Raw genomic sequence first — 69,227 nt, 5'->3', positions numbered from 1 at the left:
TAGGGAAAAGTACCTTTTCCATTGCCAGCTGGATCTCCCATGTTGGCAATCAGTATATCACCATTAGGCAGGCTATGAGGTACACCGAGGTATCCCTTGTTGCACTTCCAGAAGACATCCACTGGCTCAATCATCTGAAAGAAGTGTATACACGAGTAAGTCTGACTGATCTGCTTATTTCACACTACATGGCAGAGCAGAGTCTTTGCCATCTGAGGTTTCTGATGTTCACAGGAGTTTTCTTTCGAAGAAATCACACCTGCTAGGCCTTGCTCATCCTTGGAAAGAAGCGAAGAAGCCACTGAGCTCTCCTTTACAAGGACAACATGAATGCAGCAACTTGTAAGAGCTTATTTGCCCACCTTACTCTTTGGGATGGGGGCCAGGCATGGGGTGCTACATGGCTTCCAGTTATTAGACACTCCCTGGATGCAACAGGCACAGGGAAGGCAAGAAAATGGGGATGGGAGCCTCCCCTCAGCCTGAGAAGGAGAAAGCCGAGGGGGAACCATGACCCAGGTCTCTAAAATCAGGGGGAAGAAAAGAAGAGGAGGAAAACCTTCTTCCCTGTGCATTATTCCAGAAGCACCAGTTCCCAAGTCCTTCCCAGAAAGTTGCCTTTGAATCAGCTCAGGCATACCTTACACAGCTTGGGAGCCCGGCACTGTGAACCCACATCCACCACGTAAATACGGGAAGAAATCAAACAGGGGAGAATCAGCTTGTTCCTTTTTGTTGTGATATTGTCAAAGCAGACGCAGCCAGCGCTCCACCCTGAGGAATGCAGCTCGTCTTTGAGGTTGGGCATGGGCAGGCGGTGGATCACCTAGGCAGTCAAAGGCAAAGTTAGGGTTCAGTCAGGGAGGCAGGGAGAAAAGGGGACATTAATACAGGCAGATACTTCTATCTTTGTAGCCTCCATGTGACTAGAGCTGGGACTGCCTCTAGAGATGCAGAAAGGAGAACATTGCTCCTTACACTAGCCACTGCCCTTTGACAGGTGACTGTGTGCAGCTGGGAAATGTGGAGATATCAAAGATTCATTCAAGAATTCCTCACCCCATGCCACTAAAATTCAGAAAATTACATATGAAGAAATGATGATTATCATCTTGACATGTCAGGTGATTCACTCTGGAAGCTTCTCCGAACAGTGGACTTTCAGAAGTCTGTATTTTCTTTAAAGTGCATTTTCTCCTAATCTCTTGCAGTAATGGAGTAATCAGGTAATATATATACACCCCTGATGTAGACAATCTGCCTAGTATTTACTTGTTTCTGAAGGATTTCACGTTTAGGATGATAGCAGACAGGTTGGTTCAGAGCATTCTGAAATTGCAGTACAGTAGAAAAAAGCTGAAATCTGCAAAAGTGCAGGATACCCTAAACCATCTGGGTCACTAGCGAACATATTCCCTGCTGAGCAGCCACTGGCAGGGTGTTTCAGAGCATGTGCTCAAAAGTTCACTAGTAGCACCAAGCTGCTATGGAAATGAGTTGGGAAGTGAATCCCTACTGGCTTGTCCCCTGAGACAAAGAGATGCTGATGATTCAACTGGATCCAGGTACACAGGGGACAGCAGAAAAGCAGCAGGAAGTTAACATTCATAGCAGACAACATCCCAGGCTGGTGTGTATCACCAGTGGAGAAGCAAGAAATAGGCCTGTCATGGCAAAAATTATTGGTTGCCCAGACAGTCATGAAGAGGACATGAAAAACAAATAGGAAGAAGGATAAAAGAATCAACCCAGAGACGGACATGAAGATGTGGAAAGACAAGAAGGTGCAAGGCATAAAAAAAAACAACAAGCATGACAGAGTGGCTGGAAAGCACTCTGATTTTCCATATCAGAAAGGAGTAAACGTCATGAATCAGGAAGCACAAAGACAGCAGCTAGTCATCAGCTCAGTAGAAACAGTCTAGGCACAGGTACCTGGCCGTAATACGGAGATCTGGGGTTGAGATCAACAGTGGCCAAGAAGTCAGGTTGGTCGATGCATGTTTCTCGGTAAGTACAGGTCACATAAGCAACCTCTTCCCTAGGAGCTTCAAATAAAGAAAACTTGTGTTAAACACAGACATAAAATGACCATAAAAGAAAAAAAAAAAAAGTTTCAGCAGACTCAGATAAGACTAAGCTACACTTTCTGCAGCTACAACCTTCCTCCTTGGTCAATGACAACTGCCCAGCCCTGGCTCACTACTGGCCCAGAGCTGAGAACACAACACAAACTGATCACTGCACAGCTCCAGTTTTCTCCCACCGAGGGAAGGGACTCAGCACATGCAATTAATGAACGGTGGTCTCTAAAAGACTCAGGCTTTGTCATCATCCAGTCTGAAGCTAACACCCCCCTTTCACAAACGCCCCCCTTTCCAAACATTCCTGAGAGGACTTGCCTTTCACAACGTCCGGGCAGACGGGGTAGTCGTAGCACTGAAGTTTGCATCTGTCTGAGTTGAGAAGAAGAGAAAAGTGAAAGGAGAAACATCCACGTCCTTAAATGCTGTCAGTTCAAAAGGCTCCATCCCACCCAGCGGACCTTCGCCCACCCTCGTCATCAGTGGGGACCTCTGACCAGCATCTACTTGTGTAGATTTAGACTAGATATAAGGCAGAAATTCTTCACTATGAGGGCTGTGAGGCACTGGCACAGGTTGCCCAGAGCAGCTGTGGATGCCCCATCCCTGAAGTGCTCAAGGCCAGGTTGGATGAAGCCTTGAGCAAGCTGGTGTGGTGGGAGATGTCCCTGCCCAAGGCAGGGGGGTTGGAATGAGCAAAGCTAAGCCCCTGGAAGCAGACCAGTAGCAAGATGAAAGACACCTTTGTGCCCTGTCAGGCAAAGCCCCAGGCTTCAGTCCCACCTTCCTGCAGCGCTGCAGAGGAACAAAGCTCCCAGTCCACAAGTGGGACTCGGCTTCAAGGTGGGATGTCTGCAGCCCCAGGCAGAGGCTGGAGCCAGGGCCAGGATGGAGCGAGAAGGCACGGAGCTGCTGTGGGGAGGCTGCCGAGCGTTTCTTACCCATGCTGAAGGCCTTCTGGTTCACTGTCCTCAAGAGCAGAGGTGCTGGGGCTGGAGGAGCAGCTTGCTGTCTGCCTTGCTGGAGTGGGTCGTGTAGTGCCAGGGCTGCTCGGAGGGCCCTTATATACACGACTAAGGGGTGGGGGGCAGAAAGCAGGCTGCCAAGGGAGGAGCGAATGTTCCCAAGCGTTTGGGAGGTGCCAGACCAGCGCTGTGGCTTGTTTCCGCCTTGCTAACCACCAATCTAGAGGAAAAATCTGCTAGTCCATGCAGGTCCTTTCCTGAAGCACAAGCCACCCCTATCTGATCCTGGGGCCCTGCTCATCTCCACTGGGACTTCTTTGGGCTCTGGAGGCCTCCATGGCCCAGCCAAGACACAAGCTAATTAAAGCCATCCCCCATGCCCAGCTTCTTGCAATAGAAATGTGCAGCGATTGCAAATTCCACACGAGGGATGAGAAGCCCAGCTAGATAATTGGCCCCACCAGCAGCCTCCTGGAAATTACGAGGCTTGAACTCATGGAGGCCACCAAAGGCACCTCCAAAATCTGGACCCTGACACAAGGCACGTCTCTGTTTGAGGGCTCAGAGGAAGACACGGGCTCCCTGCCACCAGCTCAGAAAGCCAGGCCCACAGGTTCCTCCACCCGTGAAGAAGACTTCCTGAGCTCGGAAGAACCGGGATCCAGGGATTCCGAGAGGCAGGGGCTCCACCAGTACTGAGCTCACAGGAGACCTGAGGAGTTGCCACCAGCTCCCAAGCACTCAGAAGACAACTATGGCCAGGGACGGATGCCTCAGGATGTACATTCTGTGCCAGTCTTGGTCCAGCACATCTGAGGATCAAGACATGCCAGCTGCCTCTCAGGCTTGCACCTGCACACGGGAGAGTCAGTCGACGTGTGAAAAATAGGGACCTCGAGGATTCAGGGCAGGTCGGCATCACAACACGGCACTGCAGCAGTGGCCACATCCTCTCTGCACCTCCCTGAAGCAGAACGATGCCAAGGAAAACTGATGCTGGAGGTGTCTCCATGTCCACCTGCTTGGACAAACTGCACAGCTCCATGGGTTCTTGGGACAGGGTCCTGACTGGGTGGCACAAAGCCCTACAATCCACCAAGTGCCGCAGAACGTGAACGAGTACCATATCTCGTGGAAGAACTCCTCAATCAGCGGGCAAATTACATCGGGTAAGTAATTGCTCCACGTAGGAATGCAGAAACATCTGACAGAGCCACTAAAGAAGCCCTCGGGAGATCCCTATCAGAAGAGAGGACATCTCGCCCAGGCTCTAATTAATGGCTCTGGCTTCAGCACAGCTCTCTAAACAGGTGACAGAGGGACACGGGAGCACCAAACTCTTGGTCTTTTCTGTGAGAGAGGAGCATCAAGCTGACACCATTGCCCAAGGATTCTTACAAGAACTCGTGATCTGTTCAGCACAAATGCGCCTCATCAGTTTCACTGCCAAGGGCAAAGGCAGGCTGAAGAGGGGTTGTTACCTGCCACAGCTGGACCCTTCCACACAAACCATCAATGGACAGTTCGTGCTGCCACTGCTGCTGCCCAGCTACGTCAAGTTTCTCTGTAAGACAAGAAGAAGTTGGTAAAAGACCATCACGGAGGAGAGCACAAAGCATGCAAAGCAGCGGCACAAAACCCTGTTTGATTAGCTGCCAGAGAAGTGGAGTCCCACTCAAGGCAAGAGTGGCTCCTGTGAAAGAAATTACATCCTCTGCCAACACCAGGAGGGGTCAAGAAATGCCATCAAGATCAAAGCCCAGGACTGCCCTTCTGCCTTGATGACCTGAGAGTAACACGTAGGAGTGGGGGGAAATACATGCACGGCAGTGAAACGCACTGGAATCACCTTCCGTGTGATTGGGCTTGCCAAACGCTTTCGGGTCAGGTGGCAGCAAAGGCAAAATGACTGGCACACAGGCTCACGCTCATTTTTTCCACGGAATTTGACTTTCAGGCTGGCACGGCCTGAAGATGTGCTCCAGAAAATGGGCACCAGGGGATGCTGCCCACTGAAGGACACTCAGGCCTGATGGCAGGGTGCAGCTGCAGCGGCTGCTCCGTCAGAGGCAACATCAGGGGCTTGGCTGCTGCCCCTGACAGAGTGCTTTTGCAGTCACCCTGTGCATGTCTCAATGCACCTTCTTGTGCCTGTACACCTGCTAATTAAAAACTTCATTAGTCTGCTGCTCATTAACAGTGTGCTGGTCATCCTAGTTGGCTTTCCTCGGTGACGTCTTTGGCATCCCTCACAAAACCAAGCTGTGGGGCGTAGAGTTTTCTAATTAAAGCTGATAGGAAGAAGGATAAGAGCAGGCTCCGCAACACCAACAGGAACGCAAGCAATGGTTGGTGGGGAACAACATTGCTACAGCCTGCTACCAGCCCAAGAAGAGCTCCCTGTGGCAGGCACAGGTAGGAAGCTGTGACATGGAAAAGCAACCGGGGGCTTTCTGGTGCAGCCCAGACCAAGGTGGCAGCTCTGTCCCTCCTCCTGCCCATCACTTCCAACCCTGATAGGGACGAACATGGTGTCATTGTGATCATGGGCATGACGGGGTTATGCAACGTGTTGTGGACTTGTATTGCACACTGAACACGCTGGGAGAAGACCTTTTATATATAGGTATTTATTTGTCTTATATGTGACTTGGCTGCAAAAACGTAAATGAATCTGTAACCTTAAATTAACAATAAATGAGAGAAAAATAGAAAATATTGTTAGCAAGGAATAGGTAAGCTGCACTATGCCCTCCTGTGGCCATCTAGAAGATTACTTACTTTAACTTCCAGCAAACGAAGTCATTCTGAGGATACTCAGCAGTTTGGAAGTACCATCAGCTCCACGAGCCTAGGTCACACTAGCTGGTTTCTTCACATTCTTACCTGCTTCCCAAGAGATGATGATTTCAACAAACAACATCAAATAGTGTATGCAGACCCAGAGTTTTATGTGCATGTGAGTAAGGATGGGTTTTAGCCAGTGGGTAAACCTTATGCAACAGTATTAAATGAACGTTTGAGTATTTCTTTTTCTCCAGTTGTACAAAATGGAAGAGAAGCTCTGCTTGTAATAATGGGAACAAAGGTGACTTCAGCAAAAATAAATTCTTCACCTAAGAATTTCTAAACAAATGTCATTGCTACTTTCTGAAATGATGTTACATTTTATGTTCTCTGAAACAGAAAAAGATGATATACTAAAGAGAAGAAAAAAAGTGAAGCTCCATCTGACTCGAAGAACAATTTTATTGCTGATTTTTTATAATATCACATACATAGATGTTAAAATATAACCCAGCTCTGGAAACACATGGCTTCAGATTAGATACGCATTATTTTTATGCTGTGTCTGCTGTATAACACTGATCAATTTATGAGTAAATTAAGCTTTGCAGGGAAAGGACACTTGTGCTCTGGGACAAGCCCGTGAAATGTACACTTCTTAACAGCTTCACCACCACCACCTGGCAAACAATCCTTAAAAGATCAATGTGCTCGGCCTCAAAAGCTGCAGTCAATAGTGATTACACAGGACTTAAGGCAAAGATTAGAGAAATAAATGAGATGTATATCATGTTTCAGAAAGATTCACTTGGCTGCCTCAGAGAATGAGAAGAAAATGGAGCTTCTGTGGCTCACCCTAATGGAATTCTAAATTTAGACAGCGGACAAAGTCCTGGCTGAACTGATTCACCTATATAAAATCAGAAGTGGGGGTAGGGAGAAGAGAGAGGGAGAAACAATCAAATGAAACAAACATGGGAAAAAAAAAAAAAAAAGAAAGAAAGAAGAAAAAAGAAAACAGCTCCATACAACAGTTAAATCCAGATATCTGAGGTACTGTCTCCTCCAGGATAACGAATCTCATGAGCTAGAACAGGCCCATCAGGCTCCTTCCCAAAATCCACTAGGAAGTTTTTGTTCACTTTCAATCCACCTCTTTCAGTATCCACATCAACCTGCAGCATAACAGAGCCTTCCCTGAAAAAAGGGACAAGAAAACAGACATTGGGAAAAGGACTCATATTTGCTGGGCAGGATTTTTCTTTGTTTAATATAGAAAGGAAATTAAATTCCAGATTCAAACTAGGCCTTAGCAGGCCTAAAAAGTGAGTTACACTGCCTCAGTAAAATCTGCAACCTCATATTAGCAATTAATGAGTGAAATAGTTCATTCATAGCAGTGAATTGTTGTTAATTAACAAGGAAAAGGCAAGCTGCACTATGCCCTCCTGTGGACACCTGGAAGATCATCTTTTCCACTCTTGATTAACAAAAAAATATAGTCATGCTGCTGTGCTTAAAGGCAGTTTGGAAGTAATACAGAAGGCTAGGCTACATTTACTGGTTTCTTCCTATTCTTATTTACCAGTGTGTACAGACCCAGAGTTTTGTGCCTGTTAAGGAGGGGGATGGATTCTCGCTTGTGAGTGAAACATCCAGATTGGAGATCTGTGCATAAAAAGGTACTGCATTCAGTCTCCTTGCCTGTGTAGACCAGCTGGTATATGCACACTATTATTTAAGTAATAGTAGTAAAATCTTGAACACAGGCCTGTACAGTCATCCCTTTCACCGAGGTGTACTTACTTGACAAGATCTGGGTAGAACTGCTTGTCCCATCCACTGTAGAGAGAGCTGGTGACATACAATCTCTTCCCATCCAAACTAAGCTGAATCATCTGAGGTCCACCTTGCACTCGCTTCCCCTAAAATTGTAACAGAGAACAAGGCAGTCAAGACAAGCTGCCACAGAGGTTGAGCAAAAGAAATGCAACAACAAGGAGAAACAAAACAACGTGACAGGCCTGCTACTTAGAGGACCATCCAGCATTCTGAAATCCTTGACACTGAAGTAACAAATCTTCCTGTTTTGTAGAGAGAACATTTTTTTGGGGAACCTTATTTCTTATTAAGAGGTAGCCTCAAAGCCAACTCAGATGGGTCTTGCTTACTTCACAGAACTAACAATGTAATATAGTAAGGGCTGAATGGATCACGATGCTGTGCTTAGATGAAAGCATAAAAAAAAAAAATCAAGCAAGAGATGGGTGGCATAACACTGTTGGGAATAAGAACATGCCTATACAGCAGCTAGGTTACAAACTGCACTATGAATAAAAGGATTATGTGGAGCTTCCTCAAACCATCTTCAGTAGACAACAGATCTAGTCACGAGTATGTTCAGATCTTGCACAATATGTTCAGATCTTCCAATAACACTTTGCATACATGGCTGCCTTGGCAGTGATAATATTAATGCACACTAATCATGGCCAGAGACAGTTAATATTCTTTCATTTTTCTATCACACTGACTAGTTTTATAAAACTCTTTATCTGAAAACTTATATATACACACACACACAAGGGACACTGAGGAATACTACATGACCTGGTTTAGTGTTTCAGTTGTTGAAAGATTATCAGAAGGAATGATGGCAGTGTGATGTATACGCATTGAATTAGCTTTAAATTAGCTAGCTAACAACAGCAGGGAAGATGTAATTACACAGCCTTTGGTACAGTCAAACAACTTGTACAATTCCATCAGGGACCCAGAACACTTACCAGGATTTACTAGCGCCAGCCCATGCTGAAATGTGATACCTGCAACCCAGGCTGTAAGCCAGGATATAAACTTGCTCAGATACTGCTTTATATGTTGCACCTTTGACTGCAGTGTAGGGATATTTCAAAACAGATTATAATTAGCAGTGTGCTGACAAATTACAACATGCATGTTAAGAAAACCTACTTTGATCACAAATGGCTCTGGCTGACACTGCAGCTCCTTGTCTTCCACTACAGTTACAGGTCCACCTTTTATGATACTGCCTCCCAGAAACACCTGTAACCAAGGGAGGGTGTGAGAATAGGTGCTGGATATCAAAGGAACATGAAAGCAACATAGTGATCATTCTCAAGCAAGGGTAAATTGCCATTTCCTCCTTTCTGAAAAGGAGGAAATAAGGTTGTACTGCCCTTGTATGTGACAGCTTTTCTGAGGCTGGCTTACCTGACCCACCAGCTTGGGTTTGCGAGTGTTGGAGATATCATACTGACGGATGTCTCCGTGCAGCCAGTTGCTGAAATACAGGAACCTGTCATCCAGTGAGATGAGGATATCAGTAATAAGACCTTCAAGAAAAGATGCAGTAGCAGTCACAAAATGGACTAGACGAGCAACAATCAAAACCACAAGCCTATGATCTTTTGAAATTCCAGTCATATTAGCCTCAGAAAAATATGTTAAGAAATGGGCTGAACAAACGCAACCATCCTTGGAAACTCTGTGCTTACTCAAATAGAGGTTTAGACCCCACCAGCATTTCCAGGACTATTCTATAGTTCTATTGTGAAACTACTGTGAGTTCATATACAAGACCCAAACACAAAGTATTTTTCTATAGAAACTAACCTCAATCGTTGAGCAATGTGGGAACAGAGGCCTGACAAGATCTCCCACTTGGTGGCTCATAAACAAAGCTAAATTGGTTACATCATGTTATACAAAGAATCCAAGCAGAAACTTAGTATTTTACAAGGAAAGTTTTTGAACACATAAAGATTTCCCAAAAAGCTACACTGCAGAAGGGAACTGAAGAGGAGAACACCCCATTTCTTCTCCAAACATGCTCATACTAACCAGGCATGTCAGGGAGAAGCCATCCTTGCACCTTCTTGCTGGGTACTTCAATCACCTTCTCTGCTGCCCAGTTTCCTTTCTGCAAAAGGCACAGGAGAAAACACAGCATTATTAGTGCCTTGATGGTAGCCAAGAAGCTAGCATGACAGAGGGAGGAAAAGCAAACAGTACTATTTATTTAACAGGTCCTGTACTGAGGTGATACACATGCTGCAGTGAAGTGTTACCAAGGGGTGAGGACAGTAAGTACACCACCACTGAGAATGAGCTTTGTTAGTAATGAAACAACATCTCAGACTGCTCTAACAGCAGCAGACTGCTAATGTCCTATAGACTGTCATCCTATCTCCTCCAGCTTGCCCTCCAAAATGACAATAGTTATGCTCCCCTGTTCATGACACCATCCTAGCTCTAACTTCAGGTCTTCCCTGTGCTCCCAAATAGTGGCTGAGCAGTAGGCAGCACAGGCTGTCACTGGTGACAAGTCATACGTCAGCTGCAGAGATACTCAGAAAGTCTGCCAACTGCAACTGCTCAGCCATGAAGGACCTTTATGGTAACTTCATGAAACCCATGGTATTGCTTTTATCCTCACCATCATTAGATGTTTTTCTCTCTGACATGATGGTATTGCTTGGCTAGAATTGGACTGGAATTAGGAGCTCTCTCTCTTTTTAATCAGATTCTATTTCCTAAGTGATTGGTGGATTTCTGAAGCAGCTAGGTTTGCCATGGCTTCTTTGATTGCTTACCTCCGTCTTGTAAAACCGATGTACTGTACTATTCAGAGCACATCCAACAAACCCTTCTGCAGCATCTGGATTGTGGAGGAATCGGATTTCCAGAGGAATGGAGTCCTTCCCTAAGTCAATTTTCTGAATGTAAGTATGAGAGTTCCAGTCCCACACATTAATATGACGGCCATAATGCCCTAAGGGATCAGGTCAGACAAAAAGAAGCACGTAAGAGATTATTTTAACTTTAATGAAAAACCACTTTTACTTTTGAGAGTTTAAACACACGATCCCTCACCTTTCTCTACATCAGCGAGGTTAAACCCATCTGCCAAGACTTTTGGGGCTCCCCACTCAGTGCTCATCAGAACATTATGCCGTGGCTGATACCAGAAGTCATAACTAAAGGGGGGGACCTTCTCCCCTTTCTCCCAGTTTCCTTTCACTTCAAAGGTCTCTCCATCGAGCAAAATAAAGCCACCTGATACAAAATGGAAGACACAAAGTGTTAAAAAAGATAAATAATATATTAATACTTAAATATCTATTTGCTAAGCACTCTGTAAATGTGATCTTATGCTTAACGAAAATATTGTGATTCCATTCCATAAAATAACAAAGGGGATTAATACCTTTTCCATTGCCAGAAGGATCTCCCAAACAGCTGATTAAGATGTCACCATTGCCCAGACAGTGAGAGGTGTGAGGATTAGCCACATTACCCTTCCAGAACAGCTCCACTGGTTCCACAACCTAAAATGAGTATACATATAACCAGACCTTTGCTAAGATTATGGAATACCAATTTTACCAGTAAGAACAGAAGTTTCAGAGTGGGAATGGTGTGTGCCTCAGGGCAGCAGTTTCTTCTGCTACTTTGCTTATTGAGTACTTGACACCTCTTGCTTTCTACTCTAGCCAATAATACACTACCATCCATGACATTATAGATATGTTTGTTCTTTTCAAAAACATAAACAGCAACAGTCTAATTCATGCACCACTGAGACACATGCATCTGTATTTGTTTTAATTAGTATTAGTGGCAGAAACACCACTGTGCGATTTTCAGATGTCAGCTCTCATTTGGAGTTCAGAGGAAAAAAAATCTTTGAGACTTGCCAGAGACAGTTCGAAACAAAATCCACTGTATAGGAACAGACCTTTGGGATGTTTTATTCCACTGTATTAACACTTAAAGTCTGGCAATGTTCTAAAGATCTCAAAATTGTAAGATTATGAAAGAGATCATTTGCAGGATCACTTAACATTTTCCTTCATTACACATTATGACCTGTCTTCAAAAGCCATGTTTGGTAAGTACACTAAATTTGTCTCTGGCACTCTGTACTGAAGTTTTACCCATTGGTGTAGGATTCACCCAAATTAATGCTATCCCAGCTGAAGCCAGGACACAAGTATCGATTCTGACAGTGTACATATTTACATCAAAGCTAGTCCTCTATGCTTATTTTATAATCAATAGAGATATAGACACTTTCAGGACATAATTCCCTTATCCTAATACAGTTGTCTAAACTAGGTTAGACAAATCTGACTCCAGCAATGTGTATTTTTCCACTGTCTGAGAAGGGAATCTGAACAGGTGTGTACAAAGTAAAAAGCCTGTATCCAAACCAAACCTAAGCCAAATGAGTTCTATTGAAGTGGAAGCTTTTTTTAAAATAAATAAATAAATAAATAAATGATTTGTTTCAAAGAACAAGAGATAACAAAAAATGTTGTTTTCTCCATATTAAATAATTTACTAGATTTTTCTTTTTAAAAATCTACATATTGTAAGTTTAGGAACAAGGATTATAAATCAAGGAGGAGGTGTCCTTTATGGAGAAGACCTGGTTTTGCTCAGTAGAAATCCTATCAAATTTGAATTCATTAGGATCTCTGAAAAACATATGCTCAGTTGAATGTGTTGACTGTGTCAGATATGAATTTGCCTTGTGATCTGCTAGTCAGAAACGATATTACAGCGTGCAAACACATTGACTGAAATTTGTATTGCAGAGGCAGGCTGAATTCTGAAACTTCCTAACTTCTGAGTGTTTGACATTGTATCTACATGTACTTGCAAGATTTTTGTGTGCAATTTATCAATAAACTATAAGAGTTTCAGAACCCCCACAAGTTCCTAGTATTTGGCAAAAGCATCTAAATCTGTTCTGACTCCACTATCCTAATTTTAAGTTGGGATCCATAAAATTACCATCTCTTGGTCAAAAAAAAAAAAAATTAATATATATATATATATATATATATAAAAGAAATAACCAAAATATACCTTATGGATTCTAGGAGCCTTCGGGTCCGTTCCCACATCCACCACATAAATGCGAGACGAGATCAGACTTGGTAGAATGAGACGATTTCTTCTCTTTGAAGCATCCCCATAGCAGCTGCTACAGGCGTTCCACCCTGAATGATGGAGCTCATCTTTAAGATTGGGCATGGGCAGGCGGTGGATGACCTACAAAGTCAGAGACATACTTAAGATTCAGTCTAGGATAGTTTTTCCCCTAGGCAAAGAAATGGGTCTTTATGTCAAAGCATAAATTAATAAAGAGCAGAAGAAAACTGCTATTTGTTATTCAGGAAGCAGATTCAGTGCGAGATATGCAGAGCTGAAACAGTAAAGCAGGAGAAGAAAGTTGGACATCACAATTGCATAGCATTTGTTAAATGTTGTATGCTATTAAATTCATCCAAATCTTTTAAAGGTTCCAGCTAATTAAGGAGATGTGGAATAATAATATGGAAAAAAAAAAAAAAAGACAAAGAAAAAAACAAACCATCAATTGTTTATGTGCTGCAAGTCTTACACTTTACAAGATTTACTTGATTACAGCTGGGGCTGACTGTTGCAAACTGACTTGTTAATTTGCACTCTTGCTTCTGTTTTTTACCTTTCCCCTGTATAACTGAGAAAAGTTGAAGATAACAGCTAAGTTCTGTCAAATGTTCAGGATATTTGTTTCCTCCACTCCTCTACAATAAAAACCTAAGCAGTAGTTATAAAAAAAAAAGAACAAATTATGAAAATCTACATTGTCAAACTAGATTCACTGCTCCTTCAAGATATGGAGATCAGAGTCCAAACATATCTTTGGTCATTTAAGTCATATGAGCACTGAATGTTTAAATACAGTTTAGAGCATGCTGTTTGCAGCAACAAACTAATCACTCTTAACAATAATTGGGATCTGGTAGTGCTGGTTGATGGCTACCTACAGCTTTCCATTCACAAAGTAGACGGATTAGATTTCTAATGTGTACAATTTCCCATGATATCAGGGATCCTGTACTATAAACTCTGTCCACGCTATTGGCACACCCCAAGGAAATAAGACCTTCTAGAGTTTAATGCTTATGCACAGTATAAATCAGCAACAGTACTACGAAGAGGACTATTACAACACTTAGCACAAAAGCATTGCTCTGAACATGTCATGAGACTAGCAAGGTAAATGTTATTTTGACTAACCTAGTAAGAAAAACAGCAGAGGATTTAATTGATTCTCAACGCAAATACCTATTTGAAAGTTATGAAAAAAGAGAAACAAAACATGAAGTCAGTCACAGAGCAGAGAAGGAAAGTTCATGACTGGAAGGGTCAGAAATCATATCAGAAGTAAGAAGTAAGACTAGAAGCAGTGAATGCAAACCCAAATATTCATCACCCTAGAAATGGAGCACTAGAGCCGTTCTACACATGGGTACCTGACAGTAGTGGGGAGATTTTGGGTCAACATCCACAGTGGCCAGGTAGTCAGGCTTCTCTATCCCAGTGTTTCGGTAGATGCAGGGCAGGTACAAGATTTCCTCCCGGGGACCTTTCAAGGTAGAAGTCTTATTTAATGTGTTGGAACAAACCACTTTATAAAAAATGAGGTTAATATTGAAATACTCTTTTTTTTTTTTTTTTTAAATCTCCAAGTCTACGAACTGTGATTCTTCCTCACTGGTAACTAGGAAGCCAGACCTCAGTGTTTCCGTTGTATGGAGGTAACATTTCCATTGTATGGAGGCTACAGCAAAATGCTTCAAGGGCTTTGGTAAGGTTCAGGATTTAACCCAACAGTGCAGGGAAGATCAGAGCATGACTTTAGTACAGCTACAAGTGGATGAGAAGCTTCCCATTGAACTATGTCACACAGTCCCTTCTCCAGTTTTTCTTTTCTTCTCTCATAGAAAAATCACTTGCTTTTATGAGAGAGTCTGAGTGCAGTCTCTAAAGCTCTCCACCCAAAAATAAAGAAGAATCATTTTTGTAAGCTAAATTATGGTAACTTGTACCTCATGTTCTTATGAATAAGCTCTATTTTGCAGCATATTAGCATCCTATATCCTATATCTGCACACTTATCTAAACCCTGATCTGCTTTGTTTTAGCACTATGATTCAGTGAACTCATGGTAACAGAGGTTGCATGCTTTGTGCAGCTGGGTCCAAAATGAAATCAAATCTCTTCTGGTATTTGAAGTCTACTTGACCTTGCTAATTAGCCACTCTGGAAGGCATCTAACTGATCTTCACTGAATTTGAAATCAATTCCTTTACCGATGGCTTGGATTTAAGAAAAGATCCCACTACTTGCCTTTCATGGCATCCAGAGGAGTTGCATATCCTGGACCACATGCTCCACATTTTGCTGATTAGAGGAAAACAAAGAAATTTAAGTCTCTAAATTATTTTAAAATTTACCTATAAAATAATATTGGCTTTGAATTCAAAGATTGATGAATCTTAGATTGATTTTTACATTACCAAACACCTGTAAGTCTCACTGACTCCAGTTAGTGGTGAAATTACTTCAGTTTCTGAAAATATACTGAATATGACACTCCACACTCAAAAATGATGGCAAATTTTGGCCTTCATTTCAAAGAGTTCAACCTCACTATTTTAAACCACATTCATATATGACAATGGTCTATGGATTTAAAGAAAATTGTGTTAAATGTTTTAGAGATAGCTGCTGAATCACTGCCAGATGAGTAAGTAGCCAGATTGCCCAGTTTGAACAACCCATTTTATTATTATTGGAAAGCCTCCAGTCTTCCTCTGCATATAAATGCTGAAGAAGTAGTGACTTTTAAGGATTTATGACCTGGGCAAGAGGTGATACTGCAGGCGACCAGAAAGGAGAAGAGAAAGGGGAATTACGAACCATTACACATTTTCTCTATTTGAAACTCAGCTCCCCACCTCTGTTCCTTGAACTGGCAATTCCATATTTACCATTTCTAGCTCCTCATCTACAGCATGAATCAGCAGAAGGAAAACAGCTTAGTGGGGAAACCATAACTTTAGAAGAACCCCACAAAAGCAGACAAAAAGACCGAGTCTGGTGGAAAGCTGGGCTCTGTGTCAGGAGGGAAGAAGACAACATTTTATAGAAGCTGAGCGTGTAAGACTGAGAAGCAATGCTCCTGTTTTCTGACAGTCAAAACCAATGATAAACCCTCAAAACTTCAATGGGGAATGGGACTGCAGCAGTTGCCACAGATTCTCTATCTGGAAAGTGATGCGTTCACTGTCAAAAAGACACGACTCCTATTTTAGGCTCATTCAGAATTAAGAGCTCGATCTTCATGAAGCACTGCTCGCTGCTTACATGTAACATTTCATAACTTTTTCAGATTATTTCTAACTTCCTTATTTCCCTTTGTACAATCTTGGATCCATATCAACATCTAAAATAATATTAAAGCAGCTTTATACACAGCAATTTCTACTCAAGCACAGTCACCAGAACATGTATGCTGAGGACTGTATCAATAAACTTGGCTAGAATTAAGAAAATATTACCCTGAAGTATTCTCAGGTTCTTCCCCCTCTGCTCTCATGAGACCCCACCTTATAAAAATACACCAACCAGCTAATTGTTTGCCATTCTCTGACACTGCCACATTTAAATACAAAAGAGTTTTTTGTTTTGTTTTGTTTTGTTTTGTTTTTTGTTTTGTTTTTGTTTTTGTCCTGAATGCTGCAGGCCTAAGATTCCAGATCCAGAGGTAGCAACAGCTCCATTGCCCATTTAATTATGGAGCCTTTCTTTAGAGGCAAAATACTTCAAGCAATCCACTCATTGCATTTGGAGGCTCATAATTTTAAAAACAAGATCTTCTCAAAAAGAGCTATTTAGTACTTTAGGTTTAATTTCACATTCTTTGTGAAACATTTTTATCTGAAAATGCAAAATAGAAAGTTTGCTTTGTTCCACTTATGTCTAAGTTTTACAAAAAGCCATAATTTAAACTTTATTCCAATTTTCTCAATCACCTAAATTAGCAGGCACTCAGTATGCATTAGACCACAGTGTAATTAGCATTGCAAATGCGGCGTTCTGCAGATTACTTTGAGAAAAAAGATTTGTGCAAAATTGTTTTCCAGAGAAAACATACAGCAAGATGAGGAACATTTCCTCTTACATTTGTTTGTTTCTGCTTTCCCTCTGATCTTGTTCAAACACTCTTTTATTCTAAACCATTGTATCTAACTGCCTCAAGATATCTGAGGATGATGCAAGTCTTTCTGTTATATGATGCCAAGCTCAAAGTCTTTCTGTTATATGATGCCAAGCTCATTTGTGAGTACAAAATAAGGTTTTTGTCATGAGACTGATTTGTACCATCTTGTAGCAACATGCTATGTACAGTAACTGCGGATATTTACACAGCAAACAAATTAATATAAATCGTTACATTCCGGAGCCCCCATCAATCTGGCAGCTGGCTAAGTGTTTTGAACACCAGGAAGTGGGACATTGTTATCACATACATGTGGATTGCATGCTCCAGCTATGAAAAAACACTTTTTTTTTTTTTTTTCCCTGTATCTTACACCTTTTATGGATAGCTCCTCATTCACAAAGCCCACCTTCCTCATCTTCCTAATAAAACAACATTTCTCTACCACCAATTGCTCACGTTAATTTAATAGGAAGAACACACGCATTTAACTTTAATTGCTTCATTGTACAATTTTCCTTTTTTTCCTCACAAATGGAGGTACAATGAGTCCAGCTTCTCCTCATTCCTATGCAGTTTTTTGTGTATATGCACTAAGAGCTGATAAAAATGCAATTTTTATTTATTTATTTTTTTTACTGTTGTTTACAGCAATTCTCACTTCTGGAGAGCAAAGAGAACTGAGGAATCCAATCTAGTTTCCTTTTGCTCTGTATTTTTTCATGTCTTTCTACCTGTCCTGTTCATCTTGCTGGAGACCAAGTGGACCAGTAAACCCAACAAAACTGGGATCCTTCATGGACCACCACCACAAATCCACAAGCCACTCTGGAAAACTCAGTGCTAATTAACCACAAGGATTGGGGATATTTTGCTACACTTCAAACAACTAAAAGGCCAATCTGTTTATACTTATGTAACAAGTGTGTTAACGTTCCTAGGTGACATGCAAAGCCTCTGAGGAAGCCACGGCACAGGTGTGCTATACCCAGATTAACCTGGAGTTACTAGTAGTCTTGTATAATGATGTTTATAGATATACAACAAGAGGTAATAGTGTTGTAAAAAATATCCTACCTGATAAAGCACAGTTTCATAGTAAGCTGGGCAACTATTTACACAAGGAAGAAGTCCTTTCTTTCACAGTTTGGGTTTAACAGCTTGAAATGAAGGAAGGGAGCATCAAAGACTTTGCCTTTTAATTTGTATTATTTTATGGCAACAGAGTTCTTCAGCCCACTTAAGACAAACTGTAAAGGTGCCTACATGTAAGAGGGAGTTTAGGAGAAACATGGCAATAGATTAGGTACCTCTGTTGAGAGCTTAAAGTTAGGTAGAATAAATCTAGGCCAAACTGCGCTTTTCACAGAGCCTGAGGAAATAGAAACTTCACTCAGCCTCAGTGTGTGCATTGATTAAATGCTGACATTAAAAAACAAAGGTAGGCAAATCTGGTGCATGGTATGACTGTGCCAGGTTACGCTGCTGAAATAAACACCCAAGTGGCAAAAAAAGAAATGAGTTTATCAGCTATAGTATATGCATGCCAAGAAACAGGCCTTACAGAACAGGGGCAAAAGAAGCACATTCTTTCTAGAATCCAAATCTTTTTCCAAGTAACAAATTACGCAAGGAGACTTTAATGATCTGTTACATTTTTGAAGAGCAGTCTAAGACTTCATCTTATACACTGCCAAGTGCATACTTTTCCAAACCTTGTAACCAATTAATCACCATCAGGCTACTTTAAGCTTCACGGTACAGCATTTAACTTACTCTTTATACACTGCCTGGTTACTTCTTAAAGGCTGCCACTGCCATTTAGACAAAACCGTCATTATCATGGGTTGCAAATTGAAACTTGCAGTTTTTAGGAACTGAAGTAAAACGAACACAGTTTATTTTGTGCTATTAGTACTTACAAAAGCACAAAAAGATAAGCATTCACCACAGGGAGATAACCAAAACCAGTCTCTTTTGCTGAGTCAGAAGCATTGTTTTTGTCTGTGCAGTTATGGGTGTTTTTCTAAGTTCTACAACTTTTTTTTTTTTTTTTTTTTTTTTTTTTGTGAAATCACAAGGTAAGTGTCCGCTTTGTAAATTATACAATAATATATTCACATGCAAAGTAACTTTTCTACTTCAGTCCTCTTCATTTCCTGGCATCCAGAAATAAAAGTAAAAATTATATAACCAGAAAGGGAGTTCGGGTCCTCAGTTTACCACCTTCCTGAAAGGGGCACTCACATCCACATTCAACTACGGCAGTAAATCCAGATACTTATTTCAGTTTCTAAATGCTGAGGTACTAGGACACACATTTAATGACAGCGTAAAGAGCAGCCACTGATAGCATTACAGCTATTTATTTACAACCACGGGAGCTTTCAGTAGCTTAAAGAAGTAAACCCTTTAATAGAGAAAATGCACGCCCGTGCTGTGCCTCTCCTTACCAGTCCACCCCACTAACAAACACGCTCACAAACTTCACACGGTGCAGAACTGCAGAAAAAAGCAGCAGACCCCCCTGCAGATCCCGGGGGTCTCTTACCCATGCTGGATCAGGCGATCCCAAGTGCTCGGTGTGCACAGCAGGAAGTGCAGCCGCCTGGACGGGATTTTTGCGAAGCAGAAGCTGCACCTAGAAGGCAATAAATGCAAGCATGACGGGGTGGGCAGGACGAGAGAGAAGCTGCCCAGGGGAGGACCCAGTGTGACAGAACACAGAGGTGAGGAACAGAAACCCAGCACCTACCTCCTGGGAAGCAGAGGAGGAAGCTTTTGGAGTCCACTTCCCGATGTAGCAGAGTTGTACCTGGAGCTGCAGCTGGCTCTGGTTGCCTTTCCACTTGCTCCTCTTTATATTCCAGATGTATTTATCTGCGTGCCTTGTGCCCAAGTAGCTGCCCTTGCACAGAGAAAGCCTGTACGCTTTCTAACAGGAAAGGGGGAAGCAGTTGTGCTCCAAAGCTCCTGGCTGTGGGCAGCGTTTCAAGTTCTCCAGGAGCAGACGCATGTGAGACCAGAGCGCAGCTCTGAACCGCGTCCAGCTTGGCACGCAGCAGCTGTGTTTTTAACACTTCATGGCCCTTCGGTCCCTGAAACAACGCAACCACAAGGAGGGACCTGGTCTGCTGAAAACTTCACAGCATTGCTTCTCAGAGCAGCTTCTTTCAAGACTGACAGCTGCCCTGAGCATGTGAAAATCTTGGTTTCACTCGTTGGCCTACCTGGGATTCTGCTAACTGCCCCTGCTGAGAAGCAGTCTATCGTTTTCCTGTTCTTTTAAAGGTCAGTAGTTTTTTCCAGGCAAAACTACCTGTTATTTCCCAAAAACATTTTCAGGAGAGGATACAATACCTTACTACCATACCTTATCTCCCATCCAGGTTCTTCTCTGCCTTTTACACGAGCCACCAGCAACAGCTGAAAACCTGCATGCTGCTGAGATGTTAAAACTATTTTTGCAATTCCTCCATCAAATCAAGAGAGCTGACAAACAATCTATAACTAACCATTTATTTAGATTTTTTTAGTGTACTGAGCTTTTTTTTTTTTTTTTTGCCTTTTTTTTTTTTTTTTTTCCCCTCAACAGGAATTAGACAAATTCAGTCTGTTAACTTGTTTACCACTTCAGGCTGCTAGCTAAATATTTTGTGCAAACACATTCCAGTCTAACATTGCTCAAAAATACTTGTCTCTACGTTTTGTTTTCAATACCCCACTGCTGTAGTTAGGAATTTGAACTGTGTGACCCATCCAAATCAGGTCTCTCGCATCACATCTGATGGGCTGACCTCTGCTAACTGCTTCAAAACAAAACATTTTTTGAAAAAGAATATATATAAATATATATATATATATATGTATAAACGTCCACAAATCATTAGCATTTGTCAGACTGTTCATTTTTGATTAAGAGTTCCTATCACTCATTTTGGGTTTTTCCTCCTCTGTCCACCAGTTAATTCCTTTCTTAACTTTCCATTTTAAAACACTACTTTACTACGCATAAGCTTGACTCGTTTTTTTAAAGCCACCATTAAAAATGTAAGTCTATGAAACAATTAGGTATTTCATAAAATAAAATTATCAGTACATTATTATCTCATCGACCCAAGAGACTGTGCTCTAGGGGGATGCCATGAAATACTAACTGAAGAGCTACCTCAAGGAACCAGCACTTGGAAGCTCTGGTCCTTTGATCAGAGCTGGATTTTCAGACCAGTGTGCTCCTGAAGAAGCCCTCTGAAGACAAAGGGCCTCTGAGCACTAACAGGAGTTCGTGAACACCACTTCAATTACAAAATCTATGACCTGAATTTTAGATGGAATGAGTGGGAATTCGGTCATTCTCAGCAACGATCTACTTCTGCTACTGTCGAAACCACCAGGAGTTTTAGCTCTCTAGGTCACCAAGAGAGTTAGAGCAGCATCACGCGTCTTTTGAACCTCGTGCAAGGAGTGAGAATGTCAGAAGATCAGAGGAAGCACATAATACAACAAAGAAATGTGCAAGCTGCTCAGGCAATTTCTTAGTTTGCTTATGTTTAAATTATCTGACCCAAAAAGTAACACATTATTGTTCAGGATGAAAACCACATTATATTAAATCACTAGTAACCTTAGCTCACATCTCAGGCCACTGAGAATGAAGTGGGATCTGCAGCACACCTCAGGGTGTGTCTATGACAACCACAAAAGTAGAGAAAGGCCAAGAAGACTCTGAACACGTATGGAGACTTTGGAACAGCACTCAGAGACAGCCTGAAGCAGGGAAGTTGTAGAAGAGGCACTTGAGATTAGAAGAACTGCATGCCAGAGGGAGCAGTCAGGAACAGCGTGGTGAAAATGCTACAAACAGCTCATGAGATAAAACCCATTAAGTGAAGTAAGACTGTATTATAAACAGACCCACAAGGGTAGCCACAAACACTTTCAACTCTTCCTTCCCAGCCCATTACGACGCAGCTCCTCTGCAGCTTCTATACAGCCCTTACTACTTCCATACCCACAGCCTCTGCAGCGCTTCTGGCAAACACACGCATCATTTTTCCATCCTACATCAATCCACAAATGAAACTCATTGAAGTGTCATAACTGAGGTTCGCAGACACACTTTTACCAAGGCACAACACTCGATCAGCACATCTGCACGCCGTGTCTCAATAAATGGTTGCAGCACATCACCACACATCCAGTCCAACTGCCTGACCACTTCAGGGCTAACCAGAAGTTAAAGATTATTGAGGGCATTGTCCAAATGCCCCTTGAACACTGACGAGCATGGGACATCAACCGCCTTGCTAGGAAGCCTGCCCTGGTGTTTGTCCACCCTCACTGTTAAGCAGTTTTTCCTAAGGTTTAGCCTGAACCCCCCCCGGCGCAGCTGTGTGCTGTTCCCTCGCGTGATTCTTTTCTTCACTGCCCTGGACAAGATTCAGATTGCTCAACCCCTTTTTCTACCTTATTACTGATGACTTTTTGAACTCAGTAATGTGTGTACAGAATTAAGCAACCAGAAGTTATGTGTTTTGTTTGTGCAGTATGTCCTGCAATCAAAGTACAAAAGCTCTTCAGGAGTAGAGCCGTTGCACTCATAGTTTCACTCTAGTCATATAACTTCTAATACAAACAACATGTTTTGACCCCCCTCTCTAAAACAGGAATATGAGAGCAAAAACATTAAGCGTCATTGTCACAGTACAGCAACGAAGAGTTCCCTGTGGTGTGTTTGGCCTGGTTGACAGCTGAATACCAGGGTTTCATCCACTTAATGTTTATGAAAACAATATGTCAATTTAAGTAAATCTTTACAAAACAGGCAAAATCTTGCAAAGCTCAGGCAAAACTGTCATAGAGAATGCTGCTCGAGTGAGGACTATTGCATTTCGATGAGCAATGTTATTTCTTTCTCCTCTTGATTGTGTAGTGTATTAGAGAAAAGAACAAAAGGAAAGAAATATAGACAGATACAACATAAAAAACAAAAATCTAAAACAAAAGCTCAGCAAAGCAGAGCAAACCAATGGAGACAGTTTCATTCACTTCTAAAGAGGATGAGAAAGAAGAAAAACACACATGGCAAACAACAGCCAGATCGTTCAATGGACAGCTCGCAAAACCTACAGAGATGAAGGCAGAGTAAGACCCCGTACAGAATTACAATGTTAAGAGAGTATTGTGTTTGCAAAGTTATACATTTTTTGATAAATGCTGCCTTTACATCATCTATCCACCCCGCTATATCCTCATAGAAGGCTGACAGGTTGGTCAAGCATGACTTCCCCTTGCTGAAGCCGTGTTGACTGCCCCTAATGACCCTTTTGTCCTTGATATGCCTGGAGACAACGCCAAGGATAAGTTGTTATAATTAGCCTGGAAGGTAGAAATGTCTAATAAATGTTTATTTATTTGAATACGTGTTCCCACCTCTACCTGAATTCAGAGGAAGGCTGAAAAGCATTAGTGTAAATTTGGCTTAAAACAGCATGGATGCAGGCCTCTGTGCAGTCACTGAAAACAAACTGGCAAAGCCATCATCTGCAGCACAAATACTGCCAGCCTTCTTCAGACTTCATTCACATTTGCAAACCCCATCATCGTTCTTTGTTATATAAAACACTGCATCTATATGGCAATTCCATTGGCAAACAGAGTCAAAATAAATATCTACACATGTAGTAATAAATGATGCTTCTGACAACTTTCTGATTTTATCACAAAGCTTACAATAAAGATTTCTGTTAAGCCCCACAGTCATACTGTTTGAAGAAATCACTATTTCTAGGAAGCAAGATTCTAAGCCTCACGCTTTCAGAGAGCTCATGGCTTGAATATGAACTGAATGAAAGCTTGGAAATGAAAAGCTGAGACTAGTACAAAACTCCACATATTTATTACTGTTAAATAATTTCATAATGTTTAAAGAAATTGCATAATCTTGGAGAGTCTGATCTTTTACTTCAAGGTTGGTAATAATGAAATGACAACAACCAGATGTTTAGAGAGACTGCAAAGGGAAATCTCAGCTGGGACTCGAGAAGACAAACAAACCCAATGATTAAAAGGACAGACATTTTTATAGCCACAACAGCTTCCTGCAGAGAAGTATCTTGATCCTGGGCCAACTCCCAGAGTCCTGTAGGCTACAGGCCTCTAACTCTATTTTTATTAAGCCCTCTCTTGAGTAGGTTCCTTCTGCACTGGTAGGTTATTTGCCTAAGTAATTAGCTTTCCTTTTTGTGGAAAATACTGCCATTCTATCAGGACTAGTAGTATCAGTTGCCAGTAAAAAATTGCTGTGTCTTAGCAGCTTCTAACAAAAGGAACGTCACTTATTTGTACCTTTATTGCTCAGCCAGGCTCTCTCAAGAACAGAGACCTGTCTTAGCTGGAGAGCTGGACCATAACACACTTCAGTTAACCTATTTGATAGAGTTGAGTATTTGGTGCCTTTTTAAGAGAAACATTTAGGTTCAGTCTAACTCACTATTTTTTTAGTTTCCAGACTATATTTTTGAAAAAAAAATCAAGTGAAACTTGCTGGTATTACCTTAAATAATTAAATAAAAGTGCCTCTAAGGCAGCAGCTGTGAAGCACAATCAGGAATACAAACGCGGAGCTGGTGATAACGTTGTTCTTTATTAGTATCAGCGGCATAACCACAGCAGAAAGCGCAGCCCTTTGTATTGCACATCTACATGATTTATAGGTGACAGACCGACAGTAAGTGAAAACACTTCCCTCCAGTATGAGGTGGAGTAGTCTGGTGCATTGTGCAAACTAGGAAGAATGACTGGTAACTCATGAAGACCATCAGAAGAAAATTAATGTGCTTGTTTAATGAACCGCAGAATAATAAATCACATTTCAGCATCACATGGGCATCACAGCAAGGGGGTCCATTTGGGAAGCATGCCACTTATCGAATTGTGCGAGTGTTTTCAAGAATAAATAAAATTACATTTCAAAGTGGGTTGAAGATATGTTAGCAGCTATAAAGCGTATACTTATGCAAGTGTCAAATATGTTAACTGTCAGTAAAAATACGTATTATCAGTTTTCACTGTACTGTCTTCAGAGTTTGGTCTGTACTGCGTGCAGCTAGAAGCCACATGGTCCACCGTTACTAAATTATTCACAATAATAACCATATTATTAAAGATATAAACCATTTGAATTTATGCTAGGGAGAAACGTAGGCACTGATTAGATCTGTCGGCTTGACAGCACAGGAAACTTTGATGGCACGGATCCAGCGATGTACTTAAGCAAATTCTAAGCGTTTAGATGGCTGCTTTGATTGCATTTGGGCTGTTTACACACACCGAGGAGGATTTGGGCGTTACAACCCGCTGGAGCCCGGCTCCTCGGCTCAGCGGACAGCTCCCGAGGTCGCTCGGTGCCAGGTCCCCCTGCCCCGTCCCGACCTCAGGGAACCGGGGGCAGTTGGGGGCCGTCTGACCCGCAGCCCGTCTCCGGGGGTGCGATTTGTGCCCACGGCTGTGGCAAAGGGAGGCGACTTCTCCCGTTTTGAGTCTCCAGGAGCTCCCCCGAGCCCCCTCCGGCACCGCCCCCCCCCCCCCAGTGCGATGTGGGGGCCCCGGGGCCGCGTCACGGCCCGGCTGCCGGGCCCCTCGCCGCCCGTGGGCGCCGGCTTCGGCCCTGGAGCCCCAAACCACGGGGGGGGGGGGGGGGGGGGGGGGTCCCAGCAGCGCCGGGACCAGGCCGGGACCCCCCCCCCCGCGGCCTCAGGGCCCGGCTGCCGCCGCCCCGCGGGCGCTGCCCGTGACCGCCCCGAGGGCCCGGTGGGGCCGCGGGCGAGGCCGCGCTGAGGGGGAGGGAGGCCGGGGGGGGGGGAGGGGGGGGGGAGCAGCCCCGGGGCCGCCCCAACGGAGCCCGGCGCGGCCCCGGCCCCGGCCCCGCCGCCGCCGACCTCGGTCGGGCCCGGCGAGGAGGCGGTGGCGGCGGTGACGTCACCGCGCGGCGCGCCAATCGGCGCGGCGCCTCGCGGCCCAGGAGGAAATGACGTCACCGTATCCCTCCGCCGGCCAGGTCCCCTTTTTGTGTGTGTGTGTGTGCGCGCGCGGAGCGCTGTGTCCATCCGCCCGCCGGGTGCCCGCCCGCCGCGCGGGCTCCGTGACGAGCCCCGGGGGGGGGGGGAGGGGAGCGGGAGCGGGGCGGGAGGGGGGGCGCCAGGCGCGGAGCCGCCCCCTGCGCGCGCACGGCGAGAGGCCGGGGCCAGCGGCAGCGCCGCCCGCTCCCGCTCCTCCTCCTCCTCCTCCTCCTCCCCCTCAGCATCGCGCCCCGGGCCCGCCGCCCATGCCACCTGCCCTCCGCTGCCGCTCCCGGGGCCGGGCCGGCGGCGCAGCGCGGGGGGGGCCGCGGGCCGCTCTAGGAGCCAGGCGGCGGCGGCCGAGCGCGGAGCGGGCGCGGAAGGTGAGGAGCGGAGCGGGGCGGAGCGGAGCGGCGGCGGCCCCGTTATGTGGGGGGGGGGGGGGGGGGAAGCGGGGGGGTGACGGGGGGGCGGGGGGGGGGGGGGCGCTGGAACCGGCTGGAACCGCCCGGGGCTGGGGGATTGGGGAGGGGAGCGGGGGGCGGCGGCCGGGCCAGCCCGCGCCCTACACAAAGCGGCCTCGCGACGGGAGCGCGGCGGCGGCGGGAGGAGGAGGAGGAGGAGGAGGACGGGGGGGAGGTGGAGGCGGGGGGGGGGGCCGGGGAGGAGCCGCCGCGGGTCCCGGAGCGCGGCGCCGCCGCCACCGCTCGGCCGGGGGCAGGCGGAGGGATCCGCGCACACCCCCTCACGGGGGGGGGGGGGGGGCGGTGAAGCGGCACCGGCGGCGGCTCCCTCCGCCCGCCGCCCCCTCCCCCGGCCCGCCCCCCCCCCCCCCCCCCCCCCAACATGCCGGTGCCCGGCCCCCCTGGGGGAGGGGAGGGGGGCCCGGCCTCGTCCCCATCCCGGTCCCCCCCGGTCCCCCCCGGCCCGGCGGGCGCTGGGTGGGCGCCATGTTGGGCACGGGGATTATTTTTCCTCCCTTTTGTGGCTCGGCAGCCACAATAAACCGAGCACGGGGCCGGCGGCGCTGCCGAGGGGCATTACCGGCCCCGGGGGGCTCTGCCCGCCCTGCCAGGACCCCCCTCCCGCTCCATGTCCCCTCGCCCCCCGAGCTGTGGACACCGGGCGGGTGACAGGAGCGGTGTCCCCGCTGCCCGGGGCCTGCGTCCCCCGTCCCCAGCGGAACGGGCTGGTCCCGAGCGCATCCCGGTGCAGGGAGCGGGAGCCGTGCTGGGCCTGGGCTCGGGGGGCTGCTCCCCGCGGCTCCTGGCCGGCCCCGGCCCCGTCAGCGAGGTGACACCGGGGACGTGGTGAGCGGCGAGCCCCTGGCCCCGTCAGTGGCACCGCGCGGGTTGGCAGCAGGACCTGGTGCGTAGCTCCCCTGGCCACAGGTACCGAGAGGAGCCGGGGCTGGAAGGAGCCAGGCGCTCGCTGCTTTGCCCAGCCCTCGCTGTGGGCCCGCTCCTGGGTGCCCAGGGAACCCAGGTGTCCGGCTCCCCCCCCCCAGCGCCTCCCCTGCTCCGCGATGTGGTGCGGAGACGAGGGGGAGGCTCGGATCCCGCTGCCCAACAGCCTTGCAGAAAACGCGCCGCAGATGACAACACACACAGCTTTATTTTTATTAACTTGGCAGCAGTTGCAGCTGTCGCCGAGGCATACCAAATGGGGCACGAGCGAGCGGAAGAGAGGGTAGAGGATGGGGGAATCTGTTGCTTCTTTTAGGAAACGCTCTGTGAGGATACACAAATTCTGCGCCTCCCCTACCCTGGGTCTCGCTGTGTACCATCTGATAGCCTGAGGTCGCTGCAGATGTCAAGTTTCATCCTTGAACGTGAAGCCTGGCTTGCTGCATGCACGTAGTTATTTTCCCTCTGGTTGTACCAGGGTAGGGAAGGCCGTAGTTCCGTGGGGCTGCCCGCCCAGGGAGCTCCCTCCCCGTTGCCACTTCCAGCTCTGTCTGGGCATGGGGTTCTGCACATGTTGCCTGCAGGCATTCTGGTGTTTGTGGGTGGATACAGTTACCTTGTTTGTGTGCGGGATCCCCCAGCTGCTTAGATACTGTCAGAGACCCTGCAACTGTCTCTGCTCAAGTGGACCTTCCGCAGCGCAGCCCGCAGACCCAGAAGAGTTTGCAGGAAAGCTGCAGTCCTGCTCTTGGACCCTCGGAGGCCAGGCCTGCAGCTTGAAGGTAGTCGTTAAGGCAGTCTGTGTTCATCGCTCTGCAGATCAAACTTTAAGGTAGATAACGATTGTTAAAATTGAGTGTGTAGTAATAGGTTTTAATTAGTAGGCATCGCACACATCAAAGCCTTAAATAAAATGGAGGACTTTAAATGGTAGCATTCCTAGAAAACTTAATATGCCTCTTGAAATCCTCTCAGTACCCAGCAAAGCCAAGTCAACCACATCAGTCAACGAGGAGTAAATTCACCTTGCTCTGAAGGATGCGGCTGCTGAACTCTGGCACTCGGCTCTCACCTGTACCTCCTGTCGGAGGGGTTGCTCATGATGAATTGCCCTATAAACAGGAATGAAAACATCATCCAATGTTTTCATCACTTAGATTGTATCAGTTTAAAGCCGTGCCAGTTATTTGTTATAAGCCTCGGAAGGGCATTATCTTTTTTTCAGGGAAGGGATTGCAGCATGTCTTGACAGCAGGAACCTTTATCACAGGATTCATTTGCATTTAATGTAACTTCATCAGGTGTCCTGGTTCTTAAGAAGTTACGATACGTTCCTTGCCACCGAGTGCGCGTTATTAAAAGTGAGTCTGAAAAACAAGCAACAAGAAAGGAACTCCGGGACTGCATGTTCAGCGAGGTTAGACAAAATGGAGAGAAGTGAGCATTCGGAAGGAGAACTTGGCCAAGAGAAGTTGATTTGTGTGTTAATTCTTGTCTTGGAGTGCATCGAATCATCTCAGGCTTCTTTGTGGGTCTCTGAAAGACAGATCCTCAATTTTATATTTTAGCTTTTCTTCTCTGGACCATCAGGGTAGAGGTGGTTTTATAGCAAGCGGCGAAGAAAAATTAAGTGTCAATTAATTCTTAATATGTATTTTTCATGTCAGTGTTTTCCCTTAGGAAACTCCTTAGGGAGGCAGGGGAGAGGATTGATAGCATTAAAACCATGCCACAATTAAATCTCCATTAGCAAACCTAGACGGGCGTAAAAACCGACAAATCTTTGGGCAAGAAGAGTGAACAAAGTTCACGCGTTGGGTGCTGGAATGCGACGTTCTGGGGCACAGCTTGTGTGCAGCCTCCCCTCTTGTGGGCTGGGAGCGCTGCGTTTGCTGCGGGCAGGGGTGTCTCAGGGGTGAGCTGGGGGCTTTGGGGGTGCCTACAAGAGTCAGCGTGGTGCTGAAATGGAAGTTAGCGCGGAGTCGGATGCTTCTGGGCGATGCGAGACCCCTCTGTGAAGGTGGTGAGGGATCTCCCCGTTGTTTCCTCAACTTTCCTCAGTCCTTCATCACAAGTAGTCATCTGTCAGCGTGGGTTCCCTGCTGGAGTCCGTTGAAACTTTTTTTTCTTTTAAAAAGTAGTAGTTTGGGAATGTTACCGTGCTACTGGCTGGATTGTCACTGCGTATTCGGTTGCGTTTCCATTGTCAATTCACGTGAATTTATATCCCTTTTTTGAAAATAGTTGTGACTAGAGCTTTAGGGTTCCTGCAGGACCGGCAGCACCCGGTAGGGTCAGTGTGGCTGGTGTTAGCGTGACTTCATGTGCGACCCGCGCTGCAGTGGTTGGAGTCCAGGCGTATTGGAGTCATGAGTTTGCTGAATTTGTTCCCACCTGGAGAAAGGCCCCGCCAAGGTCTGCCCCAGGCAGGAGCTGGGGTTCCCTGCTCCCCAAATCTGCGTTTGATCCGAGCAAACCCTTCCTTCTGCTTTCCCACCGGTGAAGCCGGTGGCTGTGCTGGCCCTTCTGTAGGGGCTGTTGTGCTGGAGGGGGACGTTGGGAAATGGGGTGGTAGCCTCTGTCCCTCCTGGGTTCTGCCTTTAACCAAAACTCCTCCTTTTGCTTTACCAAGTTATGGGTGTAACGGAGCGCGGGTTTATTCCTGACCTGCCAGTGTGCCCTCAAGACTGAGTGTGTTGCAGATGATTTCACCCAGTCGGCAGAAATTGGGCCACCAGCGGTGCCCTGACAAGTACTGATTTATTTATACTTTTTTTTTTTTTAATTAAAAGCCTCAGAAAGTGAAGCTTATGTAGCAAGAATAGCGCATCCCATCATGCGAGTTTTGAAGAACACTGTGAACGAGTCATTAATTTGAAGTCCTTTTTAAAAGAAGTGTGTGTATATACAGCATATGTATGTCATAACTTGTTTGCTTTGTGTCAAATAATATCAAGCTGTGAATGAAACTGTAAATATATAACCACACATCTTTTAGAGATCACTTCAATGAGACACAGCTGCCTTATTCTGCAGCTGTCGTGTAAAACCTGCTATCCACAGGTGCTTTAGATAATAGAAAACATTTGGGCCCTGATTCTCTCCACTTACGTTGCTGTAAGTCGGTGAATTTACGAGTCAAAGCCTACGGAATGGAAGCTGAGTCCTTTGTTTGCCACCTCACTTAGGTGGAGAAACTAGATTAAGTATTTATTTTGTTTATTTGTGGGTTTCGGAAGCTTGAAAATGCCAGTGGTGTTTTCAGCCAGACTGCAGTGTTTTGTATTTTCTACCTGTTCAGTCATTTTGTCCTGAGAATACAACAGCAGCCCCGAGGGATTCGATGATACCTTTCTAACTATACCGAAGTGGTTCGTTGATAGATAAATGCAGGTGGATCTTAGACCTGATTCCAGATTTGGGTTGAAATGACGAGGGACTCAGGAAGCTTTTTTGGCAGTGAGGCACAGGGGAAGAGGATTTCTCGTGATGGGGTGATCTGTTTGGCTGTCTGGGAATAAAAATTCTTCATTGTTGGGTTTCCCCTGGTAATGGTAATCAGTTTGATCAGAAAATGTAATCAGGTGGCCAGCCTTTTAGTGCAAGACTTGAATGGCCGGTGCCTTCCCCCTCCTATATCGCAACAATGAGCGTGGACCACATCAGCTGACAAAAAATAAAGGGTTTATATCTTGCAGTCGTGCCGGTTATTTGTGTAGAGCTAATATATGTTGGCTCTTCCCCTGAAGGTCTTCTCCCATTTTCCAGCTAAAAGGGAGAGAAAATACCTTTCAGTCTTCAGGGCTCTATTTCTTGCAGCGTGTCTAGAACACTTTGTAATTTTTTTCTCATTTTTTTGGCATCCGTATTTTCAACCGAGCATCTGCCAACTATGTGCTGAAAAGCTAAATGCAGAGTATTTATCATTGGGCTTAATCATTTTATTGAGCAAAGGCTTCTTACATACAGAAATATTCCAGATCAAAGCTTTGAAAAACAAAGCTGTTACATTATAGAAGAGAGGAGACATTTTCTTAGTTCGGCTGATACGAGCAGATGAAATACTATGCGCATAATGTAAGTTGGTGTCAAAAGAAGCTTGTAACTACAGTCTCTTTAGCATTTTGTCTTTGCATCTTCTGAATAATTATGAGGTGTTGAATAATATATTTTTACAATCTGTGCAAAGACTTCCTCTGTAGTTTTAGCCTTCCTGGGTAGACATATGTGCACGCTTTAATTAATAGATCAGGTTATTTATCCCGGCTATTTATAGGCTGCCCATCACTATAGTATTAAGGCAGTGTTCCTTGTCTGGCGTGGAGTAATATGATTCCAGACAAATAGCACTGTTGTGAGCGTCACCGCTTTTGCCAGCTAAGAGAAGCTTTGTCCTAGAAGCTTCACGGAGAATTTTTTTTCTAGATGTTTCTGTGAAGCACAAATATTGCAAATCATAAATATGCAGTTATTGATCGGTTGTGGTGCGCACCCGTTTGGGATCTCTGTATGCATCTCCTAGGAGATCTCGCTTGTTTTTGATAAGATTTTGTAATTCAAAAAAAAAAAAGTTTATGTTAACAGGCAAAGAAAATAAGATTTAAGGCTCTTTGATTCCTGCTTTCCCCTGCTAAGCAGATTTCCAGCATAAACCTCGACTTCAGAGCTTTATTTCTAGGAGTCTGTTTTTGTACAATTTGTCATCCAAAAAATGATTTTCACTTTTTTCTTTTTTTTTTTTTTTCTTAAACCGATGGAAGTTTTTTTGTCCAATGAAGTGAATGAGGGCTGGGCAGCTCTTTATTTCTGACTAAGCCCTTCATTCTCGTAGAAGCTTTGGCGAGTCGCTTCGTTTCACTGAACTCTGCTTTCCACCCTTAAAATGTGGCTCATGCAGTTTGCTGTCCGCTGCAGGTTTTATGTAAACGAAGAAGCTCGCAGGGTCTTTGAGGCATGCAGGTACTGGGTGCTGTGGAGATGAAGATTTGCACTTGGTTAGCCCTTCTGTAGGTTAAACCACCCCAGGTCCTTCCATCTTTCCTTGAAGACCACGCTTCCTGGGCCTGATGGTTTCTGTAGCTCTCTGCCTGGTTCACGTCCGTCTCGGCGTTGCCTGCAGGTAGGATGTGCAGCACTCAGCCTCGCCGTTTGGTGCAAAGCCGTTCGCTTCCCTTTGGCTGCTTGGTGAGCCTGAGCCGTTGCTGGATTTCCCTCAGCTCCAAATGCCTGCCAGGGCCAGGAAAGTGTGATAAGGGCAAGGAGGAAATGGCCACGGAGATGTGCTTGTGCCCTGGAGGGAGCGTCAGAGCGGGGAAGGCGTGTATGGAAGGAGCCAGGACACTTGAAGTTCCTGAGGAACGGCACATTTTAGGTTAAAAGTTGGCTGAAAAGGACTTGGAGTGGTGAGAAAAGAGATTCTCTCTTGTTCTACCCGGGCTCAAAGAAACATGGTTCTTTATATCTTCCTTGATGTATATTTTTGTAGTGACGGGATACAGAGAGGTAGGTTCTTCTCTACAAAGGTTGTTTCCTGACAGCCGAACAAGCCTGCGAACGCCTTCAACTTGTGCAGTCTTTTTAGGTATTCCCTGTCATTCCCAAGAAAGAGTAGGAAAGGCGAGTTCAATATGAGTAAGTTATTTGTAAGTTGGGTTGGACTTTTAAAGGCCTATTGTCTTCACAAAGACCTTCACAAAGGAAGGGCAAGTTGAGTTTCATAGAGATCACAAGTGAAATTATACAGAAGTGTTTTATTTACTGTACTATGTAAGATTCTTCCCAAAAATACACAACTTTGAGAGGCATGGGGATAGCTGTATTGAACATTCCCACACTGCCAGTTGGAAATCTAGGCATAAAGCAGCTCAGTTAAAAGAGCTGCTGCTGTGTGTGGAAGGAATGGCAGCACTGGGTGTTCGCAGCTGTACGAGTCATAAGATGAATTATCTTTGCTGTTTTGTTAACATGCAAAGTGAGGAAGAGGAGATCAGCTATTGAACGTGAGTGGTGTGATGGGTTTCCTTTAAGTACAGTTCTTTGTATTGTTCTTAAAACAAATATTCATGTGCTTCAGAATTATAAGTGGTGAGAATTGCGTGTATTAGGATAAGCAGGCGTAGAACTAAAATGAGCATTTCCTAGTGAAACAGCATCATACGACTGCAGCATAACAATATGAGCTCTGCAAATCCTTTGTAGGCAAGTGGAGCACAGAAAAATGGCAGTCTAAGAGGTTGTCTGTATCCACGGGGAAGGCAGGGAACTGCATATGCTGCTTCAGAAAAAGTACCAGCAGCGTGAATTTGGCAAACGGGAACAAGTGCTTGCAATTCTTGTGTGGCTCAGACCTACCTGCTTCAGACAGTTGCTTTGGATTTAGGTGAAATTTTATTTTGATTTAATTTCGTATTGCAGGAAATTTGTGATGCTCGTGGCTTTGTTTTGCAGCTATTACATAGCACAACACAAAAAAATCCAAGATTGCACTTGCACGGAGCGGCTGCACGCGGTCTTACCAGCCACTCCTGTAAATCCCAGCTCTAGAGTGATTTACAAACCCATGTTTATAACCGGTTCAGTGGTTTTGGGGGGGATAATGTGGACATAGCTTAATTATATGAGACTTAAATTTAATTGTTCTATGATGACTTAATCCAGTTTATATTTTGGCACTGTTTCTATCCTAGGTCTTCAGCAGTGAGTTAATAAATGTTATGTTGTGTTGAAGCCTTCTGGTCAGCACTCTTTTCTGTGGCTATTTGAAAACACAGATTGTCTGCAAATGAGTTGGATTGTTCTCTTGCTTGTCCCTGATTATAAGCTGTTTATTTTGGCCACTATGTCTCAGAACATTCCTCATCAGATTTTTATGGCAGTAAAATGGTAGTAGAGAAGACAAAATGCAACCGTAACAGCTTCTTTTGCCACCAAAAATGTGATCAAGAAGAGCAGCATCCCTTCTAGACGTGTTAATTCCCACTCCCTTGCAGCACAGAACTGCCACTTGTTCCTCGCTCTGTCCTTCCCAGGGGTTCATGGCAGGTGGAAGGAACTGAGTCTTTTTTTGCTCTAGCCCAGGTAGGAAAATAGGAAATCCATTTTTTGCGGTATCTGATTATAATCATGAGTTCCTTTAGAAGTGCAGTTGAACTTCTGGATATGGTTACATTGGCTAAAGACCCCTAAGTGTGTTATTAAGGAGAACTAGAACTTTGCGTAAGTGTTATTTGTAAGTGAAGTTTAGAAACAGCCAAATCCTGAAACGGTGCAAAATTAGGTCTGTAAGAAAGCTGCTTGGCTCAGTGGCTTGCAGGTTGTCAAAGTGTGGTTGGAAATGGCTCTATTGATTAGATGTCAGTAGTATTTGAAAAGTCAGCTGTTTGGAGAACTCCGGTGCTAACTGTCCCTCTGAGAAGAGCTTCTGTAGGACACTCGAGACAACTGTTGTGAATCTCCTTGGTTTTAATTCTGGCTGGCTGGTCTGAATGTTTAATAGAGATCTTGGCATTAAGCACATACAGATTTGCATTTCATTGAGGCCTGGATTAGATGCAACCCCAGGAGAAAATACTTGACTTTTGCTGTAGGCAGATCCGTAAAAACTTCTGTTCTGGGTGCCATGGTGCCCAGCAAAGCAAACAAAATGGGAAGGTGTGTAAATAGTGGAGCAAAAGGTAACACTGAGAATTGCAGTGTTATAACATCATTGCATTAGCAGCGATACGCCCCTCGGTTAGCGACTTACCTTTGTTGCTGCTTCCCGATGTCTCTAAAGGCCGTAGCAGCAATAAAAGTGTTAGAGATGGGTGGCAAGAATGAGAGAGACAAAAAGCCTGGAGCTGTCATCATCTGTCGGTCTCTAAATAAATACGTAATAAGTAGTGTGGAAAAGATGAACTGGGTGCTTTACTCCAGAGATTCGTTTGAGTTGAAAGACAATAACTATGGGTCTAATTGCAGAAAATCCCTTTACTTTTCTCTTTTTCCCCTCTCTGAACTGATTTATAATGGTGTGTCAGGTTCCGGGCTGGTACAAGGAGATAAGCAGGGGATGGGGCTGGAGCAGCACGAGGGAGTTTGGGTCCATGCAGGTTTGGTCAGAACAGGAGTCCGAGGTTGGCTGTGGATTGTTCACTCATTTGTCTGCACGTTTCTTGCTCATTGGAGCTGGGATATTCAGTCTCTAGGATTACTGCCAACATTCAAATGAGAATATTCAAAACCATGAACAGAACAAAAAACTACGACTCTTCTTACTGAGTTCTAGGGCAGTGAATTCTGCTCCTGAAGCTCTTAACTTGGCTTTGTCGTGCAGGAGGAGTGGCGAAACACTGCAATTTTAGTTAAAATCAAGGGTTTGTTAAACAAACTTGATTGATTTCCATGAAAAGAAAGCAAAACCTATTAAAGTACAATGTGGGGTCATTTCTATAACCTGAGAAATAAATAGGAACCTGGAAATATGCAGCTCATTTTTTTCTTTGGAATATTGGGAAATAAAAACATTGTTAGTAATTCTGGCATTAGAGTTGTTCTTATAATGAAACTGCTGCTGCCTGAATGCAGCTACCCAATAAATGGCTTTCTTCTTTTCCCCTTGCAGGATGGCGGACACAGACCTTTTTATGGAATGTGAGGAGGAGGAGCTGGAGCCATGGCAGAAAATCAGTGATGTGATTGAAGATTCTGTTGTTGAGGATTATAACTCGGTTGATAAAACTGCTACGGGTAATTAACTATTTTAGTCTAGCATTATTCCAGTTATGGGTATTAAAGGGAAATGGCAGTGATTGGTTACATCCTATCCAGTAAGTAATCTTATTTGATAGCTAAAAAAACTGTTAATGAGTGATGTAACAATTTCACCATCTGTATTTGCATGTAACACTTGAGTCTGGTGCCTGGGAAAAAGAACACTTCCCCTAGTAATGTGTGTGGGTGAAGTAGACTGGCATATTTAATTTATTAAGCTTTTGTTTAGCCCTTTGAATTACTTTTTCTTGGTCTTTTGGTCAAGATCAAGCAAAGAGTCAGCCTGATATCTGGAATAGAGATGAGGCTCCATCTTGTAGGGATAACTGAGTCTGGTGGTTGAGCACGTCTCATGTTCCTGACCGCGGCGTCATTCTTGGATTCCATGCCATGGAAGCATTCTTGGTAGTCAGCGTTACCAATGTCTAGGCAGTCACTATTCATGGCTAGTGGGTGATGCAGGGTGTTTGTGGATGCGTTCAGCACTGGGGGCTTTGGAGAGCCAGTTGGTAACTGGAATTGGTAACTGGAGGTGAGCAGAATGTGTCTGCCTCTGCGTAGGGGAGGGTTTGCTGCTCCTGCTGGCTGCTGTCATCTGCTCGCTCTTGGTCTTCCTACAAGGCAAGATCTAGAAGGAGCCTACTTTGATGAATAGTGTTTAGAGGCGCCAAGGTAGAAGGATGTTTGTAAGGAGAAGGTGATTCAGTCAGAGATGGATTGGGATGGGTATAAAACTAACAGTGGTCTGAGTAAGTTGAATTTTTCTTGCTTGTGCTGTCTGATAGAAAATACAGAGCTAAGGAAGCTGGATGTGACTACAGCTTACTGTCCAAAGCCAAACGTTTTGTATTGTATTTTTTTTGTTACAAGCAGATTGCCTTGCTTCAATTCAGAAACAGCTTAAGCAGTCTCTGTGCATAACTTAATATACTGAAATACAAAGTGGGTTTAGGTCTCTTTGGGATTAGGGAGCTGTATAAATCTGTGTGTCAGACTTGCTTAAAAGTCATCACGTCATTTGTGGTAAAATTTGATCAGACATAAGTAATGAGAAGTGTATCCATTTCAGTAACGTATAGAACCTTCTCTTGGAAGTGTCTTAAAAGTATCTTGCACTCCAAGTGTATGTCATCATATAATACACAGGTGATGAATATTTCATAGCTTTGCTAATAAAAGTAAACTGAGACAGATGTTCTAAATCAATTGCAATTAATAAAGGCTTGGTGATATTGGTGTGCTTGTTAGATTGAGTTACAAAAAAAATGTAAGACCTACTTAAGTCCTCCATAAGACCTACTATCCAAATGATTCCCAGATCCAATTAAAACCAGCAGGATTTGTACAGGAATCTGACTTCCACAGGCCTTTGTCACATCTTGGATTTGAAAGGATTACACAGAATCACCACAGTCTTGAGAATTTTATTTTTCCCTCAGTTTCTGTTATCTCAAAAGCGAGAGTCATGATAAGCTCTTAGCTTAGGAAACTAATTCAGAACTCCAGCATTTGCCTTGAAAACGTAGTGGGAGAGGCTGGAAGAAGAAAGCATGTTTTGTCTCCCTTCGCCAGCCCCTTGCTGCATGGTCTGGAGCCCGGCGTTCTCCCTGGCCTTGGGAGCGCTGGAGGTTCAGGAGGATCCCGTGTGCTGCTGTCCTGCCTCAGCTCTCCGAACAGCTCAGCTCCTTGCAGCCTTAGGAGCACCGTTTCCCTGAAAAGCTGCTGTTGTGTTTCCAGGCATTTATGCCTCTAGACGGTACTAGAGGAATGAAATCACCAGCGTAGCTACCTACAGTCGTCTTCTGCTTATTGTGTTATTCTGGACCACAACCAAAAATAGCAGTGGCTGTTGGGGGAATAACACCTTTGTTTTTTCTCTGTGGGTTACAAACTTAGGCGGGTTGTTGCTCAGCATGACTCAGTCTATTGCTTCCCATCGTCTTTCTTTCGTGGCTCTCACAGCATCGTCTGCTGTCCTGCTACCAGCAGGTGTGACCCAAGGGGATCTGGGTCATCTGCTCGCCCCATGCTGGTTCCGAGCATTAGGGAGCATCGTAGGGCTGGGGGAGTTTCCTAAGTAATGTTTGGCCAGAGAACTGCACTTCGATTCCTGGAAAAGTCTGAAAACCTCAGAGGTGTGGATTGGTCTGCTTTGGAAGAGAGGTGGGAGGGCAGTGATCTTTACAGCCTCAAGACAGGGCTGCTTTGAAATACGTGGAGTTTCGGACTGGATGGCTTGGTCAGCTCTGGTAGGGTTGTTGAAACAGTGTTCAGCACCACGGGGCCGAGTGGTTCAGGGTGAGGGTGGTGGTTGTATTTGGGGTTTGTTACCTGCTGCAGTGGAAGTGAGCTCTGGGGGCACTAGGAACGTGCAGTCAATTGGCTGCGTGGCGATGCCAGGGAACACAGCGCTTCGTCCTTAACCTAGTGGTAGAGTGTGAGGTGCTTTGGTTTGAATTCTGTACGGCAAAATACAGAAACATGCTTGGTTTTGGATATTCCTGGGGTGCTTCGGTTTTTATGGTGCAACTAATTCTCCTGATGACATTGATGCACCGGGGGTAGCTTGGCCCATTAACTTTAGGACCAACACAAACAAAATTCTTCAGCCTGAAACGTGGCCTTTTCTTTCTGGAGTAATGTGTTCGTTGAGCTGCTGCTGTCTCAGGTGGCACAACTTGGACTTGCAGGAATCCTCGTTGGCTTGCACGGATTTTGAGTGGTGACGTGCCCCGGGGACATGTGTCACCTCTGCAGTTTCTGCTGGCCCGGTGACTGAGGGTCTGATCCCAGTTCAAGTTGTGACTACGTGGAATGCTCACAAAATGAGCCATGTCTGGAATCACCCCAGCTTTCAGCAATCTGTTTTTTACGCTCATGGCTGTCATCTTGCATTTTGTTTTACATTAATTAAAAAGACTTAAAAGCTAGAGCTGAAAAAGATCCATTCAGTCTAACCATTCTCCCAGTGTAAGGTTTTGTTGGGTTTTGTTTTGTGTTTTTTTTTTTTTCTCCCATCTAGGATTAAATTCATTATGAGCCAGCCTGGAGACCTAAAATTTATCCTTTTTTTTTTTTTTTTAAATTCTCCTCCCCAAATTCTCCTGAGGTGTATTAACAGCGTCACATACAAACCACCAGCTCGCCTTTGACCACAGAAGTGCACAGTGGGCTGGATAGGGAAGACCTCACGTCCAAAAATCAAGAAATAAGTTTTCAAAACTGGAGGTGGAAATACCTTTTAGCTATTTTTTTCCATCTTCCTGAATTTCATCTTCAGATTTTTTTTTCCCTGCAGATTAGTTTTTAAATGTCTCAAATTACTGGGACATGAAAGGAAAAATTACTGAAAGCTAAATATATTTGAAGTGACGCTCGGCCTAATTTTTTTCCTTAATTTCCTGCGATTGCTTTTAGCTATACCTGTATCCCACTCAGACCATTCTTCCTGATGTTCCGTATACGTGCGCAGCTTGCTGGTGTAACACATGTCCGTCAGATGCCACGGTGTCCTGGTATGCAGAAAAGCACTGTTGCTAACAAGAAAATGAGCACCTCACCCTGACAGCCTGACTCCTTTTTAATAATTCCACCATCAGATAAAAATAAAACTTACATTCCTGCGATTCTTTGCGCCACAAGTCACGCCTGACCCCTCCTGTAAGCAGGCCAGGCCCATCCTGTTAGAGTGGCTTCTCCTGCAGAGGAGAGCACCTCTGCTGTGCTTGGTTGGGAGAGAATACAGAAACTCGTGTGTGTGTGTGCCTGCATCTGCCTTCCTGGCAGCGTGCTGGAAGTCAAGGAGCGGTTCAAGAGGTGGTGTAGGAGGAGGCCTAGGACTCGCAAGGATCGCTTGGTCCAGGACTAAATGGGCTGTTCAGGCGTACCTCAGGAGGCTTGCTTCATCAACTGGCATTTAGCTCTTAAGTCACCCTCCTCAAAGAAGCAAATTAAGCCAGCGAGCTACTTGGAGAGTCATACGCTTGAGAGGCAGGAGGAGAAGAGAGAAGAACGTAATTTGTTCTTTCGCAGCAGCTGATTTCTGCCATGGTCTCCTCATTCTCCCTAGATGAAGTAGTGAATCTATGCACATCTGTCTTGGCCGGTGAGTTTAAAGTGTTCCAGGACCTGTGGAAACCTTACAAATCTCCTTGGAAACAATCTAAGAGAAGCACTGCACGCTCTTGGACATGCTACTCCAGAAGGCTTGTCATTCTCACTAATGAAAGTCTACAAAAACCTGGGGAAAAAATTGGTCATTCAGCTGTGCCCATCCTGGCCACATTGAAAAGAACCTGCAGTTTCTGGTAAGGAATTAGAGTGTTTCTATATGCTTCTGCTATTGTTTTGTCTAGTAATTATAGCATTTCAGGAGAGAGCGGCGTGGCAGGAACCTGCCAAGTCCACCCTGAGAGAAAAGAATCCAAATCCCTGGACTGACTTGACCAGAAGATTTTTGTCAGCTGGTCCCTGCTTTAACATGGACTTAAACCCAAAGTCATCTTTTGTTTGTTAAACTAGTACAAGTCTTCCCAGATTATTTGTAAACTCCCAAGGAGTGCCAGAAGGAGTTGGAAACCTGACTGTCACGCTCTGCTTGAGGTTGCACAGTGGCCTCTGTACTAACCCCGAGGTCGTCATAGCTTCTGTCGTCAGGAATTCTCATGGAAGTTCAGTGGCAATGAAAGACCTCTCATTTGCAGTCGCAGACTCTCAGCATTTGGCAAGGTCTCCTCCACTCCTTGAAAGATTTGGGGATGACTCTGTGCTCCTTGTCAACCCAGTAAGATCCTCCAGCCACTGAGGAGCAAATGGTCTGCTGATGAGGGCTCGGGGCCCTCAGCAGATACTGGGTGGGATGTAAATATCCAGAACCCGATCGAACTATCCAACGGTGGTGTTTTGCTTTGCTCCCCCCCCCCAACTTCCCTTAAGTGCTCTCTCTTCTCTTTGATAATCACCTTTTTATTTTCAGGAGTACTGTGAAGGGATGACAAAGATTGCAAATGCAGTCTATTTGCCTCTAGTTTCCATTCACTCCTTACCATCCTTTTCCTCCTCAGAGACCTTTTAATAAAATGGCAAAGGCCAGCGGCACGTCATCCCTGTCAGTTGGGACTGGAGGCAGCGTGCTTGGAGTTCAGACAGCAGTGGGTTCGTGCTTGTTGCTTTTGATCCTAAAGAAGAAAATGGTCCAAGATGGGCTGCCAGCCCGCACGACGTCTGCCTCGGCTCGAAGTTGTGTTTGATGATGGATGCTTCTTTTTTTTCATGCTCAGAGTGGGAACTGATGTCTCTTTTCCAGCAGTTCCCCTGCTGTCTAAGGCACTTGAAAAAGTGAGGCAAGATGCAGTGTGTGGGCCAGGCAGTTGTGTGGCTTGGAACCGAACCTTCTGTAGTCTTCCATCACCCTACTGTTTCTGCGTAATAAAATCTTTGTGAAAACATTTGGATCGTACACCCTGAGCGCTGCCAGTCAGGCAGCATCCAGACTGTCAGAGTAAAGCATCTTCCATTAAAAGAAGCTGTTTTGGCTGTGGGTCAGAACGTTTTGGCATGCAGCAGGTCTTTTCCTGGATTTGCACATTTACATAGGAAACATTTGCTGTTCGGGTACAGCAGCCCTTTCCTTTAACATCAGCAGTTTCGGTAATGTTGGACCATTTTGTAGCTCTGAAACAATCTGGATATTCCGTCGGTCTCAGAAGTGTTGAATCATGCCACATGTCTGCGCTGGGAAGATTCCTGTGAGGCTTCCTTTATCATTTCTCACCCTGCTGATTTGGAAGCCCTTTGCCCTCAAGATGTGGGTTACAGCAGTAATGGGATTAAGGAATTTTTTTTGTTTTACCTCCCTGAGCCACATGCAACCTCATCTTTCTGATCTCATGTATAAGAGGTGGTATGTGCTCAAAAAAAATAAATAATAATAATAATTAGAAAAAGCATGGACATCTCAAAGAGTTTGGGTTCCTGTAGGCTTAGTAACTCTTCTGGCCTGGCTGGTTTTGGCCATTGCAGCAGCGTTAATTCTGCTTGCGTGGGTAGAGCAGTGGGATCTGTAGTGTCTGTGTGCAGTCAGGATTCTGGTTTTCTCAATGCAGACCTCCCTGTACAGCATGAGTAATGACTGGAAGAAGACCCCTTAGGGACTTGTCAACAGCACTGCAGGAAATACTTCTTTATATGGATCACGATGGCATTTTGTTGGAGAATTCCTGCCTGTGCTTACCATTCAGTCTTAACTTGGTCCCTTTTGTTTGCGTGTGTTACTAACAAAGCCTTTACGTGATTATATGCTGTTTTCCCTCTTCCTCACTCAGTGCATAGGATCAGTGCAGCTGACCGAATGGGTAGCTGTTCAAAACTTACCTTCATTTGCTGTATAGCAGCACCCCATGCCTTAAAAAAAAATCATACATTATTAAAATCTGGATGTGGTTCCTCATAAGAATTCCTGTGACGTTCCTCTCTACAGTTTGAGTTGAGTAAACATGAATACGTGAAAAAGCTCAGCTTGGCGAGGGAGAACGGTATAGAGGAAGAAGGAATTGGAGACCCATTACGTTTCCTGCTTGTTTTTTGAGTTGTTTGAAATAATCATGGCCTAATTTAATAATAAAAAATAAAATAAAGTGTCCAGCTGTGAGTGAGTTAGTGTTGTTGGAAGGTCAAGGAGGTCAAGGCAGCCTTCACAGTTCCTTCTTGCTTGGTCCACTGCTGGGGCTTGAGCTAACGGTGAGCGCGTCCATCCTCTGGGAGGTGGCTGCTGGAGGGAGGCAAGGTCAGGAGCATTCTGCTGGGCATCATCAGTGGCAGGGGTTTGTTTTGTGTTTGCTGAACAATTGTTTTGGTGTCTGTAGACCATTTCGCTCCATCTTTCACTGGCGTGTCTTCACTGCCTTTCTTCATCCTGTCTTCATCCCGTCTTATCTGCCTTTAATTCCTTTCCCCTGTTGGGTATCAGCAAGCAGTGCCGGTAGATGGGAGATTCTTCTGATCGTTGTTTTGGTGCAACGTTAGCCCCCAGTTTGCCAGAAGCAATTGGGCAGCATTCCTGGGTTTGAATTCCCTCGTTCTGTGCAAATACTGCAAGTCTGTTCCTGTAAGAGCTTGTGGCACTGAGAGCACACGTGGAACAAACCGGGCCTTGGCTGAAGGACACGGCCAAGCACTGGTTGGCATCTGCTTGGCTGGTGCAAACAGCAATGACCAGAAGCCGATAAACGTGACCATACGGATTTCCCTGGGGTAGTCAGAGACCACGGGAGTCCCCTGAGCAACTGTGCAGAGGTTCTGGAACTTGTAAGGAATTGCTTTTTTTATTTTTTTTAATGGTACCAGAGGAAGCATAGTTTGCTGGTTTGCTTTTCTTTAATGACTACAAGATTCTACTTGTTGCAGCTCACTGTGAGAAATGACTGAGGCAGATATCCGTCATAGGAAACTTGACCCAAACAGTTAGCAGTTCACAGATCTATGGGATGCCTTTTTTCAGCTGCAGGTAAGGGGAAGTGTTAGGTAACTTGCAGCGGACACGGGATGCTCTAAGTTGAGCGGTCAAAAATTCACAAAACGACAAGCATCTCAGGACAGAATCGGATTGCAGAGGTATTAGGCAGCTGTGTCTCTGAGCAGCATGTCTGTAGCAAAGTATACAAGGAAAATCCCTCGGGGAAATCCCTCGGGGTGTGATGGTTGTTAACACCAGTGTTAGAACTCCCTTACGGCTATGTCAGCACAATTGCAAGGAATCAAGTTACTGCTGCTTAGTGTAAAGTGCGGGTTACTGTCAGGCAAGCAAATCCTAAATAAAATCCATTAGTATAAAACACCATGAAGATGTTTTAAGCTAAGTAGTTTTACTTCCACGTGAGGTTGACCACCAGCACCTGCACAGCCCCGGGTCTCAGCTGACATGGTACTTTGCTAAGCTTCAGTAGCCTGCTTGTTTGCAGTTACCTGAACGTGCTCTCATACCGAAGGACTTGTGTGAAATTTTTCACATGTTGTGCAGTGTCAAGTATGTTGAGTTTAGCGGATAAAATTACTGTCTCTTCCACATCTTAGGTTTCTTTTTTTTTTTTTTTTTTTCAATCGGGATGCTGCCTGAATCAAGAGAAGAAGCACCTCAAACCCTTGCATGATGTTCTTATGATACATGCTGTACGTTGTCACTTCAGCGTGATCCAGATGTTTTCAGTCTTTTTCTTGTGGTGAAGCTTGTCTGGCACTTCATGAAGGTTCAGGGTTGTCATCCTCTTTGTGACAGAGGATGCTGCAGATTACTTTAGGTTACTTCAGAATTCTTTTATCCTGGTTCTGGTTAATTGGCACTGGAGTCCCTGACCGCCTGTGGTTGGTGACGCTGCTCAGAAACTTTCGTGGTGTTTCTGTCTCTGGTAGATATCCTGCACCAGGGACTGCAGTGAGTGGTTCAGCATAAGTTTTCCCAGTATCTCTCAGCAGGTGAATTTTTACTTAATGAGAGTAGAAAAAATATTTTCTTTAGCTGCTGTGGCTGTGTTCAAAGGGCATGCAGAAGCCAGCATAATCAGTTGGTGAGATTGCTTAGAGCTAAGGGTTTTGAGCAGCTGGTTCCCAGGCAGCTTGGAGAAATCCTTGCGTAGCTATGAGCATTGAAACGATGTGTAGAAGGGTTGGTTAGTTTCACAAGTTTACTTTCAAGGCATGCTCTGGAAAATTCATTCAAATTCTGAAGACTAAAATTGCCAGCTGAGTGTGTGAGAAGCATTTCTACTTGGCAAGTGAGACTTTTTGCTGTATTTCTGTTTTCTTCCAGCTGGCAATCCTCTTGTTCAGCAAGGTGGACAGCCGCTGATCCTTACCCAGAACCCAGCCTCAGGTCTGGGCACAATGGTAACCCAGCCAGTATTGCGACCTGTACAGATCATGCAGAATGCCAATCACGTCACGAATTCTCCAGTGACCAGCCAGCCGATCTTCATAACGACCCAGGTGAGTGCCCTTGCAGCCCCACTCCTGCACGTTGGCATCTCTGAGAAGGAAGACCGAGTGTACCCGTCCCTGGGAGGCTGGCATAATCAGATGCCTGTTTCAGCTTGTCTTGTGCACCTTGCTGGATGCTACACTTGAGCTGAAATCTGGTGGGTTTGGGGTCTAATTGATGTAGCCTTAGCAATAGCCTTGTTTTTAAATATCGTGTGTGCTGTAGGTTGGTTTGTAGTCATTTCATAGTTGAGTCTCATTTGAAAAATGTGTCCACATTCTGCTCTTCAGCAAGTCTTACAGAGCCAGTACAGGTCTGATGGGACTTCATGCTGTTTTTCACTAGTAGCGTACTCCTGACTTACTGATAGGGCCTGACTCCCAGCTGTAGGTGGGTCTGTCCACTCTGTGTGGATTTGACCTTGCTAAGTACTTACTACTTTGTTTTATTTTCCTGAAAAATGTGCAGGTGGTACTTACTGACTTCTTTGAACACTTGCCTGGGGAAACACTCCTACAAAATAAGGGTGCATGTTTGCCAGAGCTCCTGCTTTATAAAATAAATAAATAAATAAATAAATCTTAGTATGTTGCAGCTGTTTATCATTAATGAAAAAGAAAATAGAGGTTTCAAACAACAAAACAGATCACTTACCTATCTCAGGAAACCACTGCTGCTTCAAATATGGCCTTACAAATTGCTTAAGATCTGGGAGAGGTTTTCTGTAGGTGCTTAGGGAAGGAGAGGTTGAGAGTGGAGGCAGTATCCCAGAACATTGTAGAAATGTGGCCCTACTGTTGGGTAAGGTGCTGGCTGAGAACAGCATGGCTTCATAGTTCAACTGATCCTGTAGGTGATAGTGGTAACACGGGTTTGTTTGTTTGTTTTCTGAGGTAAATGTTTTTAGAGTAGAAAACTCAGATTGAATGTACTAGATATATATTTGTTATGTTAACAATTACTGTTTGAATGCAGGGTTTTCCTGTGAGGAATGTGCGGCCTGTGCAAAACACAATGAATCAAGTTGGAATTGTCCTGAATGTACAGCAAGGTCAAACAGTTAGACCCATCACCCTAGTCCCAGGTAAGGACTGAAATATGTGAAAACCACGTTAGTGTTGTCTGTCTTTACAGAGCACCAGGGATTTAAAAGAGTGTATTTGAAATACAGATCTAGAAGCTCTAGAGAAGGGGATTTTCCAGCTCTGTAGCAGATGAGATTTGTTTGCATTTGTGGCTCCAATTCTGCTAGTCGTTTCCAGCTTAGAGTAGGCCCTTTGATCATAGTAAGAAACCACTTTGCAGAGTAGGGGACTTCCACCTGGAAGCAGTGCCTGCCTCACAGAGCTACACGTAATCTAACCTCTTCAAAAAGGCTCCTTGGTTAACTTAATTCCAAAATCTTGGCCTGTAACCACCCCTCTTCCTTTCAGAATCTCCCCAAGCCATGATAGTGTTCCCCTACTGCCTGGAAAAGAAGTCTCACCTTGAAGATGATTTTTCTAACATTGCCTTCTGCTACCAGATCCTGTCATTCACCATCAACAAGATTAAGAATCCATGTGTCACCATACACCTGCCTTATAACAAAGCAACCGTGCTTTGTGATGAGTCCTCTTTCAGTATCCCAAGAACGGATCTGTAAAACCTCATGTCATAAAATAATTTGTAACTATAGGATCACCCTTGTTCTGTCATAAAAAGCCTTCCATGAGCTTCCCTTGGCCTAGAGACTAGTAAGAGCCCCATGAAAGTCAGCAGGGTTTATGCTTGTGAGCCTTTTAGAGAATTCCACCTAAAAATTGTAAATCTAATTTTTTACTCTGTCTGTATCCAAGATCAATTTCAGTCTGCTTGGGAAGGAAAATTAAGGTGCTGAACTCTTAAAACTTCCACTGAAATTCCTGGGAATTTGGGGGATTAAGCAGTGTTAGAAATTAGGTTGTACCCTGGGCAAGGAATGGAATTCGATTACTTGATCTACCTTGTTTGTTCATTTGTTTTTGAAGCCCCAGGTACCCAGTTTGTTAAACCAACAGTTGGCGTTCCTCAGGTGTTCTCTCAAATGGCCCAGGTGAGACCAGGTACAACCATGCCGGTCCGACCCACCACCAACACTTTCACTACGGTCATTCCGGCCACGCTTACCATCAGGAGCACAGTGCCACAGTCCCAGGCACAACAGCAAAGTAAGTCCACTCCCAGCACCTCCACAACTCCTACTTCAACGCAGCCAACAACACTGGGACAGTTAACTGTGCAGCAGCCAGGGCAGTCCAGTCAAGCTACTAACCCCAAATTAGGTAAGACTTGCCGTGGAAAAGCAAGGGGACTCAAGTGTATAACACTGTCTATAATTTGATCTTCAAACATATGGCTCAGTAGCTAAAATGCAGAAGTTGAGTCAGAACTCTTGGGTTCTATTTTTGCCTCCGTCACTGACTCATGCTTCATCTCTCTTACAACCTGGAAAATGGTGATAATCCTTCCAGAGTGTCCCGTTTGGTTAGAGAACCAGGGTTTGCTTGTTTTGTAGAATGTTCTGAGACCACCAATTAGAAGTCCCCAAAAGTTAAAAAGACTATTTTTTAATCACTTAAGTTTTTGAAAGGTGAAGAGCACAAGCTGAAACTAACCACGTTGCTTTTTTTAAAAAAATGTTGGCTGAATTCATGAGTGAAATGATAGCTCAGGAATAGTGACAAACAATTTAAAAAGAAAAAAATCTGCACGCAGCAAGTAAGGTTATTTTTAGCTTTAAGTGGCCGTAATCACATACAGCTGCATTTAGAAAAGAAATACAAGTAAATTTTGTGACCATCAGTATCCTGTTTAGTTCATTGTAGGGCACGGCTCATGTCTCAGGGCACAGTTTGGAAGTTCTACTTTTCCAGTCTTGCCAACCTTTGCATTTCTGGATGGGAGAACTGGTGGTTTGTTCTTTGCTGAAGGTTAAAGGTAGAAGAGCATGAGACAAGGCATGCTAGGTGGGGACAGGTTTCAAAGAGTACATCAGATCTTACTGATTCCTTATTAGTGTTCCTCAGTTGTCCTTTCTCTTGGCAGTGAGTATTGCAAGTTTTGTGACTGTAAAGAGACCTGGAGTGACTGGCGAGAATAGCAACGAGGTTGCGAAGCTCGTGAATACTCTGAACACCATTCCTTCGTTAGGCCAGAGCCCTGGCCCCCTTGTGGTGTCCAACAGCAGCCCTGTGCATGGTTCCCAGAGATCTAGTGTTTCAGAGTCCTCGTCATCATCGTCATCGTTAAAAGGTATGGTTTGCATACGAGCTGTCTTACAAAGATGAGGGATTTAAACTGACGGATAGGAACAAACAAATGACTAAAGAAAGGAAGATCAGTTGAACTGTTTTATGTATTTTTAATTAGTCTAATTTTGAGACACTCGTTATAGCTACTGGGGGGTATATTTCAGCATACAGATTGACAGAAGTTTGCATACTTTCATTGTTTTCTGCCTCTCCAGTCTTTTTAGTAGTTAAAAGTGTAGCTCTTGAAACTATATTATTTCAGTATGTCAAAAAGGCTGACCTGAACCTAAAAAGTGTAAGGATTCTAAATTTTTTTGTTGTGTCTTTTTCTTTTCCTATTACAGTCAGTTCATCTCCTATTCCCACATTTGATTTGCAAGATGGTGGCAGGAAGGTCTGCCCAAGATGCGATGCTCAGTTTCGAGTCACTGAAGCTTTAAGAGGACATATGTGTGTAAGTAACTATCCTGAGATGAGCAGTTAATTGATAATTGTTCATGACTGGAGTGCAAGGAATAATTCTCCCTAGATTAGGTACTTCTGTGAAAAGGAAGAATACGGCTAGGAGAAAGTGAAAGGCAAAGGAGAGGCCTAACAGCATCCCTCACCACAAGTAGGCAGGGCCCCAATTTTATGTCCTGTTACAGCCAGGAGGTGCATTTGTTTTCCAGTTTTACTGACCAGTAAACAATCAGAAAACTGGATGTTGAATGTGCATTACTTCTTCCTTAAGAGTTTCCTGGAGTGCCTTTGGCTCTTCTTAGTTGATGGTTAGTTTTTGCCTGCCTACCTTTAATAGCATAAATAGTCTTTCCTAGATACTGTTTAATATACTTATTTTTTTTTCCTTTTAGTACTGCTGCCCTGAAATGGTTGAATTCCTCAAGAAAAGAAAATCTCTAGATTCTGAACCAAACATTCAATCTGCAAAGCCTCCATCTCCAGAAAAAACTACAGCTGTTGCTTCACCGCCCTCTTCCACTCCTATCCCTGCGCTGTCCCCACCTGCTAAAGCTCCAGAGCCAAGTGAAAACATAGTTGACTCATCCCAAAGTAAGCTTATTATGTTAGTAGATGATTTCTACTATGGCAGAGATGGTGGCAAAGTGAGTCAGCTACTGAACTTCCCCAAGGTTCCAACTTCCTTCAGGTGTCCACACTGCACCAAGAGGCTAAAGAACAACATAAGGTAAGAGGGATGCAAGGTGCCACAAAAACAGTCTGCAGTGTTCTGAATGCCTCAAATCTGCAGAAGTAAAAATGAATTGTGAGCATCAGTCTCTCAAGCATTACAAGTTTCCCATGCTGTAGGTTAAATCCAGAGCTACAGCAGTAGAGTGAGGCAGTTTGTCCACGATCACATACCTGTTTGGTGTCAGAAGTGCTCAAAAGCTAGTACTACACCCCACTGTACCACCAGATCTATTCTCTATCTTTTTCAAGAGTTAAAGAATAGGAGGTTGCTGGATAGGAGGAGATCCTGTTTTTGATGGGAAGAGCAAGAAGGAAACAACACTGGTTTGGGCCACAGTTTAGTTTTATTACTTTAATCTTTTGTTCACATAAAAGTAATGATAAAATGGGCTTAAAAAATCTTCTGGTATAGCATTCATAGTGCTGTCAGGATTACAGGTGCAAAATGTTTGGATTTCTGTTGATGCACTTCCTATTCACTTCCATAAGATTTATGAATCACATGAAGCACCATGTTGAACTGGATCAGCAAAATGGAGAGGTGGATGTCCACACCATCTGTCAGCACTGTTACAGGCAGTTCTCCACTCCGTTTCAGCTGCAGTGTCACTTAGAGAATGTTCACAGTCCCTATGAGTCAACAAGTAAGTCGATTTTGCTTTTGTTGTTTGTTTAGGTTTAAGGGGGAGTTTGTCTTGGGTTAATAGCAAATCTATTGAGAAAGGATGTACCCGTTCTGCCTTGCCCCCATGGAATGCCTGTAGGCCAGCAGAAAAGTCCACCTAAATTATATTTTTCAGATTTATTATCAAAGAAACTTGTAACTTCTAGTGTATATTTTCACTTTGTTGTTGTTGTCCCTCAGCTGTTAACCTGCTTTTTCTTTCTTTTGCAGCAAAATGTAAGATTTGTGAATGGGCATTTGAGAGTGAACCAATGTTCCTACAGCACATGAAGGACACTCACAAGCCTGGGGAGATGCCCTATGTTTGTCAGGTATTAAAAGTGGTTAAAGAGATGGACTTCATAAATATGTACTAGTCAATAAGAAGGAATCTGGCACTTACTGGAGAAGTGTGTGGTTCATAGTGGTCCAAAATACACTTGGTCCATGGGACAGTGCTGTGGAGCCCATTGCGTTTTTTTTCAGGTATGGTCTTAAAGAGAAGTCCAGTGGCTATTAGGGCAGCACAAGTATCTTGTTTGTCATCAGTTCCCAGCACTGTGAAGTTGGATCAGCTTGATAGACATTTGTTTAGTCCCAGTGGCATTCAGAGCCTAATATTTTTTTTCCTCCCAGGGCCTGCAGGCAAATTGCTGTGCCATAAAGAGGAGTTGTCACTCTGGAGGAGATGAGATGCTGCTGCTTGTGTGACACCTTTTCTTGTCACTCTGTTGTCATGAGATTTGTGCTTGCATCGATTCTGAACATGTCATCTCCACCCAGAGGTCCTAACACTGTCCCTCCGAAAAAACAGAGAAGAAACTTCTAAAATATGTTATGTTAACACAGATTATGTTCCAAATTCTGCATTTTACATAGACCCTGAAAAAAATATAACATATTTGAACTGCTTTGCATTAACTGTCTCTCCCATTTTTTTTCTTGGATCTGAATTTTGAATTGTTATTCCTCTCTCTTTATATGAGTAGTTTCAATCTGTTTCTCCAAACTGCTCTGAGTATGCACTGCTTGATTTAGTATCTTAAAGTTGGAATAAGCTAGCAAGTTCTTTGGAACCTGGTTCCTAAATTCCATAGCTAAGTGTCTTTGGGGATCTGGATGTTGCCATTAAGATCTCCATATTGCAGTGGTGGATGTGAGATAGATTGTGAGATAGGTGAGTAGAGATACTTTGTTACCTCACTGATCGTTTCTGTCCACTCCTATAGGTCTGCCAGTATCGTTCATCTCTCTATTCTGAAGTGGATAGCCACTTCCGAATGATCCATGAAGACACGCGGCACCTGCTCTGTCCTTACTGTCTTAAAGTCTTTAAGAATGGCAATGCTTTCCAACAGCATTTCATGAGGCATCAGGTACTATGTCTGCCTTTGTTTACAGCAGTTCATTTTCCACAGGGATTCATAGTTAAGCATGTGATTAGTTGAGCATTTGCTTGGGGAGGAAAAAGAAAAGAAAGAACTTGGTTGAAAGAAGAGTTTTAGTAGATGCTAGTAGTAGTCACTCCATAACAAATGCAATTTGCATGCTGTCATTCCAGACTTTTCATAGGGATTGTGGTGAAGAGGCATTGCTCCCTTAGGAGTAGCACAGATTGATTTTACTTAACAGAAAAAAAACATGTTTTGCTAGACTGTGTTTGCTTCATGAGATGATTAACCAATAGTAGGCTCTATGTTCACTTGGGTTTTATTTTTTTTTAATTTTATTTTCAGGGAATAAATAAATAATGCTGTATGCGCACAAATGAAAATAATTTTGATAGCTAAGTATTCTGTTTCCATGTATGTTGGCCATATCGACAACATACTTTATAAAGGTATAACTAAAGCATATTTTCAGAATATAGAAATGCAGCACGCTTACCAAGTGCCTGAATTGATTTGCCCCAGAGTCCTTCATTGATTTACAGGAGAGGCAAGGCAAGTTTTGAAGGAATGTTTCCCTCATGTACTGCTTTGCTAGCATGCCTTACTTTGGCTTAGACAAGCTGGGTAAGACTTTTGTTCCATGACACTTCCAGTTCTGGCGTCTGTGCAGAGCCTGATGATTTTAATTTTAAAAAGGGGGGGGGGGCGGGGGGAATGTTGCGAGGGAGACCATTCAGATACTAAAAACGTGGGGCTGGCTATGGTTTCAAGGAGGAAATTGTGTTGGTGTTCTTGTTTTTTTTGTTAAAAAAAAAATAAAAAAAAAAATTCTGCGTTGTGACTTCTGTTTCTCTAAAATGGAATGTATTTAATTTGCATTTGCTTTAGAAGAAGAGTGTTTATCATTGCAACAAGTGTAGACTCCAATTCCTGTTTGCCAAGGATAAAATTGAACACAAGCTGCAGCATCACAAAACTTTCCGAAAGCCCAAACAATTAGAAGGATTGAAACCTGGAACCAAGGTAAGAAATCCAGATTAACAGCAGGCATCGATCCTGGTTTCTCATGAAATACCCACAGCATCTTCACTGACATGTTTTTACTCAGTGATGCAAAAGTGATGTTTGCCCCATCTGCATCACGTAAATCACATTTGCTGGGACAGAAAACACTTCTGGCCACATTGTACACGTGCAGTTAATCTGATACTTCAGAGGAACTTCATAGTGAGAGAGAGGAGCTGAAAGCGGCACACCAGAGATTAAGCTCTCCTAACTAAGGCTTCTGCAAGTGAAGGGACCCGAACTAGAACTACTTGTCTTGGATGCCTTCTGTAGTTGTTAAGAAAAAAACAGGCACTTCTGGGGCTCAAGTCACGTGTCCTTGGTCTAGGCTGCTAGTGACCTGGGTGGGACGGGTTGTCTCTTCTTCTGAGAGACTTCTTCAAACAGAGGAGCTTGAATTGGGATAGATCACTTTTGCCCTTGTGTTTTTAAGAGGTATGGCTCTGTTTTTTGCAGGTTACAATCAGGGCATCCAGAGGACAGCCACGGACAGTGCCAATATCTTCAAATGACATGTCACAGGGCACTGGACAGGACACCACTCAGCTGTCATCGTCTACAGATCCCCAGCCCATCTTCCTGTACCCACCTGTCCAGAGGAACGTCCAGAAGAGAGCAGTCAAAAAAATGTCAGAGCTTTTGGCTAAATTTCAAATTAAAAATATTTTAAAGGAAATGTAGTCACTTCTGTTATGCCACAGTGATGAGGTAGCCTGACCTTGTCTTAACAGTTGCCAAGGAAATGTTATGCTAGGAGAACCTAGCTTCCCACAAAACCAGGGTTAAATCATGCTATGAAACTGTGAAATGTAGAATTAGCTGGGCATTTTAATAGAGATAATGGGATTTCATCACCATAAGAGCTATCTGCCTATGCTGTGTCCTGCCGTCTTGCAACCTTTTATTTTTATTTTATTTGTATTTGTTATCCACTCTTATATTGTGTTTCCTGGCTACAGCAAGTGTGAAATGTTTAGGGTGCAAGATCAGACTAATTTGACTGCAGGCTTTTGGAAGTTTGCATGTGTCGTTAACTTTGTCTTGACGTTTGTTATAACTGCAAGATACCTGTCCAGCCGCTGACAGAAATACCTCTCTTACCTTCAGGAGCGTCCTGGGGAGGCAGACTTGCCTGGAGTGCAGCTTCGAAATCCCTGACTTCCCAAACCACTTTCCTACCTACGTTCACTGTTCTCAGTGCCGTTACAGCACTTGCTGCTCCCGAGCTTATGCCAACCACATGATCAAGTACGTGTGACTCTTTGCTGCCATTCCCCCTGCCTGAATGTTGTAGCATCCCTATGACTGCTGTTCTGTAAGAAAGGAGTATCGTGACATTTTAGTTCACTGTGATGGTCTGTAAGACGTGTATTCTGTGTCAGCACAGACAGGGGTGTTAGCTTGGAAATGAGGTGGGAAAACTGAGTGCAAGCAATGAAAGATTCATTCCAAAGTGAGTAGTGTGGCTAGTGGCAAGTGTACTGCGTGCAGCTGCAGAGAATTGCAATTATTCAGTGCTCTGTGATTTCTTGCAAAGTTCTCAGAGTAAAATTAAAAATGAAATTTAAAAATATTAAATAATAATAATAATAATAATAAAAGTCATGCCGTGCTTTTACAAGCCTGCAGTCTGTACAGGACCACAGATAGACCACAGAACAGGATGGTAGAACAGTTGCTAGAAAATCTAGTAATTTCTAAATGCTATTGAAGAGTGTTTATTTATTTATTTATTCAGATACGGAATTTTCAATTCCTCGAATACAAGTCTGGCAGACAAAATGTTGTTATTAAAACCAGAATTGAGTCTATCCTTGTAAATATTCTTTATTGTATGTGGTTTTATAGCGCTTCAAATACCTGGAATAATTCTGACATCTAATAAACTCTGTTTTCTTACAGCAACCACGTTCCCCGGAAGAGTCCAAAATACTTGGCTTTGTTTAAAAACTATACTGCCTGGTAATGGAAAACTTGTCATCTTACTTTAATCATCTGGGAATCTAATGTGCATTCACTTTCTGATCTTCCAGTTCTGTTCTTTTCTTTCATGATCAACTTCTGAAGAAGTGCTACTTAATGTTCACAAATGTATATTGAAAATGGATTGAACTGACGGCAACTACTGTTGCCTGAAACTCCCATTGCTTTCTAGTGTTTTAGGGAAGGGGCACTGCCTGTATGCACTGGTGTGACATTTTTTTTCTAAGTGTTATGAGGGGATGAACCTATTTTCGTGTCTAATACTGATGCTAAGCTCGCTCTTTTATTTTTGTTGTTGTTTTCCAGTGGTGTAAAGCTGTCCTGTTCCTCCTGTCTCTTTGTAACATCTGAGGGTGATGCAATGGCCAAACATCTGGTCTTCAATCCATCACATGAGTTTAGTAATATTATTTTCCGAGGTAAGAGCTGGAAAGGAAATAGAAAAGTTAAAATAATTATTGAAGGATATACTACATCAGTTCATGGAGACTGAATCAAATACAGCTGTGTGTAGCAATTGGCTGAGCACTTACTGCCTCTTGAGTTTTAGTAAAATGTGATGTTGGGGACCTTCTGAATGCGTCTTAATTGTTATGGAGATTGAGAGTTAAGCTTCAAGTGAGTGCACTCTGCCTGGAGCTCAGCTGTGTAAGGAGATTCTCAGGAGATCTTCCCAGGGAGAGACAATGCAGAGGGCTTCAGTCAGCTCTTCTGTTTCTCTGAGACATCATTGTACCTCCATGACACCAAGGGGCTTTAAGCAGCTGCTGATACTGGGATATGAATAGGGCCTAAAGCTGTCGTTCCAGCCATTTGTTGTGAATTACCAAAATTTGCAAAACTTAAGGACACCGCCTGCAGGGATCTGGCCAAAGTAGAGCATTCCTAACCAAACCCCTTGTGTTATTTCAAATGGATGTGGGGTTTTGCTGTTTGTCTTTAATGGCTGCTGGTGAGCGTTGCTCTGCACTGTTGAGCAGTTTTCACTTCCTGGGTTTGGATGTGGCTGTATTTAAGCGCAAGTCCTCTTTGGAGGGGGTGGTGGTTGAATGGAAGGGGGAATATTGGCTGCTCTTACAGCAGACTGGGATGCTGCAGGGATACTGAGCCTCATCTCTGCACCAGGACTTGTTTGCTTTCAGTGACTTATCATTTGTTTGCAAAGTTACAAATGTTTTTGTTTTTGTTTTATAACAGGGCCTTCTTGGATATCACATTCCAGGTAAACCGTTTATAAACTCTGCCATCATCTGTTTCAGTTTGTGGGTTGCTTGTTTGCTTTCCCTCAGCAGTTTCATTTTCTTGGTTTTAAGAAAGTTCTGTGTTCTCTCCCTTCAAGGCACGTTCAGCCCCAGGACAAAAGCATGAAGAATACATGCTCTGCCTATTCCCCAAGTAAAGCTGCTACTGTGAAAACGAAGTCAATGTTACCTGCGAAAGATGACCTGGAGCCTGAGCTGGCACCAGCAGCCTACAACAGGCCTCTGGTCTGCCAGGAAGAAGAGTGCTTAAATATTGATGCTCAAGAAGATGAGCAGCCAACAAAGGAGCCTGAACCTGCAAGCAAAAAGGAGCAGCTGTCAGTAAAGAAGCTGCGAGTCGTACTGTTTGCTTTGTGCTGCAACACTGAACAGGCAGCAGAGCACTTCCGAAATCCTCAGAGGCGGATCAAGCGCTGGCTACGGAGGTTTCAAGCTTTCCAAGAAGAGAACTTGGCATCCCTGTCAGAGGGCAAGTACCTCAGCTTGGAGGCTGAGGAGAAGCTTGCGGAATGGGTCCTCACGCAGAGAGAGCAGCAGCTGCCTGTAAACGAGGAGACTCTCTTCCAGAAAGCCACCAAGATTGGCCGATCCCTCGAAGGTGGCTTCAAGATCTCGTACGAGTGGGCCGTGAGGTTCATGCTGCGGCACCACCTCAGCACGCACACTCGGAGGGCGGTGGCTCACCCGCTCCCCAAAGACGTGGAGGACAACGCCAGCTGCTTCATCGAGTTCGTGCAGCGGCAAATCCACACTCAAGACCTGCCTCTCTCCATGATTGCGGCCATCGATGAAATCTCGCTCTTCCTCGACGTGGAGGTGCTGAGCAGCGACGACAGGAAGGAGAATGCTCTGCAGACGGTGGGAACGGGGGACCCCTGGTGCGACGTTGTTCTCACGATCCTCGCCGATGGAAGCGTTCTCCCAACGCTGGTCTTCTACAGGGGCCACGTCCAGCAGCCTGCCAACGTGCCAGAATCGATCATGTTGGAAGCAAAGGAGAACGGATACAGTGACGACGAAGTCATGGAGTTGTGGGCGACCAGAGTGTGGCAGAAGCACACGGAGTGTCAGAACAGCAAGGGCATGCTTGTGCTGGATTGTCACCGAACGCACCTATCGGAAGAAGTACTTTCCTTGCTGAGTGCCTCCAGCACTCTGCCGGCTGTTGTCCCTGCTGGCTGCAGCTCCAAAATCCAACCTCTAGATGTTTGTATAAAAAGGACTGTGAAAAATTTCTTGCATAAAAAGTGGAAAGAGCAAGCCAAGGAGATGGCGGACTCCACGTGCGATTCGGACATTCTTCTCCAGCTGGTTTTATGCTGGCTGGCAGAGGTCCTGGAAGTCATTAGTGACTCTCCTGAACTTGTGCAGCAGTCCTTCCTGGTGGCCAGCGTGCTGCCAGGTCCGGACGGCACGGCCAACTCGCCCACACGCAATGCCGACATGCAGGAGGAGCTGATCGCCTCTCTGGAGGAGCAGCTGAAGCTGAACGGTGAGCAGCAGCAGCAGGCAGCGACCGAGGTCCAGGATCGGACCCAGGCCGAGGAATCTGCCGACCCAGAAATCCTCCATCAGCTCTTCGAAGGGGAAAGTGAGACTGAATCGTTTTATGGCTTTGAAGATGCTGATTTGGATCTGATGGAAATCTGAGCACTGATCTGCGAATCGTGATCCAGAAAGGGTTATTTTTTAAATAAATGTTGGATGAGACCATTACACTTCCCTGTGGATTTGTGGGTTTAGGAAATTTGTAGGCGATCACTCAGATAAATAGCCATTTATGCTGTTCATTTATAAGTTTTGTGCTTTTTTAAAAGAAAAATCACTGTGTTGGTATTTTCTGAAGATATATTGTGGGTGAATATTTTTGCGTTTTCTTTACCTCACTGTATCATAGTTTTCTGTTTTTATTGTGCAGAAATGTTTTGAATTATACATTGTCAATGTGACCATTTCTAAAGAAAGGAAAAAATATGTAGCTAATGAACCAGTATATAAACCTTTTTGGTTGTCTTAACACAGATTTTTTTTTTTTAACACTTGACCCAGAGATTTAGGTTTCTGTGGTAAATTTAGATATGAATGATTGCTTTAATGTGTGAACCTCCTATAATTGGCTATTAAGATTTGGTTTGGGTTTGTTTTTTTCTTTTTTTTTTTTTTCCTTTAAAGAAGACTAATTATTTTGCTTGTGAATTTGGACATGGGGTAAACACACAAGCAAATGAATTTTGCCTGTTCAATGCCAGCAATGGTTCTTGGGAGCCACGATACCTTGAACGGGGGCTGAAGTGAGACGTGCAGTTAGGGAGTCAGGTGCAGTGCCACAACCCTGCGGGTTTGAGCTGACTTTGGCACTGCGATGGTTCCTTTCCTCCAGCCAGGAAACCATCCGACACCCACCTTGCTCCAAAGAGTTACTGACAGAGGGTACACGATGGGAGAGGAAAGTCAAGCCTGTCTTGATCTTCCTGTACAGTAGATGGGAGTCAAATCTGTATGGACCATGAAGCGTTGACCTTTTAACTACTAGTAGTTAATAAACCTGCTTTAACCAGTGGCATCAGACACTACGTTCCTTAGAATTAGAAATCTGATTTAATGAAACAAACTGTGATGTGCACAAAAAGAAGACGTTTGTTTTTATTTTTCACTGCCAGCTTAAATTTTTCTACAATTTGCATGTTTGAGGGTTTTTTAATTGTATGTATTATGGTATAAACGGAAAGCATTTTGACATACAGAATTCAGAAGCACCTGCACCTTTCTGTTTCCATAGAGGTTTTGTGAACCTTCCCTATTACCTAAGGAAAGCAGGAAGCAGCATGTGCAGACCTGTAAATGGTTCATCTTTAAAATGTACATAAGTGGAACATTTAATAAAACCAGGGAAATGGATTTATAAACATGTGTTTTTATTATGAAGAACTATTTAACTCTTGTGCTATCGTAATGCTTAATGTAAAGTGCATAAAGAATTCTCTGAGGAGTGCAGGAGCGCGAGGCTGGCACGTGAGCTGTACTTCAGAGCTGGGGCCAGGTCGTGGGCTGGGTTCCCTCTCTGTTCTTTTGAAGGGGACAGAGTTGTTCAGCATGTCCTGAGGATACCCAGAGATGGGATAGTAATTAAATGTGTTTACATGTCATTAACACTTGAGGCAGACTTCTGCCCAATTTACATTTCTGCAGACCCTACTTGCCCTTTAACTATACAGTAGGTTAAACAGAACAACCTACTTTCCTGATTTTTTTTTTTAATAAAACTCTGAAAAATCATTAATAAAATACTGAATGAAGATTTTACTGCATTTTATTCTTTTTTTTGGGGGATTGCCCACTGTCTCAAGTGAGAGCTTAATGGTTCAAGTTATTTATCTTAGGTAGTAATAAATACCAGTCTTAAGTACCTTTACGAATAATCACAAGGCTAAGAAATGCTGAATTGGGTAGGAAAGCACATGTAACACCATTTTGTTACTATCCTCCTGTAGCACCAGCTGAATGGGAACCAGCAGGGGCTTTGCAGGAGGCACTGCAGCCCTGCCTGCATGCAGCCTGCTGTGGGATCATCAACTGCCTTTGGTTTTCAGAGCCCTTGTATCCCTGGATCTGCTGTCAGCAGGTAGAGCTGTAGGAACGCAGATGGATCTTAATTACTCTGACCATTAAGCTTAGACACTAAAGCAACTGAAGTCAACCCTCCTTTCATTTTTTTCCCTCTGTGCTTTGAACTGAAGCCTTTAAGAGTCGCTGAATGCTTGAGAGTGCCTAGGATAAGCAAAATGCAGGCATCTGTGAAAAGGTGTTCGTAAAATGGCCTGGTATGTTGCACCTTAGAGGTATTACCTTCTTATATCTTAAAACTGCTCCGTGAGCTAAAGTGCTACAGCTGGGGTTGGAGTTAACACAGCAGTCAAACGCGTGCTCGTAGTGGGATGAGAGCAGCGTAGGAACCTCTGAAATTGCAATCTAAGGCTGGAAATGCTGCTGTATCCTTGTGGTTCCACTTTCATTTTGTTCAACCCCTCGCAACGCTGCTCAGCACGCTGGCAGAGCTGTGACCAGGTGGCTGCAGCATGCAGGGTAACGCCTGCTGCCTGGCAGACCCATTTCTTTCCAACTAAGCAGGACCCATCCCATTTCTCGACTCTTACTGTTTGCAAATACTTTCCTTACAGAAGGCATCCTTAAAGACATGTTTTCATTCTGTTCACAGGTGGCTTTTATAAGTTGACTGAGGCTTTTTACCTGTCCAGAATTCTTGGACGTCTGGATTACAAGTGAGAGCAGGAGAAACATGGTACGTGCTGCACATTAAGTCCAGGTCACTGAAATACCCCACACGATTGAAGTGTGTTACATATTCAGTTATGGATGGCATAGTCCAGTAGATTTTTATTAGGGCAAACTGTAATGGGATAATTGGGTTCAGTACTACTACCTTGTACCTCAGAAACCTTTACTAAAACAGAAGTGGAAAAAGCATTGTCAGCTCTAGCAGAGATGAGATCGTGGGTGCTAATTAGAGGTGGTTAAGGAGTACTTTGACCCACACTCACACACACAAGCGCTATCTGAGAAAGGGACTGCCAAGTCAGATACAGGAGGAAGAGGAGCATGTATGTGGGTTTAATGGAGTACAGTACCTACCAGAACCCCACTGGAGCAAAACCACGTTTTTTTCCTGGAGAAGGGCAACAAAAAGGACTTGCAGCATTTTGCAGCCTTCTCAAAACATGGCAGTGTTGTAGAATTCAGAACCTTGCACCTCCGAGTGATTCCTGAAGTGCTCTGGCTTCTCACTTCCTGAAGGTAATATTCTTGGAGCATCCCACAAATTCTTAACCATAGCACAAAACACAGAAGCTTGTCTTAACAGGTTTATTTAATTTCCCAAAGAAATCAGAACTTCAAAAGGAGTAGCTGATTTACAGCGTAGATGGAGGATGATAACACGGACACAGCAGCCTGAAGTAGCTCTTGGGGGGGGGGTCATTCAAAACCACTGCAAGAAAACATTTTTATAAGGTCAGGATATTACCCAACAGGGATGCAGTTAACAGCTGTGCTACCAAAATCAGAGCATTTTTACCTCTTATAAGGTGCCCTCAGGCTTTTGCTGGACTGACAGCTTCCAGACTAAGAGCTCAAAGTACACATAGTCCTAAAAGTATTACCTGACAAGATTTGCTATGTCCCAGTTGGCTTCCAGGGTCAGGGGTCCTTCCACCTCCACGCCTTTTTCCGTTGCAATAGCAATTTCATACTAAGGAAGAAAACATGGAAAGCTTCCAATAAAGCCTGACTTCCATACTTGGATTTGATTGGCCCTATAAAAGCTCTAATCAGTAAGTGTCACTAATAACAGCTGTTTAAACAAATTTGCTTTAACATGGCTTTGTATTTAATAATGTTTTACTTTTTCCTTGGTGAGCAAGTTGAGAGTTCACAGTGCTAGGAGGTAGAAATGGTCACAAAGCTAAAAGATTGCAGCCTCTGGATGCTGCTACTGTGGTGATGGGAGACTCATCTCTGCCAATTCAAGTGTTACTGTGAGGTTTGCTGAGAATCAGAGGCAGAACAACTGCAAATGCTGCAGTGAGCTGGGGTGACTGGCCTCTGGAACGTCAGCCTGAGGCACACCGCAGCTCTCCAGGCAGGGCACACCGCAGTACCACACTTACTCTGTTGAACGATCGAGCGTCTCTGTAATACAAAATTTTCATACAACGCTCGATCAAGCTCCGGGCTTCCTCCTTTGTTAGTATGGGTTTCTTCTCCAAGACTTCTCTCATCAAAGGCTGAAAGAAAGTAATAAAAACCAGTATCTCAACAGCTCAGTCACACAGCACCAAGTTTGCTTCAGCAGCTGAGCGCACACACTGTTCCTGCTTGCAAATGCTCACCTGAGCGAGGAATGCTCCATAACCAGTAGCAAGTGTAGGGGCTTCGTAGGCCACGCCAAGCATGTCCACGTAGCCTAGGAAGCTGAAGGGACAGAGCAGTTAGTGCAGAACTCCTTGCATAGGCAGAGATGCATCACTTTGGGGAAGGACTCAGCTTTTGAGCAGCTACATCCAGCTCAGAGCAGAAACCAGCAAAGCAGATGCCCTCTCGCTGTGAAAGCAGGACTCCTGCTGGAAGTCCGCTGCGTACTTCCCTTTCTGGAGAAGCCCTCAGCTACAATCCCATCTAACAAGCAAGGCAAGCAAGAACTGTGCTGGTGGGGCTCCCTCCTGAAGCACGCACTGTCCTGAGCCATGAGGAACAGTCCCAGGGCAGGACACGCGGTAACTGTTCTACGTTCCGTGTCACTGCTCCTCACCTACCTCTCGCCATTGTAGTAGCCTCCGATGACAACAGTGTTCCACAGGGGATTTATCTTGGACCTCCGGTTGTACATGACTCTCGTCAGCCAGGAGTGAATGGCTTTGGGGCTGTAGCTGTGACCATCTCCCAGCAGCTCCTCATCAATTCTAATTCAGAGAGAAGTTTCACCCAACTAAGGAAAGCTGGAAACCACCTGGACACGAGCAGCAGCCCATCTCCTGCTGCGCCACGGGCAGCGCGGGGGATCCTCACGCAAAACCACAGCGCTCAGCAGAGAACTGGGAAGGGACACTTGTACCGGGGGGACCACGAGCTTGGCAAAGGAGGAGCCTGAGCTCGGTTTTGTCCCTGCTCAGCGCACGCCTCTCACCGCACCTCAGCGCTCGGAGAGCTGGCAGCGCTCAGCGATACCCGCGGCACGGCCGGGGCTCGGCCCACTTACACCATCTGGTCGATGATCTGCGCCAGGTACTGGAAGTCGGCGTAGTCCCCGGAGGCGCCCAGCACGGTGCTGTCGTTTACCCGCAGCAGCCGGGAGATGTTCCGGAAGCGGGCGAGGGAGCCGTAGGAGCCCATCATGTCCGCGGCCAGCATCACGCCGCCCTCGAACTTCACGCCCAGCACCGAGGTTCCCGTCACCATCGGCGTCCTGCGGGCCCCGGCGTCAGCGGCACCGGGGGGGGGGGGGGGGGGGGGGGCCGCTCCCCAAACGCCCCCAGCCCCCAACTGCCCCCAGCCCCCGTCCCGGTGCCCCCCGCCCCGCACTCACGTGGTCCTGGTGAGGGGCTGGATGCCCGCGGCGGTGCCGTGGCTGTAGGCCTGCCCCGGAGCCGGGCCCCCGGCCCAGAACGGCGGCGGCGCCCGCGCTCCCCCGGCCTCCATCTTAGTCACGGTGCGGCCCGCGCTGCGCACGCGCGCCGGAAGAGCGGCCGCTGCCGGCCGCCGTAGGCCCAGGCGAAGCGGCGCGGCGCCATCTTGAGAGTGGCCCCGGCCGGAAGGGGGAAGGGAGGGCCGGGTGCCATCTTGTGTGTGGCGGAACTCGCCAGTGCCCGGTTACGCGGCACGAATCGCCCGTCGCGGGCCCCTTGCCACCAGATGACTCTCGGGGACGGGCACCCGAGCGTTAAAACCCCGGCTCTGCTCCTCCCGCCCTTGTCGAGCCGCCCCTCCGCTCCCAGCCGCCCTCCCCAAGATGGCGGCGATCCGCTGGCGCCACGGGGGGCGTCACGTGACACCGGCCCCACCCCGGGCGAGCCGAAAGGGGCGGGGAATGGGGCGGGGCCGGGCGGGTCTCTCCCCGCCCGGGGGCGAGGCCGGGCGCGGCAGTGTCCAATGGGCGCTCAGGGGGCGGGGCCTCGGCGGAGGTAACAGGTTGGGGCGGCGGCGGAGGTGCGAGCGGTGCCCGCGGCGGCTCCGGAGGTGAGCGGGGGGGGTCGATAGGGGGTCGATAGGGGGTCGATAGGGGGTCGATAGGGGGTCGATAGGGGGTCGATAGGGGGTCGATAGGGGGTCGATAGGGGGTCGATAGGGGGTCGATAGGGGGTCGATAGGGGGTCGATAGGGGGTCGATAGGGGGTCGATAGGGGGTCGATAGGGGGTCGATAGGGGGTCGATAGGGGGTCGAGGGGCCGCTGCCCTCGCCCTGCTTTCAGCCTCCCGGCAGAGCCCCCAGGGGCCGGGGCCGTTGGGGTCGCCGTTCCCGGGCCGAGCCCTGCCGCAGGGGCTCTGTAGCGCTCCTTGCCCTGGGGGTGCTGCACCCGGGGGGTTCCTGTTGTGGGGTTCCTGTTGTGGGGTGCCTGTTGTGGGGTCTTATTGCAGGGTGCCGTGCAGCAGGTCCCGTGGGGGTGCTTCCCCCGTGAGGGGTCTGCCCCGGCTGGGGTCTCCTCGTGAGGGATCCTGCGGCACCCCCAGGGGCTCTCTGTGGGGCTGCCCCTTCCCCCAGGGCCCTGCGTTTCCCTGCGCTCCCCCCTGCAGGGGCCGAGAGCGTCCCCGGGGTCCTGGCCCCGCGCACCCATCTGTGGGGGCTGCTGGCGGGGTGCCCTCGGGCAGGGACCTGCTGTGACGCCCCCATAGGCGCTGCTCTGTGGGGTTCCCTTCCTGCGCTCCGTGTCCCCGTGAATCCCATCCCCGTCCCTTCAGTGCTGCTCCCTCGTTTGCTCCTTGTAAATATTTAGCGTCGTTTATGGCTCCTGCAATCTCTGACCGGGGGAGGTGGCTGATAAGGGCCAAGTCCCAGCCCGGTTTTCGGGGCTGCGCCCAACCCGGACGGGGACAGACGGAGCCGCTCTGAGCACGGCCGGGACCTCGGGGCTCTTCCTTCCGAACCGCGGTGGTGTGGAGATAACCTCCCCGAAGCCTTGAGCTGCAGAAGGACGAGTTGTGTCCCCGAGCGGGGAAAATCAACCCCTCCGGGACCTGGCAGCGTCACACACCGCTTTATTACACTGGGGCCGGCCCCGTGCTCCCCGCTGCCTGCCGAGTGGGTTCAAACCTTGCCCGTAACGCGGCACCTGCTGAAACTTTAATGTGCCGCGCTGCCCCACTTCGCCCGGCTCCCAGGGCGCAGTTTGCAGCCTCCTGTTTCAATGAGGGAGGAAAGCGAAACCCGCGCTGGCTGCGGGGGGTTACGGCACGCGGGGCAGCGATGCTGCGTCCCCGGAGCTGCCTCCGTGCCCCCCCGGGTCCCCTGGGGCCGTGATGCCCACGGTCACTGGGGCCGGGTCTCGATGCCCACGGGCTCATCCCTGCAGGCTGGGTGAGGGCTGTGAGGGGCAGGGGTGCCCGGGTCGTGCTGCCCGTCCCTGTCCCTGTTTCTTCCCCTCCGCTGCTCTGTCCCCGGGATAACCCATCCGCTGTGCCCGCTGTCCCGGCCCTTTGTTTGGAGGGTGCTCGGTATCGCTCCGGGCAGTTTTGCTCCCCACCACCCCGACCAGTTGAGCTGGTTTGGGGCCGAGTTTCCACCTCTGTCCCATAGATAACATCCCCACAGATAACGTGGCGCTTGTGACTGAGTCCTCTCCTGCTGCGGCCCCTCACAGCGTCCCCTCCCCCTGCTGTTTTGGGGCCGCACTGGGGTGGGGTGGTGGCGGCTGGGACCGGCACTGAGGTGTCAGTGTGAGCCGGGGGGGACAACTGGGGGCTCCCCGTGGTGCCAGGGCTGCTGCTGCTCACCGCAGCCCCACGGCGAAGGGGTTAAGCCCCTGTTTGCACCTCAGCCTAACGAGCTCCGTGTACCCGAACACAGTGATCACAGCGCCGCGTCCCCTGGCACCCAGCTGCGGATCCGCACCCCGTGGGGCTGCTCCTGCTCTGCCTCGGTTCCCCCGGGGAGAGTTTCCCCTCCCAGCGCCCGGACCCGAGCAGTTCCGCTTCCAAAGGTGCGATCGGCTCAGGAAGCGGGGACTGGGGTGGATGTGATGGGTGCTGCCGCACGGCTGCGTGGTGTGGGTGTGGGGCTGGGTGAGCCGTGCCCTGCCGTGGGAGCGCCGAGAGCAGCCCCGGCCCCGTTCGTGGCCGTTTCGCTGCCGTCCACAACCAACCGCAGCAGCTGCCGGAGGCGGCTTTGGCCAAACGCCGCTGGTTGGCGAGGGCAGGGCAGGAGCTGCCCCGTGGGCTCGCGGCTGCGGGATGCGGGTCGGGAAGGGAAGCGCCGCGGGTGCGACCGCCGGGCAGGGAACGGGGTTTTCCAGTCCCCGGGTTGATGATTAACCGCAGCACTCTCGCCGTGGGTGGCTCAGGAGGCTTTCGGATTCAAAGGAATTCGGAGGCTCTGCCTTATCAGCCGGGCTGTGGTGTGGGGAGCCGCGGGGCCCGGAGCGCCCTGGTGGTGCGGTGACGTCCCCGGGGCTGGGGACGTCCTGGCCCTGGTGACGCAGCCCTGGGCGCGCTGGTTTCGGGCGTCTCCGACCTGCGGCTTGTCACGCGTGTGCTCGCCCTGGGATTTATTGGGGTTTCGGGCTCCGCCAGGGAGCAGAGCACAGGAGGCAGGAGCGGCCGGTCTGCGGTGACGGGCAGGGCGCGGACACGGCTGCTGCTGGCACGTGAAACCGGCCACAGACTTTGGCCCCGAGTGCCGTGAGCCCCGGGGTCTTGCATGGCTGTGTGTAAACACAACTAACAACGGGTCATAGGTAGAGCAAAGCCTTTGGGAAATCCTCAGGGGAAAGAGCCTCCAGCATGCCGGGAGCCAAGAAAATGGGTGACAAACTGAAATGTTGGTTTTGTTATGTTCCTGCCGCTCCCTTTTCTGCGACACTGCTCTGGACGTGAGGTGCTCTGGGACAATCCAGCCCCTGAGGCTTTGCACTCAGAGGTTCCCAGTGCTCAGGGGCACAGGAGCCGTGCCAGCCGAGCTGCCGCTGGGCTCAGGGTGACTCGGTGGCCTTGGGAGCGCACCCTGCTCCCCGGGGCCACGGTCCCTTTGCAGAAGGGCGAGCACGCTCCTGCCGAGCGGACCCTGCCCCAGGTACCTGTGTGCAGGAGGACAGGTAAGAGCTGGTGGCGCTCTGCTTTTCCTCCTGGGCTGCCCCTGTGCAGGAGTGGAAGGGTGAGCGAGCCGCTCGCTGCCGGCGAATTGCAAAACAACTTTCTGGGCTAACGTGCCCACAAAGGGCCCATTGTGTTCCCTATCTGCATGAGCGGAGCTGGCCGCCCGCCATCCCCGGGACGCTGGAGGTGCGTGACCGCCAGCGGGGGACCCGCGCCGCCCGCCCGCGCCCCCTGCCCTGCTGGCAGCTGGCCGGATCGGGGCAGAGCTGAGGTGTGTTTGCACAGCAGAGTCCCCGCGTGCTTGGCCAAAGAGTGAGCTGCACGCCCAGGGACGATAAGCAGAGTATCTGTAGCTCCAGTCCTTCGTCCCTCCCGCTCCTTCGCTGTGCTTTCCAGTGAAATCTCCTCCCCGGGCTGTTTCCAGCCCTGGGCTCTGCGCTGCTTTCCCACGTAGGAATGCAATCTGGCCGTTTCAAGTCCCTTTATCTGCGAGCTGGAGCCCTTCCAGGAGGAGGCATTCCTGGGGGATTAGCGGCTCACCTGCTCCCCAACACCCAGCTCGTGCTGCAGGACCGCTGCTGGCGGCACGGCGCGCACCCGAGCGATGCTGCGTGCCCGCGGAGCTGCCGCTGCTCCCCTGCAAGGAGCAAATCCTCCCTGAGGTCTGGCCCTGTGCAGCACCCCGCCAGCGGCTGCGTGTCACCCCCGTGGTTTTCTGCCACCTGGTCCCTGCGTGTGCCAGCACAGGGCTGCGGGGCCGCGTCCAAAGGTCTCCTGGAGCCGGGTGCTGCGCCCAGCGCTCACCATTCCTGCCCAGTAGCGGTGGAGCCGAGCCCTCTCCCCACCCAGGCTGCAGCCCGGCACCCGCTGCACTTTGGACACTGCTGTGGACAAATCTGGGCTTTGCTGCCAAAGCCGCTTCCTCTCCTCGCTGTGCTGCTGCTCACAAACAGCCGCGATGGCCGTGCCTGGCCCTGCCATTCCCTGCGGGCCGGCCATATGGGCTCTGCCTTGCCGCGGCACGGAGCGGACGCGCTGCTGCTGGTGCCCGTGTCCCCTGGCACAGGGCTGGCGGGTTGGCTTTAGGGGCTCCTGCAGCGGTGCTGGGTTCAGGGCTCGTTTCTAGAGGCTGGTGTCTGCTGCTGATCTCGTTATCTCGATGCTGTGCAGGGATAACGAGATCAGGAGCAGCGGCACCCGTCCCTCTGGGCTGGAGGAGGCTCGGGACCAGGCGGGGGCATTTCCCTCAGCCCCGTTGCTGCTGCCCCGCTCGATGCCACCTCCCGCAGGGCCGGGTGTTCTTCGCCTCCCCTCCATCTGCTTGGGGCCCGGTGCTCTGCCGGCTTCACCCTGCCGATCCCACGGCCGTGCCAGCTGGCCGCTGCCTGGCCCACAGGACGAGCAGCTTGTCACCCACCCGTTGCTCCGGGCACCTCCTGGGAGCTGCCCCTTGCCCCTGAGATTGGGGTAAAGACCTGAAAGGCTCCGGTGAAGTGTCCCCAACCTCCTTGCAGTGCTGGGGTGCAGCCATGGCTTTGCTCAAGCTTTCCTCCAAGCCTGGTGCTGCTGGACCTGGTCCCGGTCCTGTGGGTTGGCCGGGGAACGGGAGCAGCCGGTGGCTGTGGGGAGCCGGCAGAGCCGCGGCGTGCTGGGGGGAGCAGAAAGCGCGGCCTGCCGAGCCTGGGCAGGCGTCCCCGTGGCTGTTTGTCCTTCTGGGGCTGTCCCAGGGCAGCGGGGCTCTGGCTCGGATTTCTTCCTGGGGTGGGCAGGGGGCAGATGGGGTCTCGGGGGTGTGTGGGGAAATGAGGGAGCCCGGGTGGGCTCTGGGCGGCCCTGGTCACGGAGTGGGTGTGCGACCCCTGGCTGCTTGGGGTAGGACAGCTTTGGGGCAACATCAAAACCCCTGCTGAAAGCTGAAAGTGTGTTTTTTTGGGGTTTGTTTCACATTTTTCTCTACGTGCAGGACGTGTTTGAGCGCTGCCCTGCCTGGCTCAGGCTCCCTGCGTGTCCCAGGGTCCCCTTGTGATCGCAGGGGCGAGCTCAGCGCCCGGCACCTTGCGTCGCCCACTCCCGGACCCGGTTTATTTAAAGCAGAGCCCGGAGCTGCTGCTCTCCCCGCTGGTGTTGGAGGCGGGGGGGGAACCCAGTGCCGTGCGGCTCGGGGGGGGGCAGTTTCAGGCTTTGCCGTCGCTTCAGATCAGTCCCGCTCGGGGCGCGAAGCTCGGGGGCAGCGCTCGCTGCGCAGGCGGATCCGGCAGCCGCTGCTCGGCTGGGCTGCAGCACCCCCGTCCCCGGTGCCCCCGGGGGGGTCGCGTCACGCCGTGCCCAATGTGTCACCGCTCGCATCCGTCCCCTCCCAGCGTGCGTCGCCGGCTGCGGGCAGGGCGAGGCGGGGGCCCGGCGATGCTGGCGGGCTCCAAGGCGCTCGCTGCAGTGAGGCTGCGGCGCTCCGCAGGCACCCGGGAGGCA

General features: G+C 46.8%; 4 protein-coding genes across 6 annotated transcripts in view; 1 reads left to right on the top strand and 3 right to left on the bottom strand.

Annotated features, from left to right (window-relative positions):
* Window positions 1-3,029, bottom strand: part of LOC311219990 (methanethiol oxidase-like) — a gene marked incomplete at both ends in the record, with an annotated part of 5,599 nt that extends 2,570 nt beyond the window's left edge. Inside the window, 5 exons of the mRNA XM_084303344.1 lie at window positions 14-134; window positions 641-826; window positions 1,936-2,048; window positions 2,403-2,501; window positions 3,026-3,029. Coding sequence (XP_084159470.1) covers window positions 14-134; window positions 641-826; window positions 1,936-2,048; window positions 2,403-2,501; window positions 3,026-3,029 — 523 coding nt within the window. The remainder of the gene's footprint in view (window positions 1-13; window positions 135-640; window positions 827-1,935; window positions 2,049-2,402; window positions 2,502-3,025) is intronic.
* A 3,262-nt stretch (window positions 3,030-6,291) lies between these two features.
* Window positions 6,292-19,883, bottom strand: LOC311220011 (methanethiol oxidase-like). The gene is made up of 13 exons (XM_084303384.1): window positions 19,678-19,883; window positions 19,474-19,563; window positions 15,047-15,100; window positions 14,170-14,282; window positions 12,734-12,919; window positions 11,067-11,187; window positions 10,733-10,915; window positions 10,453-10,631; window positions 9,701-9,779; window positions 9,071-9,192; window positions 8,810-8,902; window positions 7,643-7,761; window positions 6,292-7,033 (listed from the first exon to the last, which is right to left on the bottom strand). The coding sequence occupies exons 2-13, from the start codon at window positions 19,475-19,477 to the stop codon at window positions 6,871-6,873; spliced, it is 1,416 nt and encodes a 471-aa protein (XP_084159510.1). The 5' UTR covers window positions 19,478-19,563; window positions 19,678-19,883; the 3' UTR covers window positions 6,292-6,870.
* Window positions 19,884-26,033: 6,150 nt separating this feature from the next.
* Window positions 26,034-59,217, top strand: POGZ (pogo transposable element derived with ZNF domain). 3 transcript variants are annotated; one of them, XM_084303244.1, is made up of 18 exons: window positions 26,034-26,364; window positions 35,990-36,114; window positions 44,942-45,117; window positions 46,085-46,193; window positions 47,119-47,298; window positions 48,176-48,382; window positions 48,726-48,835; window positions 49,236-49,570; window positions 50,065-50,219; window positions 50,471-50,571; window positions 51,469-51,615; window positions 52,522-52,653; window positions 53,152-53,324; window positions 53,803-53,943; window positions 54,598-54,657; window positions 54,985-55,097; window positions 55,876-55,900; window positions 56,018-59,217. In XM_084303244.1, exons 2-18 carry the CDS (start codon window positions 35,991-35,993, stop codon window positions 57,588-57,590), a joined length of 3,861 nt encoding a protein of 1,286 aa, XP_084159370.1. In that variant the 5' UTR covers window positions 26,034-26,364; window position 35,990; the 3' UTR covers window positions 57,591-59,217. The 3 variants fall into 3 exon arrangements, with proteins under 3 accessions (XP_084159370.1, XP_084159369.1, XP_084159371.1); XM_084303243.1 differs by having other exon boundaries at window positions 52,519-52,653; XM_084303245.1 differs by lacking the exons at window positions 26,034-26,364; window positions 35,990-36,114 and adding an exon at window positions 40,307-40,445 and having other exon boundaries at window positions 52,519-52,653.
* A 1,590-nt stretch (window positions 59,218-60,807) lies between these two features.
* Window positions 60,808-63,173, bottom strand: PSMB4 (proteasome 20S subunit beta 4). Its single transcript, XM_084303449.1, has 7 exons — window positions 63,040-63,173; window positions 62,713-62,919; window positions 62,270-62,416; window positions 61,847-61,928; window positions 61,625-61,741; window positions 61,118-61,206; window positions 60,808-60,945 (listed from the first exon to the last, which is right to left on the bottom strand). Exons 1-7 carry the CDS (start codon window positions 63,150-63,152, stop codon window positions 60,933-60,935), a joined length of 768 nt encoding a protein of 255 aa, XP_084159575.1. The 5' UTR covers window positions 63,153-63,173; the 3' UTR covers window positions 60,808-60,932.
* Between the last annotated feature and the right edge of the window lie 6,054 nt (window positions 63,174-69,227).

This window comes from Netta rufina, assembly GCF_964035555.1.
Source record: "Netta rufina genome assembly, chromosome: 29".
Classification (NCBI taxonomy): domain Eukaryota; kingdom Metazoa; phylum Chordata; class Aves; order Anseriformes; family Anatidae; genus Netta; species Netta rufina.
This window is presented reverse-complemented; position numbering and strand designations above follow the sequence as displayed.

Excerpts from the sequence above, each read along its gene's own strand:
- POGZ (XM_084303243.1), top strand. The coding sequence starts at position 35,991 with ATGGCGGACACAGACCTTTTTATGGAATGTGAGGAGGAGGAGCTGGAG. Across the intron at positions 47,299-48,175 it reads GTCCCAGGCACAACAGCAAA|TGAGTATTGCAAGTTTTGTG; the intron begins GTAAGTCCACTC and ends TTCTCTTGGCAG. Across the intron at positions 49,571-50,064 it reads AGGCTAAAGAACAACATAAG|ATTTATGAATCACATGAAGC; the intron begins GTAAGAGGGATG and ends CACTTCCATAAG.
- LOC311220011 (XM_084303384.1), bottom strand. Across the intron at positions 8,903-9,070 it reads AACCCAAGCTGGTGGGTCAG|GTGTTTCTGGGAGGCAGTAT; the intron begins GTAAGCCAGCCT and ends CCTTGGTTACAG. Across the intron at positions 7,034-7,642 it reads TTCTACCCAGATCTTGTCAA|GGAAGGCTCTGTTATGCTGC; the intron begins GTAAGTACACCT and ends CCCTTTTTTCAG.
- PSMB4 (XM_084303449.1), bottom strand. The coding sequence starts at position 63,152 with ATGGAGGCCGGGGGAGCGCGGGCGCCGCCGCCGTTCTGGGCCGGGGGC. Across the intron at positions 62,417-62,712 it reads CAGATCATCGACCAGATGGT|AATTGATGAGGAGCTGCTGG; the intron begins GTAAGTGGGCCG and ends TCTCTGAATTAG. Across the intron at positions 61,929-62,269 it reads GGCTACTACAATGGCGAGAG|CTTCCTAGGCTACGTGGACA; the intron begins GTAGGTGAGGAG and ends CTGTCCCTTCAG.